The sequence below is a fragment of the Trachinotus anak genome, unplaced genomic scaffold, assembly GCF_046630095.1.
Source record: "Trachinotus anak isolate AG129_WGS33_773 ecotype Australia unplaced genomic scaffold, CSIRO_AGI_Tana_v1 ptg000014l, whole genome shotgun sequence".
Lineage (NCBI taxonomy): Eukaryota > Metazoa > Chordata > Actinopteri > Carangiformes > Carangidae > Trachinotus > Trachinotus anak.
The window spans coordinates 12775482-12847570 of NW_027273865.1; the positions used below are offsets into that span (position 1 = coordinate 12775482).

Sequence of the window (72089 nt, forward strand, 5' to 3'; positions counted from 1 at the left end):
GACTTTTACATGTAAGCCTCATTAACTCTTGGGAGAGAAATGGTTGGTCGACACATTTATCTCCCTGCCATTGACATCATGGATGCAATCTAAGCTAAATTAGTTTGAACAAGGCAAACGAGATGATAAAGGACCTTGTAGTTGATGTAAAGCATCAGACACTTTGTACTTCTTGTCAATAGCATGATGATCAGCCAGGAGGAAGTCGAGTATATAATAGTATTCACAAGTAAGACCTGAATCTTTTCTTTGGTTTTCCTTTTCAGCGGTCATCAGGTGGTCTGTCAGTTCCCTTGTGCGCCTTTCAGGGCACCGTATCTCTGCAAGCACCCACTGGGAAGACCCTCTCTCTCTCCACCTATGAGGTCAGCAGTGATGGACTCAGGATCTCCCCAAATAATGCCAAGAAGGTAAAGGCCCACACTCCTCTTCTATTTTTAATTATAACAATTACCGTCAAAATACAACTATTGTCTTACAGCAATATGATAAGTTCGTAAAGTTTGCATAGGTTTTGTAAATTTCCCATAGGCATCCTGGGGCCAAAATCAATCCAAGTTATGGTTAAAATGATTTTGGAGCTGGGAGAAATGAAAGATATTGACAGTGTTTGTTCACTGTAAGCCAAGACAGAATATAGTCAGACTTGAATTATCCCTGTGGTGAAAATGATTTCATTGAATAAAGAAAATATTTTAGCTTAAAAAAATCTCTTCACTGTCACTTTTTATGAATAACTTGTATTTAAATCTCTCTCTGCCTTAAAGGTGGAAGTGTATCGCTCTAAATCAGTAGGCCACGAGCCCAATGCAGATGACCCAGCATCAGGAGGCCCGGCCAGAGACGTGAATGTCAGCAGCATAGAGATGGGCATGGAGATAGGAATGGGGATGGGGATAGGAGCAGTGGTGGGGGACACCAATGTCAAGATCCACCTTGAGGTTCTGGAGATCTGTGACAATGAGGAGGCCATGGACAGCGTCTCCATCATCTCCAACATAAGTCAGTCCTCAACCCATGCACGCTCGCCATCGCTGCGCTACTCGCGAAGGGAGAACCGCTTCGTCTCCTGCGACCTGGGTGAGACGGCTTCCTACTCTCTTCTCATCCCCAGCAGCGGCAACCCCGAGACAGAGACCATCAATATCACCATACCTGACACTGTGGAGGCTCACCGCCAGAACAGCCGACGGCAGACACAGGAGAGCTCGGGATATCGTGAGGAGATACAGCTGCTCAATGAGGCCTATAGAAAGCAAGCTGGAGAGAGGGAAGAGTGACATGCATACATGATGACGAGAAGGTGGCTCTCAGGAGGAGGTTGAAAGAGAACCTCTGCCACCAAAGATGAAAGACAAATTTCCTCATCATTCCACATTTCTGATCACCACTCTAACAGAACTGACGGGTGACTCAAGTAGAGACTTAGATTAAGACTGTTATAATAGTTTGCCTACTCTTGTACTTCCTCTTCAGATAGTATCATGAGAGCACATGCATCTCCTCTCAATAGAGTACATAGAGATAGATTAGCCTGTGAAAGAACAGATAGCAGTAAATTGGGGAAAGTGAGAGAGACAGAGCCAAAGGAAGGGGAGGAGAGGAGAGAGAGAGAGAGAGAGAGAGAGAGAGAGACGGTATTACAGCAGAGCATCTGTATTCCTGCCAATACTTTCACCATATGGCAGCCTGTCGTCATTAAATAGATAGATCGAGACAGAAACTCACTTAGACGCGGAAAAGGAGGGGCCACAGTCTGGTCACATGTTGACACGAAGCAGCTCTACGTCACCGGTGACTCAGCTGTGAGGGGAGGGGTCACCTGACCCATGTGTCTGACTCATCCTGCTGTGTGTTGTTGTGCATTTTGTGTGTGAGAAGTAGCCCTGCCCATAAGGATGAGGTTACATGTATGAAAGTAATGGTTTGTGACGTCAACTGCCAGAAGTATTCAAATGTTTCCCTTATAAGAATGTGTTCATCCTGTATATTTCTGTAACTTAAGGTGTGTTCTCCTTTGCACCCAGCTGCTATGTCCATCATGTATTACACAATTCGTGTTGCCACTATCAATTTAGAGAAAGACCATTATCTGTGCTGAAAATCTGAAAAAAGAAAGGGAGAAAAAGGAAAGGTGAGTCAAGCATTTGAGGGAGAGTACAAGTGATTATTGAAGAAGAGGTTGAGGGGATACTTATGCAGAGTGTTTTCTGCTTCATGCACATTCAGTGCAATTTAAATGAGTGACAGTGTGCATATTTTACTACAGCAGGCAGCATATGAATGTACATTCCAGAGCCACTTTGGGGGGGATCATTTCTCTGCCCGCTCAGTTCACTGCCCATCCAATCAGTGAGCCAAAAGGGGCTTCTGTCTCTCTCTGTCTGTAGAATACATACATAAATTCAGGACTGGAATCAAATGTTCATAGATATATTTCAGGACCATTTTGAATGGTTACATGGGCTGTGAACATCTCTCAGCAACATACAAACCTTTACTCTTGTTCACTGATAATATCAGTATATCTGTCATTACTTTTATGCACATTTGTACATTTACGTGTGTGTGTGCAAACAGTAAAAATAGGTCTTATGGACTCATTTTAGAACATATATATATATATATATATATATATATATATATATATATATATATATATATATATACATATATTTAAGTTTGTTTTATAATGTGTCTTTTATGTATCAGCAGTTGGGATTTTTAACACATCATTGGCACTTTGTGAACTGCTTTTCAACTGTCCTTTAGTGCGCCCACTTCATCAGCTGCAACATGTCCCTTCCTCCTGAAGAATGTTGTCATTAAAGATTCATACCGGAAAATTGCCTCCAACAAGGTTGCCATGCATTTCTGTTTCAAGTGCTCCTAGGCAAAATGTAAAAGAAAAATAATGTACAGGCATATGAATCATAATGAATGTGAATTTGTATTTAGTGTCGGCCATGTCAGCTGTTAATGGTGCCAAAGGTTTTCAGTTGAGCGTGACTTCATCTCTGCAACAGAACAGAGTGGAAGTAATTTGATCATCTGCTTATTCTCACTTTTAAAGAGGACTAAAATATTCTCATAAACCATGTTGATCAATAAACTGTTGTTTGCCTTAGGAACTGCACATTAGCTGAGTTTGCATGTTTACTCATTCATGTCAACCATCTGGACTCATAAGGTAATACACACATACTTAAATGGGATTCTTTATTACAGAATAAAGAAGAAGATAAAGTACAATAATTAACTACTTGAGAGACTGACCTACATAGAGTGCAAACATCATTGGCTGTGGTGCTCCTAGGTTAATGATAATGTGACTAATACACAAGAGCTGTATACAACAGTGTTGTGCTCTTATCAGTTTATAGGCTGACACAAAAACACCTCCAAAAACATAACATTTTCTTGTGTATTAGGAAGGTTTCAGATATTATTCATTATATTTTATCTGTGTGTGCGTGTAGACATTTAGATGTGTAGTCTTGTAGAGAAAGAGAGACTGGAAAAGCAAACAGCAGGAGAAAATTTGAGAATAGGGCAAATGGCAGCAAAAACAACTAGTAGGATAATATAAAAACTGTAATTATCGAAGGCCTTGACGAGCAGCTATTCCTAATCTTTTATCATTTCTCTCTGAGCCACAGGCTTTAGCCTCCCATTCACAACCTCTCATTATGCTAAAACAATAAGGTGCAGGTAAGCCTGCATCAAAGTGTGCCATGAGTGGCACTGCTTGAGACCTCTAGTTCAACACATGTACCTTCAATGAGAACAGCATGCATAATTGAAAATGTAAGCCAAAGGCTGAAGGGGAGAAAAACCAACATATGTAAAAAACGTTGGTGCTTTTAATCTGGTGTCTTTCATCTTCATATGATTCAGTAGGGTAGGAGATCATTTGTATGCATCACAGGTTGCACTGAGGGTATGAAAACAAGGTGTGCAGAAGAATGGTATCCGCAGCAGCACTGAGAGGAGTAGGGGGAGGTGGCTCAGGGCATATGAATCAGTGCTTTTTCCTTTCATATCCTTTTGTTTTCACAACCCCTTCACAACTCAGAAAGCTCTCTCGTATTTCTCCCCCTCCTCACACATTTCGGCTTCATTCTCAGCATGTTTTTATACTTTCCTCCACTAGTTTCTTATTATTTTCCTTCACTGCTTACTCTGACTCCAGCTCATTTTGAAGCCCTAATCTGGTCCCTTTAAAGCAGCCAGCTGAGATACTGATAGAGCTCATATATTTCAAAACAAAGACATAGATAAAGTATTAGAAGCTGGAGTAAAATCCTATGAGTCACTCCTAATTCAAACAAAGTTTAGTCCTGCTCAAAGGGAAGACTCAATATATTTTTGTCAAAGTCAAAAACTTAATACTTAAAGCTGAAAGCTGATGAAAACAAGCTCTTCAACAAATAACTGAAACCAAATTTCACATAAATGAGGCTTATCTTTCACACAAAGTGACAATAATTCATTTCAATCAGAGAAATGAATTTTCTAAGGTCCGGAAATTATCTTCCTATCCTCTATCTCCATGGTCTGTGTGGGCAGTTGGATTTCCTTAATTGCAAAGTGGTGGATGACACCATGAATGTGTACAAGCTGCATAAATGTTTAATTTACAGTTGATAGAATTAAACGCATCTTATCCTTGGATGGGTCATTGATGTGATGATGAAAGAACAAGAGAGTGTGCGAAAGGAAGAAGTTAATTTACAAGTGGGGATGCACGACGACACAGAGCTCAAGGGTGGAACCTACTCTGCAACCTCCCATGAGCATCATGCGCAAACCCCCTGAATGACTCCTTCACACCTTTCGTCCCTCTTTCAACTCTCCTGTCTGCACCTTCTGCTTCATGGCACTAATTGGATGTATATTTCTTTTACTTTGTGAGAGAAAGCCATAAGGGGAGAATAGGGGAGAGAAAGAGAGAGAGAGAGAGAGAGAGAGAGAGAGAGAGAGAGAGAGAGACAGAGAGAGAATAAGAAGTAGCACTCATTTTTTCACTCATTTGATATTCCGGCTAATTTAAAACAAGGGAACATCAAGCACAATCCAATCAGATATTTGTTGAACCTCAAAGAAATGACAAAGAAATCAGATAACAGTGTAATTACTAATCACCACAAAATTCATGAACAAGAACAAAGCAGAACAAATTTTTTGAAAATTGATTGAAAAGACTCTGTTACCTGCTGACTGTGTCTCACTGACTGTAATATTATCATGATGCATTCAGACTAAAACATGTTCATTAGAAAACATTCAGCCTCACAAGAAACAAGTTATGTCATGTTAAAGTTACAATAAAATGCTGGATAAGTGCATTACAGTGTATGAGAGAGTGTTTTACTAATTTTTAATGTTAGTTTTATTTTGAGAGTTATACATTGATACTCTTTATTGTTGCTGGAATAGATCGGTTACAATGACATTTTACCATCCCAACAGAATCACATTTAAGCAAAAAACTGCAGACTTATTATGAATTTGTGGTAATTCCTTTGAATCTGCTAATAGACAGTATTCACCACAATGTACACAGTACAACAGAGCCAGTAGCCTTAAGATGATATTGTCCAAAGCAGTCATGGTGGATCTTTTTCATTTGGCTGTAACCTTTAAGGCCCAGACAACAGGTCAGTCCCTGATGTTCTGTTGAGCTGCGAGCCCAATGAGTCAGTTACAGCAGTTACACTGACCGCACAGACTGTTTCTGTATGTGCATGTTCCCCAATGTGGAGTTTTAGAGCTTGAGGACGTTGTTAAAAAAGTCAAGTTTTTTGTACCCAATCCCTAGATCAAAAAAAAAAAAAAAAAAAAAAGGATCCATCATATGGTGAGCAGATAAACATTATTTCTTTGGTTGGAAATATTTGCATCTCTGCTGCTGTTGAAGGCATGTGCACAGTGATGACCAGAAATGGCAAATTATTTTGTGGTAATGAAAGGATATTCATTAATAGCCTATTAATAAAACATTCACCTCATAAGTCTGCTTTTAACATTAAAAACATATGGATATTGGTATTGATCAAAACCAAACTTTGTGGTATTGTGAATAAGGTTTCAATACATCAGTTGTTGCTTGTGGAATAACAAGAATTTATCAGGTAGTTTAGACATTAGTTACATATCTAAGTAAAAAGTGAATATCACCAGCAGTATTGGAAGAAGTAGATCCTTAAAGTTAAAATACTACAGTCTAAAAATATTCTTCACACAGACTCTGACTGACTTCAAAATAAGTTTAAAGTACATACTTAGTAGTATATTATTCAGTAAAAGTACTGAACTATTATCAGCTAATTGCAAGGATAAAGGTGTGAGATGTGTGAAGCTGCAAAAAAATAGAAGATATACAAGGTGGCCAAATGGCCTGATATGAAACAATAACAATCATAGCAGCAAATTGTTCAGTGAGAAGCAGCAGTTGTTCCAGCAGATTGCAGTATTTTCTGTCTTAAAGTGCAGCATTAATCAATCTCAAGTTGCAGCATTTCCCTGATATGGAGTAATAGTAATAAAAGCAGCAATTGTACAGTGAGCTGCAGAACCTGTCAGTCTCAGAGCATCCGGGAAGCAACTGTTCCTAAGTCTGGTGGTTTTGGCCTTGATGCTACGAAGCCTCCTGCCTGATGGGAGCAAACGGTCTGTTGGCAGGGTGGGTGGAGTCCCTCATGATGCAGGAGGCTTTTTCATATACCTGCTGTTGTAAATGTCACTGATGGTGGGTAGGTGGCTGTCAATGCTCCTCTGTGCAGTCTATCACTCCCTGCAGTGCCTGTCTGTGTACAGCAGAGCAGATACTGTACCAAATGGTGATACAGGACTTGAAGATGTTCTCCACCAGAACATCTGTAGAAGAAAATGAGGACTGAGGTGACAATTCCAGCGTTGCTTCACCTCCTCAAGAAGTAGAGGCATTGGTGGACCATCTTCACCCAGGTATTTAAAGCAGGAGACCCCCTGGACAGCTGCCCCCCGATGTGGAGTGGAATCTTCCTAATGTCCTTTTTTCATGTAAAAACTTGTAAAATGTAAAGGAATAGAAGTGTAAAGTATATTATGGAAAAACTCAAGTAAAGTAAAGTAAGAATTGTATTTAAGAACAGCACTTGAGTTACTTATGTTTAACAATATGAATACGTGTGTGTGTGTGTGTGTGTGTGTGTGTATATGGTTTGGGCCGGGCAACCAATTATAGGGCATTACGTAAATATCAGGCGACAGACGTTGACGTCGTTGCTGTGCGACATGCCGAATAGAAACGAGCGAGCAGTTCACTAGCTGCTACATTTTGACAACAGCATCTCCGTGTTGCTGTTTTATGTCTGAGTTACTGGGCCAGAATTTAAATTGTACATGAAAATATTAAGAAATCAGCTGTAAGTAGTTTTAATTGGTGCAGCGTCATACTTTTACCTTCAGTGGCAAGTCCAGAAATCAATCTGGTACGTTAGCTTGTTGCTAACGTAATTTCATTTAGCATCGTAGTTTCTGGTTGAAAAATATTTGCCACGACCGGAGCTTGTTTGTGACGGCGGTATGAGTTATGAATATGGCGGCGGAGGTGGAAGAAGAGGCAGAAGAGGAGGTCGTGGGCCCAGAGATGGCAGCAGAGAAAGATGGGAGAGAGGAGGAGGTAGAGGTGGTTCCAGAGGACATAGTTCCGACTTTGATCAAGACCGAGGAGGAGGTGGACAACGGGACCGTCCTCCTCCACACCTAAAGGGCCGTGAGATTGGTCTGTGGTATGCAAGATACGGAGCCGTAAGGAGGAAACAAGCTGACCGCAGATCGGTATGGATTGTATTTAGGTGCATGCTCTTGCACATTGCGGTGAGCAGGCCAGGTTGTCCGCAGATTTTCAGTCTCATAGCAGGGGCGAAAAGTAACAAAGCACATTTACTCAAAGACTACACAATTTTCAGGTTGGCCTGCTTGTGCTGTGCTTGAGTATTTGCATCTTCTGTAACTTTATACTTCTGTTCCACTACTTTTCAGAGGCAAATATTGCACTTACTACTTACAGTGTTGAAGATGAAACCAGCTGTTCCCAACCTTTCTGGGCTGTAACTTCTTATAAATCAGTGTCCAATTGTGGCTTCTTGTCATGTTTACGATGTCTATAAAGCACCATTCTCCTCTAAACTTCTCACATGGATTTCATTTGGATAACTGTTCACAATCTATGTCCTCACAACTGATTAAAGATTATAGAAAAGCATGAAATATAAATACAGATTTGTGTATCAGACCTTTGTTTTTCTTCTGTCTTCTCTCATTAATCATCTCACAACCCCTCAAATTTATTTTGTGACTCCTGCAACAGTAAGATGCTACTTTCACATTAATGCATCAGTAAACAATTTAATAGTGTCAGACAGAATACTTTGCCAGGACACTGTTATTGGATCCAAATACTTACTCCACTACTATTAGAAACAGTGATCTTGGCCTTCCGCACAATATGAGAGACACAAAAGTTACAAAGAAGGTGACAGCTATTTCATCACTGTGTTATTGACTTCTGCTAGAAAATAGGTCTGTGCCCTGAATTTAAGTGTTGACTGCAGAGCATTGTGCATAGGCTAATTTAATTAGAAAATGCTTCAGAGCACAAAGTCTTCTTAATGTGCAGAATTTTGAACACTGATAAGGGCAGTATCCTGTACACAGGTAGTAAACCACCCAGATCCTGACACATCTTGCTCTTGACTCACTAGATAGATAGATAGAAAGATAGATAGATGGACGGACATGCTTTTTCTGAATGCCTGAAACTTTAGTACATTGCATTTACTCATTTGGCAGACACTTTTATCCAAAGCGACTTACAAGTGAAGGACATTAGTAAAGCTACAGTGCAGTGGGAAACCTTCATGTAGGTTTCAGGTACTACATCTATTTAATAAGTGCTGGGAGATTTTATTTATATATATATATATATATATATATATATATATATATATATGTATATACACACACGCACCAATCAGTAGGATAAATTGAAATTTGGTAAAACACTAAAAAATATTGCTTTAAATGAAGGCCCTGGTATTACATTAATTTATGCTGGAAAGTTATGGCTGAACACTCATCTATCCATGTCTGTGTGCAGCGGGCGGTGGTCCAGATGGATGAGGCCAGAGAGCAGCACATTACCAAGCTGCTGAACTCTGTCCAGAATGACCAGCCTGGTCCAGAGAGAGATGCCTGGAACGCAAGAGCCTCTACGTCTGACAGCTGGCAGACTGAGGCCAACAGAAGCAAGCACTGGTGAGAGCTGCTTGCATAGTTTTTTCATTTGAGACTTGCACAGCATCGTTTTTGTCTTACGATAAAGAAAATGGTCAAGGGAGATGGGATTAAAATTCCTTGAGTGTCAGTCATTTTTCCAGCTGTGACTACTTGACACTGGTAGGATTCTAATTCTAACATGTTTATGGCCTGTGTGTGCAGTTACTTTGATGGGGAAATGCCTGAAGAAGATAAACAGAAGATCGAGATCAAATCTGAGGAAGAGGAGGAAGAAGTTAGTTTAGGCCCAAAAAAAGCAGCTTTTAAATCACAACGGTAAGCAAATCAAATGCATGCTAAGAAACGTGATTTGCTTTTCAAAAATATAGTTTAATATTTAATGGTGCTCCATGCCATATTCAAAGACCAACCAGTACTGTCTGGTAAACCACTATATTGCAGATATTTACACACTATAATGTTTTTGTTTAGTTATTTTGCTCAATCAGTCGCTAAAGATGAACCTCCTGACCAGTGGGATGAAGAAGAGCCGCAGGAGGAGGACAAGAAAGAGCAGTTGAGAAGGAACGACAAGGATCTGGAGTTCTTATTTCAGGAAGTAGTCAGAGATAGTTCACTAGATGACTACTTAAAGAGAGATCTGCAGAGCAAGAAGTCAGATCCAAAATACAAAGAAATGCTGGTGAGTATAATTATTATTAAGTTTGATATATGCAGCACAGTGGCAAAATTTAAGGCTTTGAGGTTAAACCAAGATTTACATCCTAATTGATATTTTCTTTTTAAGATAACGATATGATCAAAGTTGCATGATGATTTGTGTGGGCCCTCTAAAGCAATGAAGAGTGGAGTATACAGTTCAACAAAACAATAATTGGAGATGATAAAGGGCAGAGAGTTGTGTCTTGATAATTAATAAGAAATGCCAGTTGGTTTGCAAGAATTTATTACTATGTTGGCCTCTCAGAGATTTACAGGTCGACAGATGTTTACATTTACAAATCTAAATGGTCAGTAGTAGTATCTCAGCAATAGTTTAGTTTCTCAGTAATTATAGTAATATTATCAAATATTCCTTATGTATGGAAAATAATGTTATATGTTTTATTAGTCTGTCACAGAATCATAATATTGTCATGTAATTTTATTCCATTGAGTGAATTTTGAGGAATTACTGAACCGTTGTTAAGCTGCTTGACAGAATCTGGGTTTTTCTGTGTTTATTAGTATTATGTAGATGTTTGGATGTGATAAAACTGTAACCGTTCCTAAGTAATAAAGATGGAACATCTACTGTTGATTTCAACTCATTTTTTTGTCTTTAGAAATTTCGGGAAAAACTACCATCTTATAGCAAAAAAGAGGTAAGTTTTTGTTTACGTACAATGTTAAAACAAATACTCTCCTCTTCATCATGAATCACACCCTTTCTGCTTAATTCTGCTAAATTTCTTTCTTTTTTTTTTTTTTTAAATGTAATTTAAAAAATTATCTTTGACTATCACCCTTTTCCTCCTACATATCCCATTATCCGTCTGCTTCCTCACATCTGCTTCTGGCTTTCTATCCTTAGGAGTTGGTGGAGCTGATCAACTCTAACCGTGTCCTGGTTGTGAGTGGGGAGACAGGCTGTGGAAAGACCACTCAGGTCACCCAATTCATCCTAGATGACTATATCAACAGAGGCATGGGCTCGATGTGCCGGGTGGTCTGCACGCAGCCTCGCCGCATCAGCGCCATCTCGGTATGTACTTTGCTGGTTTTTCAGGTCTGACTGTGTTAGATTATATGTTGCTGCTCTTATATATATATATATATGTGTGTGTGTGTGCGTGTGTGCGTGCGTGTGTGTGCGTGCGTGCGTGCGTGCGTGCATTCTCCTCTCAGGTAGCAGAACGTGTGGCAGCAGAGAGGGCAGAAAGTGTAGGGAATGGAAATTCTTGTGGTTACCAAATCCGCCTACAGAGGTAAGGAAGTCTTTACAAACATATGTTGATGCATGAATTTAAAGTACTGTATGTTTAATTAGAATTCAGCATTTGGTTTAGTAACGTCTGACTTACTGAACCATAGTGTCATCATTGTTTGGGTTGCTGGTAAGGTTGTCTCAGCTAGCACAGTCGCTGTTTCTCTGCGTCTGTCTCAGTCTGGTTCGCGACTTCTGAATTGCTGCCAACTTCTGTAGATGTTTGTTGGTGATTAAAAAAAGGTGTAATGTTGCTTTCCTGCATTGCTGATCATTCTAAAGCCATGCTGTTAACTTGGCCTTTAGATTCTCTTGGTCCAGGTATCCCCAGTGAAGATTATGTTCAGCTGATGGTCTTTAGATCTAAAGATGATGCACCTCTAAATGTGTATTGTTTTTGTACATACATACCTTAAAAGGAGCTATTTGTAAGTTATGCTACGTAGCTAATGTTAGCATTAACAGCTATTGACTTACCAGTCTAGAAGAAAGTTGCGAGGTCAGCATCAAACTTAATTCATTTACTCCAGCAGTTGAAACCAATGGCAATGTTAATTCTTGTCTCTATCACATCTTTTCTTCTACTGAAGTTAGCACATTAACAAGCTAGGCACGGCCCATCTTGTCACTTTCTGATATTGATCACTGTAGCCTCCAATCTGCCTTGAAGACGTAGCAGTGCTCAGAGGGCGTATTATAACGTCTCGTCTTACAATCGTAACAATGGCCAAAGTCACCGTCACCCGCTCCCAGCAAGAAGCCATGTTTCTGGCAGCAGAGAAAACTTACAAATAGCCTCTTTAAGGTGAACTCCATACGCCCTATCTATGTATCCAGATTGTGTTATTGTACCTGAATGTTTTCAGAGGGAGTTTCTAGATGGATGGGCTAAATTAAGATGGATAAGGGAAATATATGAGATGAATGAATGTCACAGGAAATGAGGATAAGTAGATGGGAATGATGATCTTAGCACACACACAGGAAGAGATGCACAAAGCTAGGGAGAAAAGCACTTGAATGGTATGCAGACCGAGCGAGCAGAGAGTTACAGGGGATGAGAGGGTGAAGCAATCTAAAGTGAATTATATACTATAGAGTATGGAATATGGTGAGCTGAGATAGATGCAGTAAGAGGGGAGGAAAAGAGGCAGTTCAGGTGTGGTATGAAGGGAGACTGGGATGAGAAGCAAAAGGATGGACAGAAAAATGATTACTGACTGTCAAAGAAACAGAAAAGATAACAAGGTGCTAGACTGTGAATTTAAGACAGTTTTCCACATTTTCTAAATCTTTGGTCTAGCCAATTTAGAAAGGCATCTTTTTGAGCCATATTCTTACCGCTGTGCTGTCATTGCCTACCCATTGCCTTCCCATCATCTTTCAGTGATGGGAGACCATGGGTGTCTCTCAATGGGTACATGCATAAACTGGCAATTTGCACCTCAAGCTTTGTTAAAACTTTCATTGATGCACCAGCCCCCCCTCTTAGCAACTAATATAAAAAAGTACACTCTTCTTCAGTCTTTCCTTTTCTTCTTGGCCTCTCAGTGGGTAATCAGCTTCAAATTGAATAGAAATTAGCCAAAAGACATTTAATGTAGTCTTTGCCAATGACAGTTACATTTGCAGGGAGCCAGTGTATTTGTCTACACAACTTAGACAGTGCAGACAGTGACTGCTTTACATGTGTTCTCTCTGGAGCTAGTATAGTGTGCCAAATGATGGGTCGTTCTAATAAACATAAAGCAGGAAACAGTTTAGAGTAAATAAAATGAATGACTCATAATATTCTCTCTTTCTCTCTCTCTGTCTCTATCCTTGAAATTTCAAAACTGTGATAAACAGCCAGAGATGATAGAGAACATCACCTTATAGATCACAGTAGCTCTTTTTTATCCCTTCTACTCTGGTTGAATTGATGTAGTTTCAGTCATCACTGATAAGTACTGTGCTGAGTAAACACCTAGCTACACTGTTTGGTGAAAGCTTTAGGGTTGGTGCTGGAGGCTGTGTCTAGAAGAGAGTCCCAGTGATGTAGCATAGTTGCTAAATTTTGTTCACATGTAGTATCTTACTAAATTAAGTTGTGATTAATCACATAACCATACAGCAAACCTTTTGCCAGGTAATATTTCAATATAGAACTGCACACATTGCACAGAGAATGAGAAGCACGGGGAATTAATAATGTTTACCCCGAGGCCCCTCATCAGATTAATCTATCTTGGCCCTTGGCAAGCTTTTCCTTTCGTAGCTTCTTTTAATTGTATAATAAACTTATTCACAAAGTTTATATGTTAAAATGGATTACTGTTATCACTCTGTTTTATTTTTATTTATTATCTGTATGTTGTATTATGTGTATGCTGTTGTGTCATTGCAATGGGTAATCTCTAATCTTTTTATCAGTGAAGTCTAATTTGGCCCATTGTTCATTTGTGTCATTGTTTTGGTTGTGTAACTGTATGTGTTGATGTTATGAAATACTTTGTAACCCTGTTTCAAAAAGCGCTTCATAAAAGATTTTTTGTTTATTTTATTATTATTAGTGTTCTTTCTCTTGAATTGAGTCCAAGTTCTGTTGGAAAAATCACACTTGCATCAATTATGCAGCAAAGCTTTTGATGTGGTTCAATTGTCAGTGTAATTCCTCTTTTAGATGTGTCATTAGAGAGAGACAGTTTCTGCTTTTTTTGGGATTAAAATAAATGAAGTTATTTCATGATTGTTATTCATTGGATAAATCTTTCATCAATGACTAATACTTAGCATGATATGAAGGTCGTGCCTATTATATTACTTATTAGATAGCATTTTCTGTATCAGCGAGGTTTTATAGCAACATCAATCTCAGCTTTATGTGCACTTGTGTGTACAGACATTGTGTGTGCAGATATTGCTACTATGAAATAATGTTTAATGTTTGGAATTATGAAAAGAAAAAGATGAGTGGAAATAATATGGAAGACAATGGAGTCTTTAACAGTAACTCACACAAATGAACAAAGAAATTCATCCTGGCAACATTTGTCTTCACTTTACACTGGTCTTATGCTAAGTCTTGTGTCATTTAAAGTCTTTCTTTTTCTTTTTTTCCCCGTGTCTTAGTCGGTTACCACGGAGACAAGGTTCGGTCCTGTACTGTACTACAGGCATTATTCTTCAGTGGCTTCGCTCAGACCCGTGAGTCTCCCCCAATCCCTGCTTCCTCATCACTTCCTCTCCCAGTGTTTCTTCTTCCCTGCTTTTCCTCTCAGTGTCTCTGTTCTGGATGTCCTTCCTCCACTCTCTTATTCCCTTTGTGTCACTCTGTTTTATCCTCACTGATTTGTGGTCGAGTCTGCTGTCTGTAGAAGAAGCATTAGTATGGGTCTCCAGTCTCATAGGCAGAGAAATGAAGACACACACACACACACACACAAACACACACAGCTTCTGTTGACTCACCCCTGCATACGCATCCTTGCATTCTGAGTGTCTTCATAAAAACCACAGACTAAGTGAGGGTGCCAGCTTTTCTTGTCGTCTTGCTTCATGCTCCGTCAGAATTGGCACGACTCTAGTGAGTCATTTTAGGACTACAGTTGTCTGACAAAATGCTCCAACTTTTTTGGCATTAAGGTGTATTTACATAAAAGCTGGCTTACAAGCTGACAGTGTGTATGGGCTGCAGCTATGTCTGCATGTCTTGTCAGTTTAGGTGTGACTCATTTGTCTCCAGCCACCACGGTGGTGATGCATTAACCTTTTCAGTCCCACAGACCCCCTTTTACTCATCATTACAGACCACAGCTGTATAGATAAGCACCACACACAAAGTGAAAAACAGTTTTTTGCCAAAAAATTCAAACTAGTGTAAAATCTCTTCAGGCAGAAATGGTGTGGCCTCTAATCAAGAGCACTTGGTTCATTGGGTCAAAAAATAAAATAGATTTACCTTTGTGCTTCTTTATTCAAGAATCATGCAGCAAAATGTAAAAGGGAAACAATATGACAAATAGAGTTAAAAATATGATCTTTTCGGTGGAGGTACCACATACAGCCATACACAGGGCACAAACCTGTCATTTTTCAGGCCTAGTGAGGACATACAGCCTCTTGACTAGTCAGAAATTGATCATTGATATATTACACTTAAAAGTTTTCTCTGTTTGTTTTCATGTTTTTGGGTTGTCCGTCCCATTCTTGTGAACCTGTTATCTTAGTAGATAACTGAGTAGATATTGATGGTTAAAGGTCAAGGTTGTGATGACTTCCCAACACATTTTTGGCCAAAACTCACAAACACAATTTAACTGAAATAACATCATAATGCTCTGCAAAAACACTTCTGGCCATTATTCAATGCTGTAGCGCAGGAAGGGCAGATTGTGACCATATATCATGCAACTTGGCTGGTTGGCTGAGGCAAACAACCGCAAGGCCTTAATTCTAGTTTTTCCTTTTGTCAGATTGTTGTCCAGTATCAGTCACCTGGTGTTGGATGAGATACATGAGAGGAACCTGCAATCAGATGTTTTGCTAGTTATTGTGAAGGACATACTCAAGCTCCGTGACGATCTCAAGGTCATCCTCATGAGTGCCACGCTCAACGCAGAGAAGTTTTCTAAATATTTTGGTATGCAGCCCACCATGTGACATACAAAGTTTTGTTTTTTGTTTGGTTTTTCCTCTTTCTCATCTACACCTTTCCTTGTGTCAAACTCTCTTTAGACAAGTGCCCAATGATCCACATCCCTGGTCTGGCATTCCCAGTGGAAGAGTTCCTACTGGAGGACATTGTAGAGATGACCAGGTAGAAAAACACTACTATACCTACAAATTCAAATAGAACCCCTATGTCCCTTTTGTTTTCTACAAGATGGTTGGTGTCTCTCTGCCAGGTATCGTCCCCAGAATCAGGACCGTCGCCCCTCATGGAAGAGAGGCTTCTGGCAGGGGCGCCACTCCAGACCTGAGAAGGAGGAGAAAGAGGCTGAATACAAGGACAGCTGGCCTTCTTATGCACGTACACTGCAGAGCAGGTGAGTTGTGAGAATGGTAGGATAGTTAAATAGGCAGAGCAGTTATAAAATAAACAACTCTCTAATTTAATAACTCCCAGCTCCATATGTCTTGTACTTCTTGGTAACACTGAACAAATATTATTATTAATTCGATACAGCTATTTGCAGTGCAGTCCCTGTTCTTTGGCACTGTTATTACTGCTCTGTGTCAGAAGGTGAACATGAGAAAATGTAAACATGATTACTCCTGATGTGCTGTACCTGTAGAAACTGTATTCAAACACAACACTGCCTGAATGCGCAGCACTACGATCTAACTATGTGAAAACACTATTACAGCAGTGGGCAGAACTCTAGGCAGAACTATAGAGCCTCCTACACTGCATACACCTACACTGCCTTCCTACGCTGTATGCAGGTACAGTAAGTTCTTGATGCCAAAGTACAATTCAGGCATAAGTGAAGTTAGCAAATGTAAGAAATGGCTTAAGGATAAGTTCATAATTTTTTTTGTGAACCTGCCTCGCAACTGCAAACTTGTAATCTAAAAAAATTCTAAAAACAAAAAAACAATTCTGATTAAAATACACTTTGATACATTCAACACAGCATATAATCAAATGGAAAGTTTGTGCTATACGCTGAGTACCTAGAAAATGACACCAGCTTATTAGGCTTCACATGCAAAAATTTTTACAACAGAACCCACTCATTTTGTTTGGTATTGGCTGAAATGCCCATGACATATAAATATCTTTGACCATGATGGTCCTACACAGACATCAACAAGCTCATTAATGACCTGTCAGTCTCACATTGAAGGCAATGCCCAGAGAGGAGAGTTTCTATATTTGGAAACTTTCATGTCTGTTACAAAATAATTTGTAGCAGTTCAGACCTCAGCAGAAGAGCCAGGAAACACGGACGATGTATTTAAGAAAAAACTTCACAAAGTTTATTTATTGTTTATGCCTTATGTTTTGCAGATACTCTGAGAACACCATTGCGACACTGGAGATGTTGGACAATGATGACAAGATTGACCTGGAGCTGATCCTGTCACTGATCCGCCATATTGTGCTCAATGAGGAGGTGAGTTTAACCTTAGGTGACTGGTTTCAGGGCAGGCAAAGTTCTGGTGTGTGAAAATTGACTTTTAATGAAGTACATTTGCATTCAGAGCTGAAACCTGGATTCCAGGTAGCCTGCTATGTGTCTGAGCAGTCTAAAAGCCTGGAGTGCTTGTGTCCCTGAAACTTGTAGATGTTTTCAGACTTATGAATCTCCCAAAATTTCAATCTTGGAGAGGCAGACAGAACAGTGGTCCCAGTGGAAGTTGTTTTCAGATCAAATAAAAGTTAATAATAAAAGGAGAGAAGAACCGTATATTCCAAGGTGGAGCAGATGGAAGGAACAGCAGGACTAGCTTCCAAACACAGAGCAATATTAGATCAGATGAAAGAAAACAAATCCTGGCAGCAGATCTGTGCTAATGAGTGATTGAACAGATGCTCTCCCAATGCACGTTAATTTCCTTTTTTCTCTTTCCAGTTCTTGCCAGTTTTCCTATTTTTTTCAGTGCCTTTTGAATGCACAGTTCAGACATTGATCATGTGGAGTATAATGTCAACTTAGTCAGATAAAAGTACTCTATTTTTGTAAATGTTTTACTTTTCCAGTATACTGAGTAACACATAACCCAACTGTATCCACATAAGAAGTTGTGAGTGCAGAAATTTGGAGAGAATCCATCAAAGCAAAAGATTTGAAAAAATAGTCACTATTTCAGTTTCTTGGGTAAATATGCGTTTGCAGCATGTTTCTTGTATTTTTCAGCTGTTTCTGTAGTTGCTTTTAAGAGGAGAATAATGAGGGTGAGGATAACTTGTTGTCACCTGCCCTACAGTTTTTCTAGTGAAGAGGAACTAGTCTAATGTATTTATGTTAGTTTATTGCTATGTCTGTGAAAAACGTATATAGGAGAGAGGAGCAGAACAAAGAGACAGGCCCCGAATGAGGAGTGACTAACTCAGAGAGACAGAATAATTATCCTTTTCCACATGAGGCTGTATCTCTATCAGTCACGGCCACCCTGAGCCAGTCAACCAGCTGATTTGCCGTGGCATTATCAAATGGCTCAGAGGGAACCGGCTGATCTGCCATGACGTCGTTCTGAACTGAGGATAGGGGCTGGTCTGCCAGGCTTTCGACTGTGATGATTGGTTAATTATGTTGCAGGGGTATGTGATTAGACACCTAGGGGGTTGACATGGAGGCAGTAATGAACGCCTGCTGGGTGCAACTATGTGTGTGCGTGTGTATGTGGGTGGTTTGGTGTATGTACATGCTAAATAGTAGACCAACATGACAGAGCTTACTGTGCTGGTGCTTGATTTCTAGTTGGAATTAAACAGAGCCTCTGTCTGTGCTGCATGTGTGTGAACATGTGTTTCTGTCAGGTTGTGACTAGGCACACTGCCTGCATCCCTCTGATGCTTCTCGCTCTTTCACACATGCACAGGCATAGACATTAACACACACATATACAGTCCTATGTGGGTGCCAGTGAATGAGCACTGGTAATAATAATTAGCTTTAATTAAAAGGCTGGGGTGCTCAGGCCCCAGGGGGTACTTTTAATGTCTTTCCTCATCTCTCTAAGGAAAATAAATAGCAGAGTCCTTTTTAAAGACTGGGTTATTTTTTTTACCAGCTTAATATTATCCTGAGAATCGTTTTTGTTTAAATTTAGGTCTTTGATGTGGTGTAGCATAATAGCATTTCTTGAAACCGTTCCCCATTGATGATGATGTAAAAATTGGATTTTCCTCAGGTTCCAGAAGTTTAGAGCTTCTTAAACTGTTAATAGACTTTAGTCCTTATTTAAGCTGTAAAAACAGTGAAGACAAATCTCAGAACGTTTCATCGTGGTGTATACAGTATTGTCTTTAGAGGCTGCTCTGGACTGCTTAGTACAGTCTGATCTGCATGTGTGTGTCATAAACCGAGTGAGTAGTTTATATTTCTATCAAACCTTTTACCACTGTAGCATCACTGTATGTGATGTTTTTATGGCTGAGGGTCTGACACCAACTGTATGTTAAGTGGTCAGCTATTGTCAGACAGCCGAATGTGCAGAGATTTGCTCACACTGGAGCACCACCAACTCTATTACCCTGTTATCCTGCTGTTGTTTTCTGCATGTTTTCAGCTTGCATTTATGTGTCTTTATTCCCCAAGTGACTGATTGGTTTTCTGTTTTTTGCTGCTTTGAGAGAATCAAGTCTGTCCCTGTGGTGATGTGAAGCAGAGGATGCCCTGCAGCAGAAAGATGTGTGTTGTCATAATGATGTTGGCAGTGAGTGTCAGGGACTATTGTGTCCCTGAATGTGGAGGTTGGGAGCTCAGGGCAAGTCATCTCTATCTGCCTCGGCTCAGCTCCTCTGGGGACACGGGCACCTTGTTCACTTGGCTCACATGTTTTCTCCAGCTAATGGCTGTTGGTTTCAGTTTGTTTCTTGTTGTTTCCTTTTTCTGTCGAAGCCCTGCTGGGTTTTGTGTGACTTTCAGCTGCTAAGTGTTGTGTCATGTCGTTGTCTGACAGGAAGGAGCAATCTTGGTGTTCCTACCTGGCTGGGACAACATCAGCACTCTCAATGACCTGCTCATGGCTCAACAGATGTTCCGATCAGGTACACACACAGTAACACACACCTACAGAGTAAGTGACATGTGTGTATAGGTGTATGTGTTTGTCATATATGATAGTAAACTGAGTATCTTCAGGTTTTGGATTGTTGATCTATCAAAATAAGCAAACTGAATTGTTTTTTTTATATAATTGATTAATCAAGAAAATGCTGTACAGACTAATCAATACTTAAAATTCTTATTTCAAGCAGGGCATTTTTATATGTCTGAAAACTGACTGCAGGGAATATTTAGATTAATTGAATTTATTTTTTTTAATGAATCATAAGTGTTTGGTTTGAGGTGAGCTCTGGCCTAAACCCACGCTCACACTACTTCTAGGGCTCTTTAATTTAACAACAGCCGTGATTATGAGATTGCCTCCCACAATTCTTTAGATTTGATTAGGTGCAGTTCTGATGCTTTCTGTTTGGAGTGATTGCTGTGGTGTATCAAATCATAAACATAGGTAAACTCTGAGCAATCACAGCCATTTCATTTCAGCACATGTTGATTAGCTGACCTCTGATTTCTCCACTGTTACAAAGGCAACCTTCACATGTAATGTAACAGCATTTTCTATGCAGAGATGAAGTAAATGTGTTTTATTTTATTATTTTTTAGATTCATTAAATACCATGTCAAAGAGAAGTATTAAATAACTATATGATAATATTTGTTTCCAAAGATGAATAAGTAATGGTTGTGAATGTCTGTATTCTTAATGTTTACCAGGATATTCAAGGTTATATTTTTAGACACGCACCAGCACGTATCTGATGTTTGCAAATGGTGCTTTGTTTGAGTTTTTCCTTTGTGTCCCGTTGCATTTCAGAGCGGTTCGTTATCATCCCTTTGCACTCCCTCATGCCCACCGTTAATCAGACGCAGGTCAGCATTCTTCTGCTTCTCTCTTTGTCTGTTTCTCTGACTGTGTCTGTCTCTGCCGATTGTCCTGCTTTATTCTGTTTCTCAGTGTCTGAAAAGTTCAATCTCAGATTTCTCCCTCACTCGTCTCAGGTGTTCAAAAGGCCTCCTCCTGGAGTCAGAAAGATTGTGATTGCTACCAATATAGCTGAGACCAGGTAAGTGTGAGGGTGTGTGTGTTGTTTGGCTTGTCCAGCCTTTGTACTTACTCCTTTCAAAAATGTATTTTTAGCAGTTTATGAATAAGTGATGACACTTTGTCGCATTTAGTAGACAAAGTGTGTATTTTTGTGTGGAAGTGTAATGTAGTAGGTCCCAGTCCCTAATGGAAACAGATGATTTGTTGCTAATTAGCATGCATTTCTTGGATTGATTATGAATACTGTTGTATTGGCTTGGATGGAACACACAGTCTATGACAGGCAGTTTGTTAATGTATTCACATGGGCCTCACACACACACACAAACTGAGCAAATTAAGAAGCCGTCTGCACTCGCCTCACATCCCTCCACTAAATATAGACGCTGAACCTACCAAAGGGCTACATTTTATTTTTACTTCTGTGTGTGTGTGTGTGTGAGAGAGAGAGAGAGAGAGAGAGTGAGAGAGATTAGCTAAGCATTCTTGACAGACTCCTTTGAAGTGTTTTTTTTTCTAATTTGGTTTTTATTCCATCCCCTTTTTCCTACCTCTCTCCACTCCTCCTCACAGCATCACCATAGATGATGTTGTGTATGTGATAGACGGAGGGAAGATTAAGGAGACCAACTTCGACACCAACAACAACATCAGCACTATGACAGCCGAGTGGGTCAGCCTGGCCAATGCCAAACAGAGAAAAGGACGTGCCGGCAGGTGTGTCTGTGTTAGTCTACAGATATTTTTATAATGAGGGCATGCTGCATATTAGTGCTTCTGGGTACGTGATACTAATCTGGGAGGATTATTTTTCCTTCTATTTGTCATCTAAGCTCTCCGGCAGTCTCCCCCATCAGCCCACTCCTTCCTCCCTTCCCATCTGTAAACACAGAGAAAGGCTGAGTGTAGTCACTCCCAAGTTGTTTCCAGTCTGTGACTCGAGACGCTTGTTCTGTTCTGCTCTGACATCAAAGTGGAGCAAGGCCCAATTATCAGGAACTGCTTACTGTGTGCAGTTTCATCCCATTGATTTTAAATTAAGCCCTTGTCACAGAACTGATATAACACATAACCTTTTCTCTCTCAAACTCTCTTCTTCTCTACTTATCTCCAGGGTCTGTCCAGGGAAGTGCTATCACTTGTACAATGGTCTGAGGGCTAGCCTGCTGGATGCCTATCAATTACCTGAAATTATGAGGACACCATTGGAGGAGCTCTGCCTGCAGATCAAGGTTGTGTATGTGGAGAGAAAGAGTGAGACAGACTGACGTGGAGATACAAATAGGTGTTGGCTTGGGAGTTGAGACGAGGACAAGATTGCTGTGAATGAGTTTTGTGAGTGCAGGAGGGGTGGGTGAGGACAGTGCTGCTGTTTTTGGTCTTTTGTTGAATTACAGCCTCTCCTGCCTAATGAGAACAAGGGATGAACATCCTGGGCTGACTCATGCTCCTTGCTCTCCAGCTCTTTCTCTCTTTCTTTGCAGACAACGTAAACGCTCCTCCTCTCAACCTCGTTCTCTTACATGAACACTTGCTTTCTTCTTTGGTTGCCTACAGTTTTTTTCCTCCTATTTTGCTTCTCTTTTTAAATCCTCATACTCCACTCAGACATATTTCAACCCATGCTAATGGAACATTAAGCCAAAGTTCACTCAGATCTAGTGTTTGCAATGATTGTTCTCACCAGTGGCTTTATTGGATATGCGCTTGAGTGTGTGTCTTCCACTAGTTCAGTTGGATATATTTGAGTATGTGTGTAGTGTGGTTTTTGAAGCTAGTGGGTGAGAGGCGGACTAATGCATTACACTGTCCTTAAAGTGAGAGAAAAACTGACAACATGCTAACCCTGAGCAGACTCTGAAAAGCATAAACACTTCAACACCACTCTATTCGTCAGACATAGAAACGTGTTCACTTCCTTACTCTTCACTTTGATATAGGTAGATGTTTGGTGCATTTAGAAATCACTTTTTGATGTGGAGACACATTTAGAGAGTGTGGATATACATATATTCAGATCTTGGTACAATTGTTCTCTGTTCAGCCAAGAACTCACATGTCACTTGTCACATATATCTTGTAAACAGCAATATGAGCAAACCATGTCTCGCACAGTATGCTTGTTGGAAGAAAACATACACAAAGCTAATTACAGTAGACCTTGCCATATCTATGCCACAAATAGATAGTAATTCCCTTCCCTTGTCCATGAGGGAAAAATAAGGGGATTTAAAGTATGAATTATAACATGCTTTTGCTTATCAGTTTGTGATGTGATGTGTGCTGAACAGATACTGAAGCTCGGGTCTATAGCTCGATTCCTGGACAAAGCCTTGGACCCTCCCACTGAAAAGGCTGTCAGTCTAGCCATCAAGAACCTCATGGATCTGGTAAGACAGAATAAAGATTTTTCAAAACATTTTAAAGATATGTTAGGAACAAAAGATAATTATAAGGCTGCAACTTGTTTTCATGACCCACTAGTCTGTCAATTACTACCTCGGTTAATCATTTGCTATATGAAACCTGCATTAATGTCTTCAAATAAACTGTCTAACCTAAAATTGATCATTTTTTGGTTTGGACTAGTGATTGGACAAACCGATTCATTGACTATTATTTTTCTGCTGATCATCTAATTAATTAATTGACAAATTGTTTCAGCATTTATTAAATGTTTTTAACTAAAATTTATAATGCCAGCAACAAGAGTACAATAGCTATTTGGAAAAGAGTAGCAGACTACTCCTTGACCTGAGCTTGTGGTTTCAAGGTCTCCTGTCTAGAAGCATTATCTAGAAATCTGCTAGTTCCAAGGATGTTATTTTGTAGCTTATCCTTCTGTGGAGGAGGGAGATGGGGGAAAAAAATACACTTTGGAGAAAAATTAGCGCTTATTACATGGGTTCAGAAGATAATGAGTAATGAGTGATATTTCATGCTAACAAGGTTAAAACACATTTAAGGAAGCAGTACTTGGATTTGACAGTAACACAACTCAGCAGTTGCTCTTGAAAGCTTTCAGAAGACTTAATTAACATAAAAACTTGTTAAAAAGCAACACCAGAGCACACTAATTGTACGCTGGTCCTCTGGGGGAACCTTGCCTTTATTAACCTGTTGCTATTTTAATAAAGGCTTTTAAGTATTTCGCACTTTAGCAAAGTGGTGCCTTTTGAATATTGGGATATCCATTCCCTTTCTTGTGGTTATGTTTAGACAACATCAAGTGTTGTTGCTGAAGATGACTAAATGTGTGCATTTGTTTGGGTTTTTGTGACACTGTTATGTGTTAGAATGCCCTCGACCATTCAGAGAATCTGACAGCGCTGGGTTTCCACCTGGCTCGTCTGCCTGTGGAGCCTCACATTGGCAAACTCATCCTGTTTGGAGCTCTGCTGGGCTGCCTCGACCCCATACTCACCATTGCTGCTTCACTCAGCTTCAAAGACCCTTTCTTCATACCCCTGGTAGGGCACTGAGTGCACAGCCATGAAAGCTTTTGTTGGCAGCGACACACACACACACACACACACACCTCAACACAATGCTGCACCCTAACTTTTGACTTTTATCATTGCAAAGTAAGCCTTTAAAGAATTTGTCTTTAATGTGACTCTCCCTCTCTCAGGGTAAAGAGAAGATGGCAGACATGAGGAGAAAAGCCCTGTCTAGAAACTCCAAGAGTGACCACCTCACTATTGTCAATGCCTTCCAGGTAAACCAACCAATCTCTGTCAATTTTCTGTCATCTCTGTCTTCTGTATGAACGGATCTTGTCTTAATCTGTCATCCATTGATTGGCCAGGGGTGGGAGGAAGCGAAAAAGCGTGGTGCCAGGTATGAGAGGGAGTACTGCTGGGACAACTTCCTGTCTGCCAATACACTCCAGGTGAGCCAGGCTGGTTGTGAGTGTTAGGCTGAGGTCTACACTCAAGTGCCTTGAAAATAAAACCAAGGATAGCCTTTGATTATATTTTGAGTCTGGGCAGTTAAAGACATGCAGCCTTTTTTTTGAGGTAATTTATCCTTTTATCATTCAGATGCTGCACAACATGAAGGGTCAGTTTGCTGAGCATCTAATGCATGCAGGCTTTGTCAGCAGCAAGGACCCCAGAGACCCCAAATCTAATGTCAACTCAGGTAACAAGACAAGTTTTTTGGTTGCAAATCAGCAGTCAGATAATATTAATTCTTTTGAATCTTAAAACCAGGCTGTGGAGCAGTAATAACATGTAATACATTTAATAATATGAGATGTGACATATAAATGTAGCACTACTCATTTGTTCTTTCTCTAACTCTCATTTCCTTCCTCAGACAATGAGAAGTTAATCAAAGCAGTGATTGTAGCCGGTCTGTACCCTAAGGTGGCCATGATCAGACCATCTCACAGCAAAAAGAGGCCGGGGTGAGTCTGTCAATTCAAAGAGGGAGATGAGCAATGACAGACAGGAAAGGGCTGCACAGTACAAGAGAGAAGTGTGCAATCAGTCTTATTGATCTGTAAGCAGAGAAATGGGCTTCAAACTGCAATATCTCATCAGACGTCTCAGGTAATAGGTCTATAAGGGTCCTGTGACGATCACCTGGGGCTGTGCAGAGACTTGGGACTTAGGAAAACTCAAAAACAGAGGAACCTTTGCAGCTGAAGATCAATGCAGTCATCATAAAACTGCCCTCAGGCAGCTGTCATAGGCAACGGCTGTGACCTGTGTTCAAAAGACAGATGCATGCAAGAGGGAGACAGACACACTGTCTCACAGTAGGGCTGTCAGTTGTGTTTGTCTGTCTCAGTGACAGCTTTAGACCCAGTTGCACAGTGAAATTGCCAGGGTCATTTCCCCTGCATAAGTAATTCAAAAAAATCGTGATGCCAAGCCAGTAGTGGCGTCCGCACTACAGCTCTGCAATATTTAATGAATTCATTGCTCAATGAAGCACTTTTTGTTTGTTTTTTGCTGCTACATCAGACTACTGTCTGGTACAAGCAGCTTGTTGCCTGCAGCCATGCAGTCAGCTTTGTCTGGCTGACACACAGGAGTTTGGAACACAGCTTTACTTTCATGTTAGAGATGATTTGCCAACTGCAGCACAATTTCTCTCTGGTACCCTCTGTGCCAAAATGGCAGGAGATTCTTTGTGCATCATACCAAAGGCATTTGAAGTCATGTTTCTGGAACTACTTTCTGGTTGATTAAAAAAAATATTCTGGTAATGATGCATTTTCACACACTTGGAGCAGCCATATGTGCTCACACACACGTATATATACACACACATAATAGGCAGGTACAAAATCTCCATACATCATTGAAACATCCTGAAAGAGTACTCCACGTTCGTGGTCTCATAATTGACAGTTTACAAAATATAAAATTAATGCAACAGAAACATAATTATGGTCTTTTTTTGCTCAACACTATGCTTTTTTCTCAAAACTTGACACCTGTATCGCCCACATTTGACTCAGTTCGCTTGACTGTACAGTGTGTTGTGCTAATAACGTCTACAAACCACTAGCCTCAAGCAGAGATGAGGAGCAGGCTGCAGAAGGCTGGTAAGATCACTTCTGTCTAACTCGGCAACTCAGACTATAAGTCTTCAACCCAAACTGTCGCTGACTCGAGTGTGAAGGGGAAATCAAAACCATCTGTGACAAAACATTGCTTGAAGTGCCTACAAGTGTTACCCATTTGACTCTTACCAGTACACTTAACTCAAACACCTAGACACCCTAATATCTCTAGCCAACTTGTTATCTTCCCCAGGGTCAAGGTGTATACCCAGACTGATGGAAAGGTGTGTATCCACCCGAAATCCGTCAATGCTGAAGAGACGGAGTTCAACTACACCTGGCTGATCTACCACCTCAAGATGAGAACGAGCAGCGTGAGTAGACGAGGTGGACAGGGGAGCGCTTTATGCTGTATTTTACACACTTTGTATGAATATTGTGTGTTGCTGCGTGTCTTCTTAATTATGTATGTGTCCCCCTGAAGGGGGCATGTGAGTGGAAAGAAGGACCAGTGGTTAAAGGTTAGGAGTGGTGCTACGCCAGCTTTACACTGAATTAATATTTGATTAAAATGCTGCCTTTCAACTCTCTCTCAAAGGCTCTTGTGCTTCAAAGCTTCCAGACACAATGTAAGATGTGGTGGTGGGGGGGAACAAAACGGTCAATGCGGCTCGCTGACTGCTGCCCTCACTCCTGTCCTTTTTCTGTCATTCTCTTTTTTCTTTTCTTTTTTTGCCGCTCTTCACACTCCCATTTTCCCATCCCTTCCATCTATCTGTCTTTGTTCTTTCTGTGCTGTCTCTCTTTGTGAATGTTACTATTCGGCAGAAAAACACCTTTCATGTCCTCTCTGATTGCTGCCTGTGCCTTTGTCTCTCTCTTTCCTGCCTTCGTCTTTAGGAAGAAAAGTGTTTTGCTGGATTTCACAATCATTATTGCCACTATTAAATGTTTTTTTTTTCCTTGTAGTCTGTAAGTGGTTTGTGCACAAGGCACTGCATTTGTGTCTATAATAAAAATAAGGTATTCTGAGAGTGCCAGATAGTCAAGGTCATTTGTTTACTGAGAAAGAGAAGGAAGCAGAGGATCAGCACTGTAGAAGGAAAGAAAGTGAGTGATGACGTTAAACTTTATCTCCTCTGACGCACTTGCCCCTGCTGGTCCATTACATTACACATTCATGGGGCAAATGCAGTTGTCCCTGCTCTCTCCTCGCTTCTTTTTTTTTTTTGCCTTGTCTCCTATCCGCTCCCTCTAACTTTCTCTACCTCTCTCTGACGCTAATTTTCAACACTTTCGCGTGTTACCTTCAAAGCTGTAATAGGTTTTGTTTGACCTCAGTCTGCTGCTTCTGTAGTCTCTGTAACTTTTGACCTTAAAGCTTAGCAGTTTCTCAGTGTCTGCATACAGATCAGTCCATTACATGAAGTATCACCTCTATTTTCTGTCTGCAGTATTCAGTTTTTTCATTAATTTGTATGAAATATTTATTTTCTATGGCATTCATATAAAAGCAAAACTGCTGTTTTTCATTTTGCGTATAAAAAGTCAAATATATTACAATTTAGCACGGGGAGGAAAACAGATGGAAAAGAATGTAACACATTAGTGATATTCACAGACAGGGCAAGATGACATCTCTCCTAACACTGGAGGCACTGAAACACATTTCAAACTCACACAGCCACTCTTCACTAATGGGACACTTTGAGCCCACACCACAGAATAGCTGCTGGGCACGGTGTGTCATAATGATGCAGCTCTCTGTCACTGAGTGTGTTAGCGTGTTTGTCGTAATACTCCTGTCCTTGTGCGTTAGCGACATCTCTCTGTGTGCCCTCAGATCTTCCTGTATGATTGCACCGAAGTGTCCCCGTTCTCACTGCTGTTTTTCGGAGGAGACATCACCATCCAGAAAGATGAGGGCCAGGAGACCATCGCAGTGGACCAGTGGATCGTCTTCAGATCCCCGGCACGTATCGCTCAGCTTGTCAAGGTAAGCGAAAGAGACACGCACACACACACAAACCAACTCGTGATGAGATAAGTTTACTAACTTCTGTTTCCTTTCTTTGCCACAGAGTTTAAAGAAAGAGCTGGATTCTCTACTGGAGGATAAAATCCGTAACCCGGCTCCCGTGGACTGGCAAAACCGTCAGTCCAAAGACTGTGCTGTCATCACAGCCATCATAGACCTAATCACCACCCAGGAGAAGCCTGTAGGCAGCACTAAAGGCTATGGCAGAACGTGGGCGTCTGCCCCGAGGGGACAACGCATCTATTTCAATGACGAGGATGATGATGACGAGGATGATTAGAAGCGGCCAGGGTTTTGGCTGGCGATGAAAAGAGGAAAAATGACTGAATGCATCCTTGGACACACAGGTTAGATGGGATATTTATGATAGCCAGCTGGCCACCTTGATGGTGCTGCTTGGTGAAAATTGTAGTGCTTCTTGGGTGCTCCTGAAGGCCAAACACAGGATCCAACAGCACTGGAAAATGTTATGCACTTGAATGACTCCCATTATTAGTTGTTTTTTCTCTTTTTTGCCTATTTGGTCACTGTTTGGCAAGGACCAATCTATGTTCAAAAACACTCAGTAATTGTTTTTGTTTATTCTTCACTTTGTACACCTCTGGTTTGGATAAACTCTTATTTTGAAGCAATGTCACTGAATGGACTGCGCAATAAAGAAAAGATGCACCATAAAACGCCTCACATAGCTTGATCTACCTTACTAGGCTAACATTTAGGAATTTAAAAACACAGAGATAATCATTACCCTGAAATATTGCTGACTTTTTGATGGGAGACCGTTATCTGCTGGATGACGAGAGAACACCATTTATTTTGAGCTTTGGATCATTAAAATCACCTGGGTAACATTTGGTGGGAATGAACACCTGCATAGCTGTTAAACCTCAGCAGCAGCCGATATCTCATAAATATCTGAGAAAGTGCTACTGGCCAGAGGGTTTATGCACATTTCTGATTAACCTTCACTGGATGTCCAGAGAACACATGGTTAATTTATTGTTCCAAATGTTACTGGAGGAATCCAAGTGGAGTAGTTCTATCTAGCAGGAGTCCTCAGGGAAAAGAGATGTCGTATTGACGATAACGAATACATGACAGGCCCCGAGCAATTAAGATTTTATTAATAGTGGCTGATTAAAACATGAGGTTGACTAAATAAGTTCTGCAATATAAATCTGTATTTTGGAAAACATGTTACAATTCAGACTGTTTTTACATATTTACATGTACACAGATGATTTACAATAGTTACAAGTACAGAAAGTGATTGAAATAAAGATCAATTCATGCATAGCTAATCACATAGCTAATTTTCCCTGAGTGCAAATGCAAAGCTTCGTCTGCTCTCTTCAGAGTCTAGATACTCATGTCCTTCCTGCAGGATGCCCTGCCCACTACTGTCATACACAGAGCAGTGGGCTTGATATATGGTGTTATCACCAGAATCTGACCAAGCCATTCATTTCCTTTAGCTGGACATGGCAACACTAAAAAGATGACTCACAGTGGACAATCAAATTAAAAGCAGGGCCAGGGGGTGCTGCTCGTCTCTTACCATCAGCACACAAATTAATTTCATCTTGCCTTTGTAACATCACAGATATAAATCCTAAGGGGGGTATTTATATATACACCTCTAGCTGGCATCAAGTGTCAGTGATATTTCAGGCTGTCCAAACCATCGAGTGGATGGAGAGAATAATGGTATTTGTGACACAAGGGTAGAGTCGTGATTCATCAAAGTGACATTAACTGGTGACAAACAGCAAGGTGGAAAACAGACACTTGGCCCTTCTGCTTAGCCACATGGATGACATGACATTATATACTTCCTAGATGACTGTAATTCTTTATATTGTCCAATTAATTATGACTTATTTACACAAGGTGCCTCAAGCTTCAGACAAGTAGCATTCATGTCTTTCTTTTGCATTTCAACATACACCAAGTATTGGATTTTGTTGAAAATATCACTGTAATAGTTTTACTTGCTATCAGATGCTAATAAACAGTCCGTGCTAACATACACACACTGTAAATAAGTTGCCAATCTCACCTTCTTGCCACATTATCACTGTCACAATCAGCATCTACATACACACTTACATTGTTACTGGCAAAGCTCCTAATCACATGGCCTGAGCCTTATTTACAGAGCAACAGGCTGCTGTCAGTTTCACACTATTTGGTCTACCTTACCTCATATAGCGGTACTGTAGTCATCACACATCATTTATACTCAAAAATATGTTTGAAAAAATAACAACATTTACAAATTTGACAGTTTTGTAGCAGGGTGTTGAAAACAGTGACTTTGGCTGTGGGAGTAAAATTTTCTAAAACCAACTGGGGAATTAATGAATGTGACAGATCCCACTGTCAAATCATCCCACCCACACAAAGACCGATCAGTATGGAGTCCCTCCATTGGTTTTGTTCTGAGCTCAGTCCTTGTTTTGAAACTCAGACAGTAAGCCTGAGAAGTCGTCTTGAATTATGGCTTCATCTTTATTCCACTTGTAAAGGGTCCAGCAGCCACTCAGCTCCCATACTGGTCCATTTGGTCCCTGAAGGCAGGTCACTGATGCTGTTACTGAACTCATTTGTCTGGGTTCACTGCTTAAAAAGGCAGGTCACTGGTGTGTCGCGGGGTCACCAACAGCAGAGGAAAGTCCTCCGTGGTTTAAACAGCTGGCTTGTCCTTTTCACACATTAGTCTCCAACCCCTGCAGGCGGTCCATCCTCTGCACGTTACGCTCGATGGTGGCCGGACATGTGATCGGTTCTGCACACTCGGCGAGGAACCACCCTCTTTCTCCGTCGCGCAGTCGCTCACCTTCACACCAGCCTGGGAGGAAAAATTTTAGAAATGAAAACTGAAACGTGTTGTGTTTCCTGGTGCTGTTACTGTCTCTCTGTTCCATGATGCTCATGTCTGCTCTTAAACATGGAAGTCAGTTGCTATGGTCACCAAAAGGGAAAGGACCTTTGGCCCTGTGTATTCGTGTAGATTTTAAATCAATTGTGTGGAAAAGGTGGCTACTGAAAAAAACTGTATAGAAGTGCATGACTAAAGGGTGCGATTGAAACAGGAAAGTGGAAAATGAGAGGAATACTAACAAGGGTGAGTGAAGCTATACAAGGAGCAAGAGAACATGACTGAGTTATAAAGGCGAGGGAGGCACTGAGAGCTAACGCACCGTCTTCTACAGTCTGCGAGACCAGCACCACATCAGCCACCTGCAGGGACAACTCATCTGGTTGCTTGGCTGTGTAAGTTCTGACCACCTCCATCTGCATGGCATCTGGAAGAGCACCAACAAAAATACATGTGAGTGGATGCTGAGAAGATAATTTAAGTCCATCAATAACACAAATCACACTGGCCTTATTTGAATATACTGCATCTGAATTTAACATGCACTGCCCAATCAAATCAAGCTGAAGCGAAAAAAAAAATGGTTTAATCTAATGACCACAAGGTGGTGCAACAGCCTAAAAGGAAAAGTGAAGGATCACAGTGTACATGTGAAAGTGTGTTTTTGTGTAACTCACTGATTCTGTCCTGGCTCTTTTTGTTGTTGACACTCCGGCCCAGAGCACTGATCCATCGAGCACGCTCATTTCTGAAAGCACACATAACAGAACATGAGCAAGTCATAAAACCTTTGTGGTGTGGTTGACAGGGCTTAATTCTGTTGCAGTGTCAGGTGTTATTGAGAACGTACATGCACACAAGCTAACACGCTATTGAGGCGAATTGATAATTGAGTTGCCCAGCAAGTTTTGCGTCCCCTCCCTCCTCTCTGTCCCGTCAAAGAGAACAGAGGTGTGTTTTCAGTCAGAGCAAAATGAGGAGAACAAACACAAAGGCTGATTCTCAGGACCTGCTTTTGCTTTCCCTCTCTCATGTCTTTCATGGGGGTAAAAAGCAGGGGGAAAAAAATGGGTGGAGCGGCTCAGGTCAGATTCCAAGAAACTCTATCTCTCATTACACCTGTTCTCAAAAACTACAGAATGGAGAGAAGAGGGGTGGATTTAGAAAGAGCAGGAGGGGGAGAGATAAAGAGGGTTCAGGAAATGAACCATACGGGGTTTATTGAGGCCCTCTGTGAGTCAGCACCATTGGCCTGCATCATGCAGATGGGTACAACATGCACAGACGATCACAGAATGACCAGTAATTGTGTGGACCCTCTTCACGAGAGCCTCAAATGAACCAAAAACGGGCAAGTCCCATGAGTCAGGCCTCATTATTGTGTTCCCATTGTACCCATGCTGTTTAGATCCTTTTCAGGACACAGCTGTAAAATACAGGGTCACGTCATCCCTCAACAACTGACTGGACAGTGTGAAATCACCTTTACAACCAGTGCTGTGAATAAAATCATTAACTTAGAGGCCATCAGTGTGTACACACAATGCAACTTAACTACATTAAGGCTAGCATATGACAGCCTTTGGAATTTCACAATAAATGTTACAGTCTTGGTATGTTGCTACAGTTGGTACCTTTCATTGTGTTCAATAACCACCACTGCCGTTTTTAATTCTTCCTGGGATCATAGTCCAGATGGGAAATAATTACTGCCTAGTCAAGTGATGTCATTACTTTTTGTTACTTTTTAATATCATATCCATAGTTTGAAGCTAGCCTGCTCTACCACTGACTTTGGAGGTTAACTCAATACCATAATTTGCTGGTTCTAATCTTTTGATACTTATTTTTTATGTCAAGAGGCTAAAGATGAAATACTGATATTGTGTTAATAATACACATATGATAACATCATGATGGCAGATGTTAGGGCTTGTGGATCTTTTGTTTATCAGTTCATCTGGTACAGTTAGGCTTTTGTACAGTTATTGTTACAGACTTTCTCCACCTCCCTACAGTCGTATTCGAGTCTAATTCATTTGACAAAAAAGAGACAAAACTAAATAAACAAAGTTACAGATGAATTTGATTGATAGCATTATTTTTTCCCCCAGATTTTCTGTACATACCACAGTAATATCGGTATCAAGAATTCTTATGGTCACGACAATCATGTAGTGAAAATCTGGTACTGTGACAGAACTAGCTAACGGATGTTTACATCCAAATAAAAGAAAATGAAAGAGAAAAGAAAAATGTCATTGTTGCCGAGCACCATGATAACCACATTAGTCACCAACAAGTAGGGCAGCAAATCTTTCTGTAGCTCCATATAGTAACTATATAACTGTACATGAATGGCAAAGCACACAATAGGACAAGACACAAGAGTCTGGTGGGGAATGTTGTTAGTTTTGCAGTCAGGGGATCATCAAAGTTTTTACAATTCACACTGATTTTTAAGTCTGGACCAAAGCAGTGGACTGACCAACCAACACTGCCATTCACAGAGCCATAATGTTGGCATTGTTGGAAGGTATCATCACACATTACTAATGGACAAATAGCAGCCTGCAAATCTTTATGTAGCTCAACATATCAAGCTTGTAACTGTCCTTGGCAAAACATACAACAGAAACAAAGTGGAAGGAGATTAGGTGGAGGAGGTAAAATTATTAAATTATTGTGTCCATATTTTAATAGACACCAATCAAATAAATGCTCTTCAAGTGAATACATGTTACACAAATGTAAGGGCTTCGTCTCTGTACCAAATGTGTAACATCCGAGCTGCTCTGTGGGAAAGGCAGCTGTTAGATGTTGCTCTTGACAGCTGGACACACATGCCAAAAGTCTGATACATGTGCACTTACAGTGCACACCATCATGACAGGTCGCCTTCTCACACTTTAACAGCTGAAATACTTATTGAAACTATGAATGTACACGTATTCAATATATCCTGCACAGGCGCAAACACACAACCATGTGTTCGAAAGGCACTTAATGGTTATCTGTGGAATGTGAGGTGTGTACCAAAATGGGATTCAGGTTAAAAAAAAAAAAAAAAAAACAGCCCTCAAATTGTAAGAGTGTGTGTTCACATGCAGGCATGTGAATACTGCATATGTACAAACAGCAGGTGCTTGCCCTCTTCCCCTCTAGATGACTACAGGCCTGTGCAGGATCAGTCTATTCATGGCAGTAAAGCCCCCTCTGCCTCTAACCATTCAAGCCCAACAGCAAGAGAATGCGAAGAATCATAAATCCATTGTCAGAGGTTCTTGTTTCACATCTGAAAAGAAGCGAGGCCTCATCACTGCACTGTAAAACCTCTTTCACACAAGCAGATAAAAAGTGATGACAACCTCCTTCTAACCTCCCTTCCCCTGCCAACTTCAAATCACCGCCAGACCACCGTTTCCCCATCTCATTCCAGTTTCATCACTGCCTCTCTTCCTAACCCTTTCTGCTAACTCCTATCAATTTGTTTACTCCCCACTGAATACTTCCCTTGTTTCCACTTAACCATGGGTCAGAACAGCATTTGGGTACAATTCCTACTCCTCCAACAAAAACATGACATTTCTCTGCCCGGAGCAGAGGAGCCAGGGAAACTCCCAGACGGAAGGAACGATTCCCATCAGCAAGTTTTTCCTTATCATATAAACGAAAGCAGACATAGTAAGAAAACCAAAACAATCACATAAACGAAAGCAGACGGAGCAAAATAGAAAAATATATAAAAACAACGCTTAAGTGTGCAGCATAAGTACAGACTCCCTCCTCGTGGTTGGGGCTGTTGCATAACTGCTGCTGCTTTGTGTTATAGCTGCATATCTGACTAACAGAACTGTTTTGCTGCAGAGTTCTGTAGCTGCTCTGTTCCACTAATAGAGAAACGCTATTCACTGACTCTGGACAGGACGCAACATTGGGTCATGGGGAAGGCGCGCTGACATGCGCACGCTGAACAAAAGGATATACAGAGAAGGACGAGGACACAGACAGAGAAGAAGAGAATCACAGGCGATGCTAGAGAGGACTGTTAGAGAGCAGTCACACAGACGTCCCTGTGCCATCTCCAATCCAGCTGTCTGTCTGAATTCCTGATGTACTACGCCACTGCTGCAGTCAGAGATCAGTCTGTTGTATGCATGTTTCTAGGACCTCACACAGTGACACATAGGCTGGAGTAGACACAGGTAATCGGCTTAAAGGCTCTGCAGGTAGAAAGCAAGTGGAACAAATGGAACTGAAAGCAGAAACCTTAACCCTAACCCACACTGACCAACATAGAAATGTCCATTTCTACAGTTTCATTTCCACAATAAAAACAAAAAACAACAACACCACACACACGCACACACGCACACACACACACACACACACACACACTTGTACTTCCATCTTTGTGAGGACACTCATTGACATAATGCATTCCCTAGACCCTTACCCTAACCTTAACCATCACAACTGAGTGCCTAACCCTAACCCTGACCTTAACCTAAACCTAAACCTAATTCTAACCTTAACTCTAAAACCAAGTCTTAACCCTCAAAATGTGATTTTAAGATGTCTCAAAAAATGAGGACCGGCCAACATGTCCTCACTTTCCCAAAATGTCCTCACTCTGTTAGTAAAATACTTTTTTTTGGTCCTTACTATGTAGCAAGTACACACACACACACACACACACACACACACACACACACACACACACACACACACACACACACACACACACACACCCGCCTTCAGTCAGAATGTGTGGAATTTCACACTGAAACCCGACTTAAATGCAGCAGGGAAGTGAACAATATATGCAAGTAAACGCAGCACAGCCACTTCCTTTTCAGTAGAGGACATTTAATTCCTCAGAACCACTGAGGTTTATACCTATTCCAGAGAAATCACACTCAAAGTCGGCCTGCATTTTTGCCGTCTTTGCCTTCTGAAGTGTGACAGCAGGAACAAATCAGCTGACCGTCCTCTCCGGTCAGCTGCTTCCTTCCCAGGCTCACTTTAACATTTTGTGAACATTGAAACACACATGTGAAACAGGCTTGTTTCAATATATTTTAGCTTTACTTTAGTAGTAACATTGCACAGTTTGTCACAAAACAAAGGTGTGTGTTCATAGTGTACCTACAAAACCTCTTCACTCTGATGAAATGGTTGGTCAAAGGAAACAAAAAATGAATCACCAAATGTGACAAATGTGTCATTTAAGTCATTTACCAAGTGAAAGTGGAAAACTCAGATTTTCTGGCTCCAGCTTCTCAAATTTCAGGATTTGCTGCTTTTTTGTTTCCTTTCATTGAAAATTCAAAATTTGTAGATTTTGGGAAGCTGGTCAACAACACAAGCTTTTTGATGTCAACACCTGAAGCTCTGGAAACTGTGATAGTCTCTTTAACAGTTTTCTGGCATTTTATTGACTTAATTAATTAATTGATTAAGAAAAACAATTGACAATTCTCGCTTTTTACCATTTTCAAAATTAAGAAATTTTATAGACTTAATGAGTGACCAAAAATATAACGTGGCTTCATCTGTAATGAAACTAAGAGATTCTGTCCATCCTTACAGCAATACCCGACAAAGCCGCAAAACTCATCATCTGCCCTCTCTACTTCATTTAAATCTGATACAAGACAAAATAGGCTGGCTAATGTAATACCACTTCTATGTGTCATGTTGGGTTAAATCACTAAACTGGAATGAATGGCCGGAGGAAGAGGAAGTTATTCTCTGGTCATCAAAAACAAAGAGCAGACGCTGGCTGCTGTGTAAAAGATGAGACACGGGACTGTGAAGAAGAGTCGGGGAGAGTGAAGCAACAGGGCGGGAGGAAGGATAGTCGTGGGAAACAGCCCACTTAACAATGGGCCACTGCTAGGCAACAGCTTAAACAATGCCTAGCAACCACTGTAACAATGGACAGTTGTCAGGGTCCCCTTTCCTCAGCTCATTCAGTATTACAGTGAGTGGAGCACTGCACCCTCCACACACACACATCATTACATCTAAGCCGAGGGCCCCAAACCCAAGCTTTCAAAGGAGGGAGTCCAGGGGCTTTCCACAACAACACACACTAGACAGAGGGGGCAGATAGACAAGGAGCCCCCCACATGTATACATGGGCAGTAACTAAAGGCTCAGTGGGCAGCACATTGAGTCATGTCACTGAGATTGCCACCGACACAGGCCCGTAGCAGTCACACTTAACACTATTACTGCAGTCGCTTTGTCCAGCTTTCACGGTGCAGCAGCTAATACGAGTGACCCACTCTAGAAAATTACTTTTAATTTTGAATAGCTACAGGGAACAAACGCAAAACTGGACAGTGGAAATGTGTGTGATTTTTCAACTGTATCAATTTATTAGGATTGACTAGAGATCACATACTGAGGTGTTTTTTTTTTTTTCTTGAAAGGACTACTGACTGTTCTTGATATATTCCTGTCCAGCAGCAACAAACAAGTGTTTTCATTATTGATTAATGGGTTAATTTTTTAGACTCAAACCCATTGATCGATTATCAAAGTTGCTGCTCCTTATTAATTCTCTGTAGATGGTCAAATGACTGTTGCAGTTCTACCCTCGTCCCTTAGACTCCCGTACCATGCGATGAGCCGTTGTTAAGCTGTTGAAAATAACTACCACTGCCTGATCTGGGCCTCTCTGTAAAGCCACTATGTTTAATTATCATTTACTGAATTCTCTCTATTACATTGTGATACATTTTTTAAGTAAATATAAAAATTTTAACTTCCATGGATTACATATTTATAGCCATGGTGACAGAATAATATAATATGTACTTTGGCTGATTTGAGAGAAAGACTATAAAAAGGCTTGAAATGGGTTAAGAGCCATTTGAAGGCAGTGCTTTGTACAGTGCAGCTGAAAAGCACAGCTTCTGTAATGAGACAGAGGGAGGTTCTCCAATGACACAGGAATGAGGAGGAACAGGCATATGAAAACACGCCATTACAAAGCTTTGAACCACAGCAAATAATTACAGTGAAAACAGAAAGTGTGTGTGTGTGTGTGTGTGTGTGTGTACATCAGGAAGCATATTTGTGTACATGTGTGAACACTGCTAACACTAATATGACAGATCCCTTTTGTTTGTGCGGGTTATATAATCTATGTAAACAACTTGGCTCTTCAGTCCAGTCGCTGTACAAAGAGAGATGGAATTGGTGGTCGAATACCCACATGGCTATAAGCGTGAACATCAAGGAACTTTAATCCAGCTGAATGTATTTCTAGGTCAGATGTGTGAGTAATCATTCACACTGCGCATGCAATTAAGTTCAACAGACTTTAAACAAAGAATGTTGCTTTCCTAGAATAGATGATTATCTTGCAAGACGCTCAGTCAACAAAACAATTATCTGCTACAGCTGGTCTACATTACAGTACGACTGCAGACTGTAAAACACAATAATAAACTTCATTTCCTAGGTCACTTAAAGAAGAACAGTGAGGCTCAGGCTGCATCTAGAGAATAGATGTAACAGAATATCCCTGTGACCTGTAATGGTCCAAAATGAGACTAAGAAATACGAGCTAAGGAGAGAGAGGTGAGGGGATTCTCTTACTTCAAGTTAAAAAGCATACTGGAGCACATGACGGTAAAGATAAGGGAGTAGGAATCTGAATCAAGGCGAAGAGAAGGTTCTGCTGGCACAGAGACGAGCACTCAGCCATGGAAAAAATAACAATGAAGTGAGACTCACTCTGCTGTCTTGACTGGAAATCAAACCTTATCTGTACCTTGGCCTACTACTGTGTATGTAAAAAGATGCAAGAGTGATGTTATGTCAGAGGCAAAAATGAGTCACCGGTTGTTTTACAGCAGATCTTGTAAATCTGTAACTGAACACAAGTGAAACGAAAACAGCAAAGTTATGAGGCACAAAGGTTACAAAATAGAGCACTCACAGCAACTCTGTCCCCAGGATCATGGGCACCTTTTCGCCAGAGTGGTTGCTACGGAAACGCAGACAGAAAAGATGGTTGGCGCCGGCTTGCCGGGAGCTAAGCATGCTGGTGGTGCTTCTGACCGGTGACAGGTTGAGATGCTCGGGCTGGCAGGAACCCACCCAGATCTGGTTCCTCAGAGCGTAGTCTATCACCGTGTAACTCTCCTCACTGGGAAGAAGACAGAGACAGAAGGAAAGGTTTAATTCTGTATGATTCCATGTTTTCAAGATGCTGGTCTGTGTGACAGAGGTTTTGGTGAAATGTGTAAAGTGGACTTAGGAAATGGACTGTACACAGTACACCACACATACAAGAGGAGCTATACTATGTGCATTGTATTACAGTAAGATAATGACTGAAGGTCATAGGTACAAATACACACATATTGTTGCTTTGGTGGAAAACTACGGGAAAATTGAATTTGACAGTCAAATTAACTCACTGAAAAACACTACTCAGATGAATAAAATAACGCAAATTAGACTAGTACATTTTCCATTTGTACCATTTTGTAATTTCAAGATAAAACTGAACCTGGGTTTACTTTAAGTCAGATAAAAACATCATAAAGGCATAGTCTAGAAATCCAGATAATCCGATGTTCTTTTGACAGCTTGGCATTTGGTCATAAATGTGGATTCAGCTTCTTTTCTTCAACTTTCCTACCAAACATTTATACACACAATAGTATCATTTAAACAAAGCTAGTTTTTCATTTCGACAGTTCCTGTGGTAGCCTGTTGAAAGCCCCAATCCACAGCTGGTGCAGTGGGCCCTTCAGCCCAGTTACAGTCTGCATTTCTGGATATGGTGCAGCAGCCTCCAAGTGGAGCTTTAACAAAAATATACCATATAGTCGCTACTTTGTTTTTCCAGTATTAAATTAAATTAAAATGTTTATAAAGATTAAAAAGTGTTGAAAGAAACTAACGTCTGTGATGACAACATATTGTTCCCTATTGGTTAATTAATTTAAAAGCAAGTGAAATAAATATGATAAAAAAATGTCTAAATGTTCAGTCATCTTGTTGCAATAATAAGAAGGGAGTAAAAGGTTACATATCAAATACATAATATTTGCTGATTATTGTGTTCCTGCTACACCATCAATCCCTCCAAACCCGCATCCCACCACATATCAAATTTTAACTTATTGTTTTCATTAGAGATCTAGTTTCTTTGTTACCTCAGCTACTCAGCCCATGAGAGGCTGAGTCCGTGGGGTTAATCAAATTCCCCTGGATTGATAAATCAGCTATCATATTATGTCTCATTTTGTGCCAGTCAAAGCTCCACATACTCAGATGTCTACATGTCCTTACAGTAAATCACCTGCCCCCTGGTTTTTTTTGGTACAAGCCTACAGTTCCCATGAGGACCTTTACCTGAGCATGACCCTGTGTCTAGCAGTACACAGAGTTAGTTAGAAACATCTGGAGCTGATTGGGGAGCATGCTCCCCCTAATGTGTGTGTGTTTTTTCACAGTGCTCTGAAGAACAGGAGCTTAAGTCCAGCTCGCATGTGTTTTATCAACCTGAGACTGGGACTCTGAGAGGCTGCTGGACAGGAGCTAGCTCCGTGTACGCCAGCATATCCATTAGTATACACACATTCATGCTGCGCGCACACACACACACACACACACAAGCAGCTACAAAGGTAGTGGTTAAACAAACAGTAGTGAACAGTGTATTTATCCATGTCTTACTGTCTCACTCTTTCACTTACACACACAAACCCTGGACTCTGTTGTTGTGACTGGTTGGAGACAGTCACGGTTGCAAGGTTCTCAACAAGGTTCAACAGTTACCCCTCAGCCCCTATTGTCCAGCAGTCAGTCAAGTTAAAGTCTGTTGCCCAGAATCAATTAGACTTCTTAGAGGAGGAGAAAGAAAGTAGAGCACAGGGAGAGACAGATTAAAGGGTTAGGGTTAGGGCCAGATAAAAGCAGAGGGAATGAACAGGCACAAGGGACAGGAAAGTGAAAAGTGAAAGAAAATGCAAGAAAAGACCCCCCCCCCAACCTCAAAAAATGTCAAATTCAACTAGAATTCAAGGATTTGATTTTGAACCCCTAAGAACCCTTTAAATTGTGCATATAATACACTAAAAACACCTTAATGTATACAGTAAATTAATGTGTCTGTATGTTTAAACGCGTAAACCCTTTAATTTGCACCTGAACTGTGGTTGCAAAGTAAGGAGTACATGTAATGTTACTTTCTATAAACAATATTTTCCACCTTAAAATCCCTTAAACCATCCATATAACCCTTAAATAATAAAAATATGTATATACCTGACTACTGTAATAGAATACAAATTCCTTAAAATAGTATTCATTTTCACAAGAAAACATTTCAGAATTTCATGTAACCCAAAATCCTTATGATCCCAAATGATTTCCTACTATAAAACACTGAATAATCCCAAAAATGGTGGTGAAATAAGAATCCCTGGACTTCAGGGATTCGTCAGTATTCGGCTCCTACAGGCCCTACAGGTAAAATGCCTGGAATGCCATTAACATGACACTGTGGAGTGGGATGGGTGAGGAATCTGCATGTTTGTGGGGTGAGTTTTCTGCGGGTGTGTATGCAGTGTCAGCTCATTACTAAATAGAGGAATGAAGGTGGGAAATTATTGAGAAATACTGTGTCGAAATGTGTAAGCGAGACACTTCAAACTAAATAAAAGAAAAGGAAAGAGAAGCCTTACCTCATGTTTGGCTGTCACATCAGCTACTTACACAGAAACAAACACACAACTCTGCTGGTATGAAAATCACTCCACTGTTAGAGATAGCACAGGCATCTACCACACCCCATCACAACTGTGTCAGCTGCCATCTTACTAGTGTACAACTCTGCTCCTCAACACACAAGCAGAAGCAACACAAATCTTCAGAGAGATGTCGAGATAGGACTCAGAGTCGAGTGTGCACGCACACACACAACCGCATGGTGAAAGCATAATGTTCTGGTGCAGAGTAGGAGTGTTGAGACTAAGGCATAGTCACACAAACAGCAGGAGGGAAAAAAAAAAAAAACTAGAACAGAATGTGTTGGGATTATAGATTTGCACGCACGCACACACACACACACACACACACACAGATAGGACAAAGCACAGAAGAGCAGAGAGAGCGGAAAAAAAACAAGAAAAGAGAGAGATGGAAACCTCACCCTCAATGTTTAGATGATGCCCAGCATCACACAGGAAAAAGGGGGGAAGTGAAGATGAGAGAGGAGCCAGCTGGTGTGGACTGGGTGTTATGTAAGTGTTCCTGTAAGCCGGAGTGCAGCAGAGCAACACTTTCCCCCACTGCGTGACAATAGCCCAGTCTGACATGGAGCTGGTTTCCAACAGCCAGTTTCTTCTTGGATCAAGTTTGAACTTGATAAAATAAACAGATTCGTTAAGCTTGAAGTCTCACGAAACTCTTATTGGATGTTTTATCGCCACTCCTTTCCACAACAAGCGGAGGGCAATGAACAATAAATACCAAATATGTAAACAAACAAAACCAGAGGTTTAAACTTTGTTTTTTAGTTCTTAAATATTTCTAACAGGGCTGCAACTAACATTTATTTTTACTCTCATTAATCTGACTATTATTTTTCAATTAACTGACTAACTGTGGTTTTTTAAATGTCAGAAAATTGTAGAAAAAACGTTCACCACAGTTTCTCAGAGTCCAAGGTGAAATCTTCAAATCTCTTGTTTTGTGCTGACCAAGAGTTCAAAGGCGATTTAATGCACATGGATATAAAACAGGACTAACAGCAAATCCTCACGCTGGAGAAACTGAGTATGTTTGGTATTTGTGCTTAAAAATAACTTCAGCAATTAATCAAGTACCAAAACAATTGCTAGTAAATTGTGTCAACTGATTAATTGTTTCTCTTGGATTTACAACCTTTACAACTTGAAACTGACTATTGGAAAATCTGATTTGATAAGAAGATACAATACTACATTTATTTTCAGTTAAATGCTACTGAACCCCAACCACAGCCAGCATTTTTAGGATAGGAGAAGTAACACAGGCTCACACACACACACACACACACACACACACACATACACACACTCATTCAGGTCAGGTCATCTCTTCTCCTCTGGTTTTTATGATATTCCTGGAAATGTAAGTGAAAGGATTTGAGCGTTTGGTGCAGTTAGCTGCTTGTAAGCTCTCACTCCACTCCCACTCACTCCATAATGACAAGGCAAAGAGCTGTTATACCATTATGTCTAGAAGGGTTTGTGACCTGGCGGTGCCTGGCTCGGCTAGCCTTGTGTACCCCTGGTTTGTTTTTGTTTTGATGACTGCAGATGGAGTGCAGTAGAGTAGCGTGCCACAGCAGGGCTTCACTGCCACAGTACAAACCAATATTTTAACAGCTTCTCCCATTCAACTGTGCACACACGCACAAATACACACAGCAATTTCGGAGCACTCCCTTTTCCCAAATCCCTCTTCCAAACGCAGGTTTGACACCACGCACTGCTGGAGCCTGCCTTCCAGGATCAGATTCCCAGAAAAATATCACATGGAATGTTTCTTTTCTTTTCTTTTCTTTTTTTTAAATGATTCTTAGGAATTCTGAGTTTGCGAGAAGCTGGACAATCAGTTCCAGACGCAGAGAGAGATGGACGGGAAAGGATTTTTTCTGACACAAACAGACACACATGTATACGCACAGCCACACTACACACAGGCAAATGAAAACCACATCATTCCGAGGAAGTCATCTTTATGGCTTGCTTCATGGTTCTGCCTAAAGCCAGAGGAAACAGGAGGGGAAAGCAGACCTACTGAGCAGGTCTACTAGCTCCACGTGATTCATGGCACCAGGATATGTTGAAACCTCGACAAAGTTCATAAATCAAGCTCAGATTCATAATCCCAAGTCGCAGTAGGTTCAGGTAACTGCACCTGTTCAGCTTAATAAACACACCCATGAAGCAGGGGGACAGTGTGCAGAACCAACCACAGTGATTGTGCAGTGCATTGCAGGTGCCAATCCCTCTTAACTTTTTAAGATCTGGCACAGCCCTGCCGATGATGACTTAACACTGTGGCTGTGACGTAACTGTTACTGTTGTCCTTTCATGCATCTTCATTGTTTTGTTCTTTCTTTTGAACGTGGACATGTTTTTGTATCTTAACAGGCCCGATTCCAAGGACAAGTTGAAACACGAGAACAATGTCACACACCCTGCACTAAGGGTTTTAGCCATGTGCAGTTCTCTCACACACACACACACACACACACACACACACACACACTTGTACTTCTATCTTTGTGAGTGCCTAACCCCAACCCTGACCCTAACCTTAACCTAAACCTAATTCTAACCATAACTCTAAAACCAAGTCTTAACCCTCAAAATGTGATTTTAAGGTGTCTCAAAAAGTGAGGACCGGCCAAAATGTCCTCACTTTCCCAAAATGTCCTCACTCTGTTAGTAAAACACTTTTTTTGGTCCTTACTAAGTAGCAAGTACAAGTCCAAGTACACACACACACACACACACACACACACACACACACACACACACACACACACACACACACACACACAGTGAAACCATGGCTTATGGTTACACTTTCACCCTCAACAAGTCAGAACAGGTGCGTTAAGAGCGAAGCCGGCACTCACACCAGTTGAATCAAACACAGAGCCTGTCTGCACTGTCCAGCTCACCTCTTCTTCCTCGTCACAATGAGGACGTCATTGAAGAGGAAGAAATAGACTTGTTGCCGCGACGTCCGCTTCAGGAAGATGCCGTTGTCCTCCACAAAGGCCGTCAGCTCTCCTCTCTTTACCATCCACCTGGAGGATGAGACCAGGGGGAAAGGCTGGAAGAGAAGAAGAGAGAAAATGTGACAAACAGGAAAAGACAAAAAAATCTAACCACATTAAGTATTTTAAAAATGTTGGTGCTGTCAGGAGTTGCTAAATCACAGTTATTGTGTACTTGTGTGAACAGCTGGCTATGCAGACTGAGAATATGTTAACTAGACATCTGTACTTGTGCCAACAGTTATTTCCCACACTGCTTAGACACACTTGAGCCTGCCAAGCCTTCCGTGCATTATGTCTTTGTGTGAGCGACGGTGATGTGCACTCTTTGTATTATTGCATCCGCATGTGTGCACATGCCAGTGTATGATTACATAAGATCATGTTTTACAGTTTTCTTTGACATTTTGGGAAATCCTTATTTACTTAGTTGCTGGGAGACAGATTACAAATCAGCGAACTGACCAAAATGTCAAGACTGTTATTTTGAGGTTGTTCATGTCAGATATGAACTAGAATCAAGTTGTTTCCAAAAGAAATACACATCCATACCTTAATCTTGAACTCCAGCTGAGAGTTGATGGTGTACATCATTTCTGTTCTCTCCATTGTGCGAGCTCCTTCATTACACTTTCTTACCACCTGCTCACACACACACACACACACACACACACACACACACACAGTATCTGTTAATCACAATGACTTATGTGCTTAAATTCATTAAGTACAAGAAGGGTTGGAAATCAATTTAATCCTAGTCTCATACAATTAAGGCAGGTCCCCTATGGCGTAACATCCCTATAGTACTATGAGAAGGCGCTGGAGAAATATTATGGACAGATATACATGGAAGTTATGAAATATAAACACAAACAATAAGTTCCGTAAAATTTCTGGTTGACTCCTTAAACCCACTGACCTTGCTGACTGCTTGTAAAGCCTTCTTACACTCTTCATATTGTGCCGAGTCTTTAGGCGTCTTCTGACAAATTGTCTGCAACAGAGGGTTTGGGGGGTCAGGGAACAAATCAGTTCTACTCATTCATGCCCTAAAAAAAAAAAAAAAAAAAAACAAAAAACAGCACAAGACACATTCTTGCACAAAAATCCACAACAATTCATTTCACACACGCACACTACACTTTATCAGAGGCCTGATAAAATATTGATGCCTAAAGGCACTGTGGGAAGAAATGAATTGAAATCAAACTTTCTCAGGATCCAACAGCCTCTGAGTTTACAAGCATAAAACCCAGAGTCCCCAGGGAGACGCTGATGGAAGATGGGAGAGAGAAGGATGAAAGTAGAGCACCAGAGAGGAGGCGAGGGAGGAACAGTGGGGACAGAATAATGTGGTGCAAGGGGAAGCAAGAAACTGAAGAGGAAAAAATATTAAGAGGAAGGAGGAGGAAAAGTGAAATCAGTTAGCATTATTAAGGATTGATGTAAGGTCATACAAACATCTGTGAGATTAGTACACACCCTGAAGAGAATTAGTCAGGGGACTATGACTGATCAAACTGTTGCATAATAGTCAAAGTCTTGTAATTCCAAAGATCGTGCTACTGTTTGTCTTCAGCGCACTCACATCCATGAGCAGGGGCAGACGTGTGATCCTCTGCATGGGCAGGATGAGGAAGGAGATCATGGGGAGGTTCCTGCAGTCTGGGTGGCCCTCTATCCTGGTCAGCACCTCCTTAAAAGCTGGATTCTTGGACCTGCAAGAGAGGATGGAGGGAAACTGGGTGTTCAGAAAGAGGAGTAACTGATGATACACAGAAAAAGGGGGGGTGGGAGGAAGAGTGAAACGCCCTGGTTCAAAGTGTCAGAACAGTCATGTTGGATCAAATCTGAGGGAGATATGATAAGAACATCTGTTTGCACGTTTGTTCGGTCACTCACACCAGCCTCTGCAGGGTTCTCTGCTGGTAGACCTCATTGGAGCAGTAAGTGACGTAAGGGTCAAAGTTGGACTGAGCATGCTTGCAGACGATGTCGCTTATGTCGTCGATCACTATGTTCTGTTGGTGCCTTTCCTCCAATTCCTTGAAGAACCTGAGCACAGGATGAAATAAAGGGTTAGTGTGTCAGCGATTCACACCACACATGGCAACAGCTTGAGTCAGAGGTGTCAAATCATGAGACATCCCACATTAGGGAAAATATAGGACATAATGACAGATACAAAAGTCAGGAAGGCAGGAAGCACTGCCAACACCTTTCTTCTTAACCTGCTGTAAGATCACAAAAGAGGAACTCCCTGCCTCTTAAAATAGACATAGCCTACCATTAACCATAACACAGAGGCTTTTCCTCTTCCTGAGCACCACCAGATGGCCGGTTTAACGGCACGCCACATGAGAGCTTCAAGGGAATAAGTGTTTTTGCATGCGTGGTCCAAGGTGACAAACAGGAAACTTTTGCACAGACACAGGACGCTGACCTTGACTGGCTGGACCGAGTTTGAGCTCATCTGCAAAAGCACCTCTAATGCCCCTGCCCTACATACACCACACACACACACAAACACACCCCCACAGTGCTAATACTATCTATGGGAAACATTGCTTCTTGTGAACATGGAGCCTTGTGTTCATGCCTGACCCTGTGCCCTTTGAACTGTTACCTTTCTAATAAGGGCACAAGCCGATCCATGTCCTAAAGGTGTATTCACTGCCTTAAGGCCCTTCAAGTTCAGGCTGCACACCCTCCTGGGGCAAAACCCACTGACCCCAAGAGGAAGAGGTCAAGGGACGTGAGTTAAATCAGGATGTTGAAAAAAAAAAAAAGGAGCTGCCCCAAATTAGACTGCTGACTAAGAATTATAAATAAAAATGAAAGAGTTCAACCAGCACGTACTGAAGAATATAACATTAATTAGGCCTTTGGATAGGCTGTCTCTCTCTCTCCCACTCACTATCTCACACAGTCTAGACAGGAGTCTGCAGGTGGAGAGACATTCTGCTGTTTTCTTTGAGAGGCTAAACTCAAAGCTGTCCTCTTCCATTTCAAGGGAAGCAGCTTGTTAAACCAGTGCGACAGGCCTCTTTATATCTTTAGATCTGCTGTACTTACATCTCAATGCCCTCCTCTCTCCTCCCTGGAGCTATGCAGGTATTTAGGTGGGGAGGGTAAAGTGTTGTATTAATGTGTGTGGCCTGTGTATAGGAATGAGAAAGGGGAGTGAGATGGGCTGCAGCACGTCTGAACCCTGGAAGGAATTTACAGGTACTACTATTTATGCAAAGTGGGAATGAGGTGTAAATAAATGTACAAATGTTGTCCATGTCAATCTGCATGTACCTAATAAGGTTCAGAATGTGAGGGGTGATATTTGTCATGGCTGCTTTAATCCTGATAATGGAGATAAGTCACATGCACATGTAGAAGGCGTGTTGTGTGCAAGGGGTGAAAAATCTTTCCCTCTGAGGAGGGATCTGTAATCCTGACATGGAATCCCTGAACAAATGTCATGAACAGTTGCACGTGGGAGTCAGTGAATGCTCTGCCTGGATGCACGCACACACTTGCACACATACACACGCTGGGACAACCATGATAAACTAAAACTCTGTAAATGGTCTTAAATGGGCCTTTTCACACTTACAAATTTCATTTTCATAATCTTACAGCCTTGGCAACAATAAAAAACCGGCTTAACCTCATTTCACACTTAGATTTATTAACCCAGAGGTTCCAGAAAACTCCTGGTTAAGAGGTCACACTTTAAAATTAGAGGCCAGAATTCACATTTTTTTGTGGAATATCCTCAAAAACTTGGTAATAACCTGTTTGCAGAGAGGGGTTTTGTCAACTTAGGACCAAGGGAAAGAAAGAGCTAAAATCCTGTGAGCATTTGTCTAAATGTTGTCTCAACCAAGGCCTTAATGTCGTCAACAGCCCCCATAGCAGCCTCGTAGACTTAAACATCTGTAAACAGTGTTTTTAAAGGACATGAGACTGCTGCAATGAACACTTACTTCAGAGAAAGAGCTGACACTATGATTATAATGAATACTGAGCTGACAAATTCCACATGAGAAACTCTCGTCAATCATTTCTAGAAATAATGATGCCTGCTCCAGCAGAGTAATTGTTGAGCTAGCATAGTTTTCACCAGTCTCAACTTTCATGCATGGTTTCCATCAGTTTATGAGATCCTTGGAAGTTCATGGTTACCTGGCCATGAGTGCCATTAAACAGTCCACACGCAGGTCCTGTAAATCATGATGGACAGCTAAGCTCAGAGGGGTCATAGCAACAGATTTTGGCCATTGCATTTACATGCATTCACCTCTAAAAACGGAAAAAAAAAATACTGACACATCCAGCCCGCTCCTGAGCTCCCTCACGCAGTGAGGAATGCCCATGATGACAACGTAACCATAATTAACCAAAACTGCTCTTGTGTTCTTTCACTCCATTTTCAACTTATCTTTTTATCATCATGTGCCCATATGTATACTCACAACCAGAAAACAGCTCACTGCTGTGTACCCACAGTCGCTCATGCGCTGAAAACGGGCCGAAAGAATGGTATCAGCATGCAGTAAATAGTGTTTACAGACACACCTCGCATGGAATGAGTGTGGTCTACCAACTGTAAAGTACTGTTAAACAAGAAAATGATCCAGCTCATTAGCCAAACCAAAAACACTGATAAAAACACCAGCCACTTACTGTAAGGCCTCAACACCAAAAAAAAAGTTATTTATACATACACGCAAAGAATACAAACACAAAAGAGGAAAAAACACAACAGAAAGAACGCAAAAGCCACACATTGTGATTCAACCGCTTACTTTTTGCTAGCCTCACAGACGTCGGTGATGTTGGAGAAGAGGTGGTGGCACTCAGTCTTGGTCATGGCCTCACTGAGCTCTGCAGAGTTCTTGAACATGCGGATCAGGATCTCCAGACTGTGGAGATAAGAGTGCTCCGACGAGATCACCTCAAAAATGGCCTAGTGAAGGACAAGAGAGAGCGACAGGGAGGAAAAAGTGAGTTTGTTCTTTTGTTCACCACATGCAACTTTTCCTGTCCTCGAAGTACTGACTCAGAAGGCTGCTCTATGAGGAAGGCTCTGACATGAGCACATACCTGTATGCATCTTTGGCATGCTATTAAACAATATCATGCACTTACACAAATCTGTCATTCACTTCATTAGTCTCATTATCCATAATACGACATGGATACAGGTAAATATTTATCACAGTTTCTGTCCTTCTCCTTCCTTTTACATAGCATTCACTTCAAGGATATAATAGTCCATGATGCATGTTTCCTGCTGTACTCCTTTAATGGATTTTTTATTGGTCTAGTGAAGTTCACAGAGAGCGAATGGACAGTTCTTCTCCCCCACTGCTTGGTAAGTCTTAACCAAGTGCATGTGTGGGCCAAAAAACACAAAACACTCTGAACGAAACAAAGGGTAAAATAAGACTCCTACCTCTTGTCTTTTGCGTTCCTCCTGACTCATCCGCTCAGACAGACCACATTTCTTTACCTACAACAGAAAACACACTTTGAGAAAAATCTAAGGAATTATTTTAAAAGTCAAATACAAAGTCACGCTTGTCTGACTATGCTGAGATTTTTTCAGGTTAAGGGCCCTTTGCATTTATTGAATGGGTGTGTACGTGTCTCTGTTGGCGTGCCACTGTTGTCCCCACATACAAAGAAAGGAGCACTTTGCATACCTTAATTGAATAGAGAGCCAATGAAGTTGTAGTAAAAAACAATAAGATTTTCACTGAATTAAGAGGTATGGGGAGAGTGCAGAAAGAGGAAATTTGTTGTAGCCACAAAATTCTTAAGGTAAAATGGGCAAAAAAAGGAAAGGACCAGAAAGTGTATGTGCGTGTTGGTATGTGGCTGGCAAGAGTTGGTCGAGAGATATTTGAATGAGATCGAAACAAAGGAATCTTTTGGAATGGACAGGGTGTGGAGAGCTATTGAATTAATCAGCCGGTGGCTTTTTAAATTCAAGGTAATGTTAAATAAAAAACAAGCCTGCGTCTCATGTTTCAACAAATACAACCAATATGACCTGGGGCACATTTATGTTATACTCCACCAGATCACACATGCAGGCAGAAGTCCTGAGAGGCCATCTTTCCCTACTTCCATTACCTTCTCATCCTGTTTTGGTATAAAGGCACAAGGAAGTGATACTGCTCCTGGAGCTGCCTTCCTTCTCACTAGTATCTGCCCTGAAGCCTTTGGCAAACACTGAGAACAAACAAACCTGCAGCAGACCAAACATCTCTTGTAATTCTCACTTTCTATTCCTTTCACACATACATCCATTTTATTATGTATTGCACTTGCTTTTTCCTTCTACCAAACCTCCAATCCTCAATATCAACAATGATGACTATCACTGCAGAGCTGAACGTTTTTTTGTTGCTCCCTGTTGTGCCAACTGAACTTTACCCTGATTTCCAGTTTCACTGGGTGTAACTGGAACACTATCACTTAGCTGTCATTATTCAAAGACAATTATAACTTCCCTTTCTGAGGCTTGAATCTAGGTTTTCTTGTTTGTGCTCCACCACCTGAAACTGCAGCTGGTAATTCCAAGGAAAATGAAATTGCTGGGATATGACATTTCATCAAACCCTCAATGGCAGATGGTGCTACAGGGCCAGAAAGAGAGGGGATAAGCTAAGTCAGAGGAGATGACATTGAATTGTAAATCTGGTTCTCAGCTTCTCTGGAAATAAGCTTATTTCCTGTCACACTAGGACAATGACAGCACCATGCCAGGATTTCCCACAAAATGTGATAGTTGTGGAAATTCCTGCAAGAATTATGTCTTGTATTGTGTGGCAAACACATTCACACAACAGATCCACAGCTGTAAAGCAGCTGTGATGGAAAAGAGGGCTTACTTTGGGAGTGTCCTGGTCAGGCTGGTGGTATCGGACTGTGCTCAGTTCACTTCTGTGTCTTGCTGACATACACAAGATGACCAGAGAAATTTTGTAAACATTCTTTAGTTTCAATCCAATTTCCCATTTATTATAGTCTGTGTGCAAATTATTCTCGGGCCAGCAATTTCACAACTAATCCTAAATACCTCCATGGCCTGTAAACAACAAGTAAACAAACAGATGGGAATGCCCAAATACAAAACTAAATTAGCTCATTCCCATCCTCTATCTTTACATTCCAATCCCTAACTATATTATGTAATGTAGAGCCACCGCACTTCTCTCTAGAGGCAACATTTTGAGCATATTTGCAGTATGACGAGTGTGTGGAGTTTGCCAACATATTGGCATAAGGCCCAGCAGTGCTTCCAAGGCTTCCTGTGGGTCTGGCTGACTGTCTGCCTCCCAGCCCACCCGAGTCCTAAACTAAATGCTTCTGTACTCCTTGATAAACACATTCAGGGGCAGAGGAGGGCAGAGATAGTGGGAGGATGGGTATGGACTGTGGCCAAACTGGATATGACAACATTCTTCAGAGCACTAGCATTCCAAGGCTCCACAGCCACAGCACTGAGTGTATATTGTATGTTTGTCTGTGGAGTGGATGTAGAGAAAGAGTGAGAAAGATAGAGGAAGGAGAATAAAAGCTACCACAACTGTGGTGTTTGTGTTTGTGTGTGTGTGTGTGTTATGTCTGACCACACTGAGCTGACTCCAGGAGGTGCGTATGGGTCTGTACTGCACCACGATGCCACTATCAGCACTGGGTTCTTTGGAATCAGCATCTTCATCTGAATCATTATGCAAGGCCTTCTCCTGGTAGTTCTGATACAGTTCCTCCTCTGCAACATCCAGTTTTTTGTCAGAAAGATCCATCAGTTTCAGCTTTCGTTTTTGGTTTTTTAATTAAAGGAAGGTACTTTTTCTTTGAGAAAGTGACAGGAAGGGAAAAAAATAGATAGTAAAAGAGTAAAAATGAAGGGACAAGTGTGGTGAAAAAAAAAACAGACAAGCGTTTCTCACCCTCACTGTCAAATGTCCGCTGAGAGGGCAAAACTTTCTTCTTATCTGGATTCTGAAAGAGAAACAAGCACAAATGTAATGACTTGGGCAAACTAAGGGAGCAGCCAGATACATACACACACTTAAAATGGAAGAGGAGTATGTACCTCTATCACCTGCCCATGTCCTGTCCATGACTTCTCTGGCGACCTCCTTCCCTGACCCCCGTCTAATTACAGACCCATTGTGTATAAAAGCGTGTGTGTGTGTGGGCACGGTGTCACATTACATCATGTCTGCTAACAACCACATTAATTGTTTCCTTGTAATGCCTTGTCCCAGCTTCTGCTACTGCTAAGATTGTTCCACAATACTCACTCTGTGTTGTGATTTTATAATTTCTTGGACTTTACCCTCCAGTACTGAAAGTCCATGTTGAAGTAATCTTTGTGCACAATCAAATACAAACCCATCGCATGGATTATGATTAACTGAATCAAGAAATCTCAGTCTGCTACAGCAAAGAAAAAACTATGCAATACCAAAGTTCACAGGGTATTTCCAGGGCTGTATGTGTGCACCGATAGCCGAGTTCATAGCCGTTGATAGCAGAGTTCAAGAACAAGCACACAGGAGTCATTTGCTTTGCACGACTGCTTAAATTGATTTCTTTAATAGAGCCAGTTGGTATATTGGAATATATTAATACCTTAACACATGAAGGTGAAATTGCTCCTACTCCCATATGTGTGAATGAATGAAGTTAGTTCGTTTTTTTTTTTTTTTTTTAAACATTGCTGGATATTTCAACCCTTTTTTCTTCAAGTGTACTAGTATTTGTTTCTTGAGTACATCCTAACACTTCCCCTTTTGAACCCACCACCACTTTTTAGGACTAACAGGTTTACCCACCTTGTTTTTGCCAGTGCTGATAGGCTTTTCTGTCCCCGGGCTACAAGGCTTTGTAATCCTGGGGCTAGCAGGTTTGGGTGTCTCTCCACTAACAAGTTTAGGTGTTCCAGGACTCCCAGGTTTGGGTGTCCCAGGACTGGCAGGTTTGAGTGTCCCAGGACTGGCAGGTTTGAGTGTCCCAGGACTGGCAGGTTTGGGTGTCCCAGGACTGGCAGGTTTGAGTGTCCCAGGACTGGCAGGCTTGGCTGTCCCAGGGCTAGTGAGGCTTACAGTACCAGGAGTTCCTGGGCTGACTGGTGAAGCTGGATTATCTCCATCTACCCCTTTGATGAGAGGCTGCGACAACTGATGGACCTTGAGATCTACGCATGGGACCTCTAAGTCTACTCCACTCACAACAGCCCTCCGATAGGATGTGCTCCTCAAGCCTCTCCTAAATGTCCCTGGGCTCTCACATTCTCCCTCTGTCCCCTCTCTGCAGTCCCCTCCAGTGGAAAAGTAAGCTCCTGTCTCCACCATGCTGAGGGCTTTCAAAGCTCTCTTGGACTGATCCAAGCCCAGCCACCCTGCCAAACCTTGGCCTTGCTGCCCAGGGGGAGGCGCTTTGCTCTGCCGAACATCGGATGCTAAACCCTTGGGAATGAGCTGCTGGGTGCCCATCTTCAGGGCAGCTGGACTGTGGGTGCTGAGGACTATTGAGGGAGACGGAGTAACAGATGGGGAAAGAGAGGGAGAGGGAGAAAGGGAAGACATGGAGGAGGAGGAGGCAAGCCTGGTGTCCTGTGAGGATGCAGATGAGGATGAGGTCTGTCTGAGGAGCCCTTGTCCTCTGTCTACTGGTGATGGGGAGCGTGGGGTTGGGGGGTCTGAGGAGTTAAGGGAAGAGAGGGAGGGGATGCTGGAGGTGGAGCTGTAGGAGGGGGTAGAGGTACGGCAGGCTGGGGGAGAGGGGCTGGATGCAGAAGAAAGAGAAGACAGTTCATGGTGGTTGTAGTTGTTGTTGTTGTTGTTAGGGGTGCGTTGAGACAAGACAGGAGAGGAACGGTTAAGAGGAGCAGCCTCGAGTGACGGTGAACTCGTCCCAAATGCTATCTGGTCTTTCTGTGAGCTCAGACTGAACGGAACGGACTGAACCCATACTGTCTCCCCATTACTGGTTTTCCCCCTGTCGCCGTCTCCATTATGCACTCTATTGTCCAGTGAAGCAGATCTGCTATCCTGAGACCTAAATTTGGACAGTGAGAAGCGTCCGTTGGAGAGGTGCCCAATGCTGATGCTTCGTACAACTCTGGATTTCTTGGAGGGTTTGTGTAGAATGTGCTTCAACACCGCAGTGTTCCTGTCTGAACACGCGGGTGTGACCACCAGTCTCTCAGCAGGTTGGCTCAAGGTGAAGGAACACTTGTTGTCCTCCACAGGGAAGTCTGTTGTCGTGACCCCATTTGTGTGGTAACTCAAGGGTCGCGGTTTGGGTTTGCTTGACTCCTGGGGTTTTTTACAATTGTCTGTGCGGCGTTTCCACAAAGGAGTGATATTATTATTGGACAGATCTACATCATTGCCGATATCCATGGTCACAATCTGCCTGTGTCCTCTTTACCGTCTGTCCAAACACACAGGTCACAGGGGAAACACTGTGGTCCTGTAGCAAACTGATCTCACCCCTGAAGATAAACAAAAGGGGGCAATACCAATCAGTATCAAAGAGTTCGGCGCAGTGTCCAAATTCCCAAAGTTTACTCATTAACAGAGATTCAGAGCAGATACTGGCAGCTAAACTTAGGACATGCAAAAGAGAGACCAAGACAGTGCAGACAGCTGATAAACTTTTTGTATGTGTTCACTGTTGCGAAATGCTCTAATTACAAGAACGAAGCTGACAAGATACAGTGAGCTGGAAACAATGGTCCACAGTGATCTTAGAGACCAAATATTGTTTTGTTTTTTTTATCTCCTCGATTACTTAAAATCCCAACAATGTTTGTGTATCTGTGCAAAAATCTTAACATAAACTGGCATGCTGTGGTTATTTCATTTAAACTACAGAAGAGAATTTGTGATTCAGCTGTAAAAAAAAAAAACAAACAAACAAACAAACAAAAAAAAAAAAGTAGTTTTTCAGTGAGTTATTTGTTTTTACCTCTAATCGGTGGCTTCGCTGCAGAGTGCGGTCATTGTACCTGCGCTTCCTTCCTCGGCCGAAGGTTGATGGGCTTAATCCAGCGTGGCATCGAAACTAAATAAAGTTTGTGAAACCAGAGTCGGAGCAGCAGAGACACTGAAGTTACTGTGCGGCCGAGTGCGCGGCAGCGGGCGCGTCTGAAGCCAGCGGGCTGAGCTGATAGGGTTTCTATGAGGAGGAGGAGGAGGAGGAGGGGCTGGAGTGGAACAGAAGTGAGAAACAGCCCTGCCGAGTTCCCATGAACCCACCTGCGAATCTGTGGCCAACTATACGTGGTTAACAAAGAAGAGGCGAGAGAAAACAAGAGAAGCTCATTTACAGATTTTTAATGATGGTTCTTTGTATTGATATTAGTCGTATATTCCACATATCTGTTGTTAGTGACTAGTTAACGGGCATATATTATCATACTGCGTTGTATAGCTGCCCATGGTCCAGGTAGGTCAAGAAAAGTCAATTATAAACTTCTTACAAGTTTTGGAGAAGCCTGCACAGACGCAGGGCAAATGAACTGACCGGCTGCTGTTTTGCGCCATCGTGTGGTTTGCGTCGCAGCTGCAACAGGAAATAGTTTCAACACAGGCTCATGTCCGTGATACTGTGGGCCTCTCTCATAGAGTTGCATCTATGCCACAGGATACCGTCTGTCTGTATCGCAGTGGCGTTTGTATATGCTCAGAAGGGTTGAGTAAATATGAGATCTTGAAGGATTTGTAGCTTTTCATACACTGCCACTGTGGTTAACTTTAAAAAAAAAAAAAAACATGTTTTCCAAAAGATCCACACATATGACCCAGCAAACAGGTAAACTTGTGGGAACGTTCCCTGATGGTTCTCTAAAGGTTACTCCGTTATTATTTTTTGTGGAACCGTCAGAGAACCTTCAGTGGAACGTTGCCTCAAGAGTTCTAAACATAACCTTCCAGAATCGTTCCCGGAACGTTCTCTTAAAGTCAAGGAGGGCGTTAAGGGAAGGTTCCCTTTCAATAAACTGTATTTACATGCTTCTCTTGCATCAACTCCCTCCAATTCACAAACATCCTCAGTATTACATCACTATTACGTGGTATTCATAAATTACAGCTAATTTATATCCATTTATAAAATTGTCACCTGTCCTTGCTCCCTCTGGCAATTTATTTGACATGTAAATGGTTAAGGATCACAGCAGTGATTTGTTTTGATTTCCACGGTCATTTCCGATGTGCAAAGTTAATGCAAAATGCCACTGTAGCGTCCAAAATCAGCTGTTACACTGTACATTAATCGTGAACTTTAATCAGGCTGCAGCCTATGCTGCATTTTGAGAGGGGTTGGTTCTTAAGAACCTTTCTTTCAGCTGCTGAAACATTTCACTGTGGGACGCGGGAACTCCAGAGTACTTGAGAGTTTCTGAAATGAGTCCACCAGGTAGGCTACCAGTGTAAATAACTGATCAGATTGTGCGCTAGTGCTTCCCGGGTTTCACCGCTAAGGGGCGCAATTGTCCTGCTCACCGATCACTGTTGCTCGTAAGAGAGCAGCGAGGTGACTTTAACATTTTTAACCTAATGATGAATTATTCACACAGTGGTCATAACTTATACTCTCTAATAACAAACAAGAAATATAAATAATAATGATCAGATTTTATAGGTAAACATCAGGCAGACATGGTGTTGGAGTGATGGTTAAAAGCAGTCAGAGCTCTGGGCTAAACAAATGTCACACACATACAAACACAATTACACAGAACAGGACAGAGACCACACAGATGTCACCACTGCTTTATTCTGTCTTTTATAAATAAGGATTAGAATCATGACTTTGATGTTTATTACTTCTCCAACTGACGCCTACATGAATCCACAGCATATATTACTGCAGTGTCATCACCAGCAACATAACCACCCCTACATTTATAATTAGAATTCACATTAGCAGCATTATCATAATTACCATCGTTTATTACCACAATAATATTTCCATGCTAGCATTCATCACACAGACCCCATGTGGTGTGACAATCCTCATTATGTTCTATAGAGGAAGTGTAGCAGCCTATCCTGTTGTATTGTTTAGAGGAGCTATATGTTTCCTCATGTTGTTTGGTTAAAAAAAAAAAAAAAAAAAAAAAAAAAGATGCTGCTTCCTCTTCCATCAGACATGACACTCACCTCTGACTGGAAGGCCCAAATGCAAGCCCCCCCGAGCCAGCATACATCCGTCCTGATGAAGAGCTCTTCAGCGAGACAGTTAATCTCCACATGTTCTGTAACCAACCCTGCTGACTCTGAATGTTGGCAGCGTACACCTCCAGCTTCTTCCAGACTCTTTCTTCCTCCACACATCAAAGACTGATAAGAAGAGCATTAGCCTTGTCAGTCTGTGTTGACTTTTGATTGGGCAAAGTCTGCTTTGAAACAGATTGTCGCAGCAGAGTTATATTGAACCGAGCTAAGGTGATAGAAGTAAAAGTGACAAAACAATCAGGAAAAACAAAATGTGATTAACATGAATAGAACAGGAAGGATCCCATTAATCTCATAGGGGGGATTTCTGATTGCTGTGAAAATGAAGTGGATGTTTTGCTGGAGTTTGCAGCCCAAGGGTCAATTGCAGAGACATGGGTATGTCTTCTTGAAACAGGTAAGTAACTGAGGTGGTGTTGTGCATTAAGAATGTTGGTACTGACATGCGGCCGTAAATTGCATCTTTTCTATTTCATTTTATTTTTTTACGCAGGCGTGGATTTTATTTTTAGTTAAAGCAAACATTTACTGCAGGGATGAGCTGTTCTGAAAGCAGAAATGAGTTGAACTTCAATGACCAGGGTGGATGAACCAGTCTTTCTGGTTGGGTTATGTTTCTGGAGAAAAAGACAAAAGGAGAAGAGAGAGGTCATGCTGCCACTGTGAAGTGGGAACTGCATCCTTCCTACTAACTCAAAATTCATCTTAGTCACAGTCAAGTATCTAATCTACATACTGTATCTAAGTGGTCTAGTTTATCATCAATGGAGTCATCTCTGCTATCTACTGCAGGTATAAAGTAGCTACCCTGACCCTCTGCTCCACTGATAACAGCCACTAAGTTCATTAAGTTCACCCTAAACAGAGCACTAAGCACTGCAAACATTCAAGTCAAAAGGCAGCAGATTCTGATCCAGTTTCTTGTTGAAAGATAAAAATAAATAAGTAAATGTTCAAAGAAAAATATGATAAAGAAATACACACTAAATGCTTTAATGTGGCTTACAGTCTAAATGGAGTGTACATTTTAGGAAGAAAAGAATATCTTGTTATACCAAGTGCCAAGGATTACTGCCTTAGCCTCCGTTCCTTTGTATTTAAGCTGCTTAACCTGCAGGGTTTTACCTTAAGTGTTCACTGCTGTTGTGTGCATTTGCATTTGCATTAAACTTTGTCGGACTCTGCTGATAGGACATCTCTGCAGCAATTTGCTGCAAGCGTTAACTTTGGAAATCTTTGAGTCACTTCTTTTCAAAGATGGTAAACCAGTTCCATGATTTTCCTTGTATGCAGTCATTACAGGAACAGGTGCATTTGTCTCAGTCAGTGGGAAGTTTGTCACTTTTTTAGGACTGCTGATAGGTAACTTCATCCAAATTACAAGAATTAACAAAAACATTTCCTCACTAACCTCAGGGAGGGTTTCGAGATATTTAGATATTTGTTCCTGATATTTCTGCCTCTGCCCTGGTACAAAAAGGGTAACCAAAGTTACATCTGCAGTGCTAGCAGCGTTGAAAAAACATTTCATTTCATAGAAACACTAGTAACAGGGTCATCTAGACAATCTACAGAAGACAGTGTCAGCTGTTTTTATAGGGGCTATATCTGTGTTTTTAAAAAAAAGTTCCAGTAAAAATTGTCCACCATAAGGTCTGTGGATTATCCGGAGTAGCAAGGACAGTGTTTCTGAAATCAAATGAATAAAAATTTTCATTGTCATTTTCCAATGCTGTGGTCACCTCAAATGCAGTTCCATTCATCTGAATAGATTTTATTAGGCTGAGGGCAAAAGCTATTTGCATGTAGCCGTGCAAATAGATTTCACAATTTATCCCTCCGACAAAGTACATAACAGGACCACAAAAACTAATGCAAATGCACCAGTAAAGCTCTTGATGAAGGTAGATGCACAGATTAAAACTATTTTATTGTGTCACTATGACACTTGTCCAGAATTGGCTCATCTGATGAGCACAACTTTAATATCTTTAGTTTATTTTTTTGTTTTTTTTTGTTTGATTTTTTGTTGGGTTTTTTTTTTTTTGCCTTTATTGGACAGATATCAGTGAAGGGATGGAGAGGAAACATGAGGGAAAGAGAGCAGAAACCTCTGAATTTGTTGAGTTCTGATAAAATGTGAGACAAGGACTGCGAGAAAAACTCACACACCACACCAGAGCAGAAGATGCTGAAAAGAAGCCAGAGTTGTGTCTATGAACACCTGGGATGGCTGTGGTGCCTGTACTGCTGCTGAGTGTGCAAAGTAGTGTACCATATAATTCAGATAACTCACAAACAATGTGGATAACAACAGTTTGTGCAGCCTTGGAAGTCAGGAATGCAGGGGTTGGATAATTCCTCACCATGATGTTGGTGTGACAAAAGAATCGATGAATGGTGAAGCAGGAGAGAGATGAGGTCAAACAAGTTTTGTTGTTGCGAACTGGGAAGAAAAACATGTTGAATTAAAATGTTCATTACCTGTTAAACACAAGCTATTTAAAGGACCAATGTGTAGGATTTAGGGGGCTCTATTGGCAGCAATGAAATATCATATCTATACCTATCTTTCCATTAGTGTATAATTACCTGAGACTAAGAATTGATGTGTTTTTGTTAGCTTAGAATGAGAGGGTCTTCTTCCAAAGAGCCTGCCAAGTTGCACCACCATGTTTCAACAGAAGCCCAGAAAGGACAAACTGAACATTGGCTCTAAAGAGGACCTTTCACATTACCTGAAGCCCACTGTAGGTTCTCCTACAAGCTTTGAGAGGAAGAGGGGAGGGGAGGGGTGGTAGACTGGATTCATTTGGTTGCCATCTGCAACCTCACCTTTAGATGCCACTAAGCCCAACACAGTGGTCCTTTAAATGTATTCTAGGAATAGATATTCACAGTAGTAGGTCTTTTAATACATTTTCATATTGCGCCTCGGCTAAGTAGCGCCCCCACCCTCTCTCCTCTGTGCATTATGAGTCACCTGCTTGAGCCCTACCTCGCCAGATATGAACATTAGAGCCATAACACAGAGAGACAGCATGAGCACAACATTCCTGAGCTTTCTTCTGGCATTTTAAAAAAGCCCTCCACACTCTGACCTTTTCTCAGCAGCATACCTCTCTCTTTCTCTCGCTGCTGCTCTCTCCTCATTTTCCTCTGACTCACAGCTCATTGTACTTCTCCTACTCAGCAGTGCTGTTTGCTCGCTGTCCTTTTCTCCCCTCCCCTCACCCTTCACTGCCACCCACACGTCTCCTCATCCATCCTCTCAGAGAACAATACAGAGGAGAACTAACGACTGTAATTACCATAGCTATAAGTTACAACAGCTGAAAAGAAGTGCAAAGCTACCCAACAGGAAAATACATTTAGAAGCTGAAGAAAAATACATGTCAAATACATGTATGGATCACATTATGTTTGCATGGGCCATATGTTACTAGGACAACAGCTCATTATACTGTAGTATGTGTGTGATGGTGTGAGTGAGTTCACCTCAGCTGATAACAGCTCTGTGTCCCTTCATGCATATCCCCACCCACGGTACAGTTTTAACACAGCGGGCCAGTGCATGTACACAAGTGCATATGGAACCAACACAGGGGGCATCTGCCACACATACACGTATTTGAACCCAGGCTAATCGCCATGGTTACAGGCCTTTGGCTTGTGCTGATTGGCTGTTGTTATTGCAGTGACCCGTGATTGACTCCCCCCTGTGGATCCTCATTGGCGGTTTGCCCCAGGATGATGATGTCATCATGTGTGGCATGTTGCAGTAGATGTGGCATTGAGACATGCACTGCTGGGCATGAATGGAGAATGCAGAATTAGATCAAACCTGGAGGTGATGGCTGTGTTTGTGTAATTTACAGGAGTTTAACAGGAGCCAATCCCAGTTGACATTGTGCGAGGGTGGGGTACGTGGAGAACATGCAAACACAGAAAGGCCCCAGCCCCGTGTTCAGACCCAGAACCTTCTCATTGAGGCGACAGTGCTAAACACCGCACCCATATCGTTCACAAATACACCTTCAGCAATTGCAAAGCAGCAATTGTCTCTCTCTCGACTACTACATGCCATTAACTTTGTATTTTTTTTCTCTCCCGTAGTTTGTGCTTCTCCTCTCTCTCCCTCTCTCTGTCCTCTTTCTGCAGGTATCTCTGCCTCTGGAGCAGCAGGATCCAGATCCACCATTACTTATCATTAGTATTAACCACTGTTATCTGTCATTATTATTGATAACACCATTACCTACACAGATGTTCCTGGTCCCCCCCCCCCTTTTTTATGTCCTCCTAAACCCAACCGGTCGAGGCAGACGGCCGCCCACCCTGAGCCCGGTTCTGCTGGAGGTTTCTTCCTGTTAAAAGGGAGTTTTTCCTCCCCCCTGTCGCCAAGCGCTTGCTCTTTGTGGGAACTTTTGGGTTTTTCTCTGTAACAAAGTAAGGTCTTGACCTGACCCTGTAAAGTGCCTTGAGATAATGTATATTATGATTTGGCGCTATACAAATAAAAGTGAATCGAATTGAACTGAATTAAAAAAATTAAAAAAATAAAATTATTTAAAAAAAATTAACATTTGCATTTCACATTTTTCAGTGTTTCACTGTTTGCATAAAGACAGATTAACTGACATGCGTTACACACAATGATTTATTCTGGGGCTACACTCCTTATAATGCTTTTATCTGCTTCTAGAGTCAATACACTGTACTGATGAGTTCTGCTCCCCTGATCAACAGAAGAAACCAAGTTTTTTCTCTAAAGCTTTACAAGACAGAAATATAAATGAACAGCCCACTGACTGCACTGTCTGTTATGAGTGACAGTGTGAAGGTGGAAATAATTTAGGCCCCTGTGGAAATTATTATGTTTCCATGGATTTTGCTATTCGAAGTACAGTAAGTTTTGACAATAAAAGTTATAATATTACTCTATGGAATCTGAATAATATATCTCAATAAATCAAGAGACATGCATAAAAATCAGTATCTACAGTGTGATGGACTCAGAAAGTATGTATTTACATTATATATATAATACAACCCCAGAGCCACACCACTAACATGGCAAAAAAATGATTTATATAAAACATGACATATAAAACAGACTGAATTTATACAGGCCTTTATATTGCAATTGATAAATAAAAAAATAAGACTTTCTGTTTGAGTTTCTTGTCAGCAATCTTTCCCCAGCCTCTGCTTTCTGACTCCACCACTCTGCTACTCCTCCTTCTGCTGCTGCTGCTGACTCATCCTGAACCCACTGTCCAGTCCGCCACTCATGACCCCCACTGCCGCTCCAATGAACCCATCAAGTCAACTAATTACTCTTCTCAAGGCTGCCTAATGAACCCTTTAATCAAATACAACTGAAATCTCTCCTCTTATGGTGCAGTGACCCACCCCGACCCTGCAGAGGGGAGAGCCACACTGCCGTGTGTTTACAGGAGGATATGCAGGTGTGACAAGTGAAGGTAAGAGCACTTTACCACCAGGTGTGTTTATGGGCCTGAAACACTGTCAGTGCACTGTGAGATTCAGTCAGTCTTAGTGGTGTGTCTACATAAATGGTAATGTTGGTTCATTATTTGGCCCAGACTGAGATGTCTCAACAATTCATTCCCACAAAATTTGGTCCAGACATTTATGGTTCCCAGATGACAAATCTTAAATACTTTGGTGATCCCCTTGTGCCATCATGAGGTTGACATTTGTGGTTTTGAGTAAAATAACAACTATTGCATCGCAATTTGGCACAGACCTTCATGTCCCCCTCAGGATGAATTGTAATCACTCTTGTGATCCCATAGCTTTTCCTCGAGCTCCATCGTTGGGTCCAAATTTTCAATTTGTCCAACACTTTGGTTGATGACAAAATACCTGTGTTTTATAATCTCTGTTTTTGTGCTGATGTCTAAGCATTGACATCCCCGTAAAAGAGATTTTGAATCTCAGTTGGTGCCTTCTCTAAAGTTAAAAGTTCTCAGTTCATGCATCCATCAATTGAGAAACAAATAAAAGCATATGTCATCCATGTGTCAGACATCAAATGCATATTCCTCTCCAATGAGAAAGAGGAAGACATCAATATACAATAAAAAGGATTTTATTCAAATGTCAAATACATGGACACACCCATGAAACTACATAGGCACACACACACACATACACACACACACACACACACACACACACACACACACACACATACACACACAGACACCAGTAGGACCAACAAAGGCAATGCTCCTACAGGAAGAGGTGATAGCATCACTTCCTACCCGATAACTATGGTGTGGAGTCTGCAGTCAAGTGTGTTACTGTGGGAAAGAAACTGTAAATGGTTGTGTGTGATACACTCATTCACTTCACAATGTTGGAGGGACTGAGGAGCTGAGGCTTCACCAAAACTGCAAAATTAAATATTCTTTTATTGGTTCAGTGTGAAAACTGATGAACTGATGAGTCTTGATATCGCTGCAATATTCCCTCAGTGGAGTTTTCCCGGCAGCTAACGATTCATCATTGTATTTTAGGTAAATAGCTGAAACAACTGAGACCCATTGGTGATATGTTGGCTGTAATTAGGGATATTTGCTTTCCTTTGGGATTTACTACAGCCAAGACAAGAGTCCCAAGGTTCACACCTCTCTGTCTTTCCACTCACAAACACACACACACACACATAATGCAACAGCTGACTTGCCATTTACCCTGCAGCTTCAGTCTGGTGGCAGAAAACCTCACAGACATATGACGAGAAAGAAAAGGGGGCAATTATGAAGATGGTGTAGTGTTAATCACATGTGAAAAAATGTTATTTGTGTTGAGACAAAATGAAAGTGAGAGGAAGGAACGTAGGTGTATTGTAAAAGGACTGTGTGTCTGCATGTTTATCTGTGTGTGTCTTTGCATGGGAGGTCGACAAACAACAACTGCAATTCACCCTTGGAGGATACAACCAAATAATTATCCTTGTTTAATTTTCTCACGGAGAGGAAACAGGCATCACACACACGCACACACACACACGCGCGCACACGCGCACACACGCACACACACACACACACACACACACACACAAGCTTAAAACCAGCTGACAGGTAAATCAGGGAAGACACAGTCATGAAAGAAATGTTCTGCAATCTGCATGATAAGGGATATCTTTGTATAGGAGATAAACAAGGAAACAGCGACATGTTGCAGACAAGCAAACACACACACACACACACACAATAGAGGGCAACATCTCTGTCCCTCTGCAATTAAAGTGTTAGTCATACTGCACCAAAGGCTATTTCAGTCCTCTTCCAGCCCAGTTTCCTCAGCCATCTTCATAGCATATTTTTTTTCCTCTACCATGTTTCTTTTTCTTTCCTCTGTCTCTCTGTTTTGCTTGGCGACAAGAGTCACAGTCTATTGATGCTGATTGTTATTGATACATGCTGTAGGCCAGTCTGAAGTCGCAAAAGTGGCTGCAGTTGAGGAGGCTGTGAATGTGTGTGACTACATTTTGAGGGACAGGCGAAATTGTTCTCTTCATTCCTACCACAGCACAGACACACATTCTCATCGAGAGGCAAAAAAAAAAAAATCATCTAGTTTGACAACTTTCATCTGCTTGACATGAGCACACAACATGCTCAGCACTACTGTCCTCTTAAATCATTTGACTATACATCCCTCTCACACACCTCACTGTCCTGTCACTCAGTCATAACACAGAGAGGCTCTCTGAATAGATCCCTCGTCACCGTCTCTTGTCAGTCTTCCCTCCCACACCTCTCAGCTTGCTGTAGATCTGCTGTTCCTGAGCGGCCCAGAATACCACTGAATGACAGCTCTGCCCAACATGCCACGTCTGCCGCCGACAAATTTGGCAGCATCCCTGTCTCTCTCATCTGCTCACATCGCCTTCCTCTCGGGCTACATTCCTGTCCGTGTGTTTCATCTGGTTGTCATTCCCCAGACCTATATGATTTTTTTCTCTTTCTATACGCAGGCATTGTTTTCAATTTGTCGTTGTTTGTTGTCAAAGTCACAAAAGTGCACACATGTTTTGTCACATGAACCTCGTGACAAAGAAACTGGAAACAAACAACAGCTGGAGGAGAGACATGACACTCACCGCCATGTCAACGCTTCCCAGCACTTGTGACACATTATGAAAGAAGCACGGCAGAAATGTTCTCTGTCCTTCTACAAATGTGATTTTCTGGTAATTCCCTGTGGGATGTATTGACACGGTGCACACTCTGAGACTGAGGCAGTGGTATGAAGTCACTGTCACATAATCAAAGTCTGCAGGGTGCTGAAGACATCTACAATAAATGATTTAAGATGGGCCGCCTCCACAAAAACACTGATATCATCAGGGCATACAGACTGACATCACTGACAAAGTCACGCCCTCCACTGCAGTGTGACTAAAAGATTACAACGAGGGTTATCTGTTGAATGGTTGAAATTTTAAGTCAGCACAATAAGGAACAGGTAGAGGGAGGGTTTAGGAGAAGCCATCTTGGCCATGAGTGATCAAACACACTGCAGCATGAGCTCATCAGTATAGAAGTGAGCTCATGTCTCAACCGTTAAAGCGGTAGTCCATAAGATTCTGATTTTATTTTCGTTTTCGCAACATCTTCGTCAGAAGTAGACCGTGGCGCGGATTCTCTCCCCTGTACACTCCTTCACTTAATAAAAAAAATAAAGTGCACTCTGTTATAGGTAAGAGGTTATTTTTGTACACCGCGATGTTTTTTTTTTTTTTTTTTTTTTTTTGCAGCAACACCAAGAAATCACTTTGTAAACAAAATGTGCAAAAAAAACCACTGTCGATTTCTGTAGTATCACTGCCTTCATACAGTGTTTCCCTCTTGGTCTGTGGCCATCAGCTTACATGTTAACTCCTGAATTCATTCACTGTTTGTTCCAAACAAAAGGTACTCACTAATGCCAGAAATACAAAATGTGATGTCAGTGGGTGCTCAACCAATTTTAAACGTAACTAGAATCACAACTGTGCAGTTGTATGTCTCCACCACTCAGACTAGTTTCAGATTACATCCCTGTTTGTCCAGGCTCATGTAAAATATTAACCATTTATGAGAAATTTTGTCATCATTGCTGTGTGAAGTCTCGAGTTATGGCTAAAAAGTGTTTTATGCAGTCACAGTGACCTTGACCTTTGACCTCCAAAACGCCATATTTGACCACCAAATGCAATATGTACTTCCTGTACCTCTGGTACCTCTAGTACAGGAAGTACATAATTCAACTGTTTTTACAAGTTAGCTAATCCTCCCCGTGATGAGTAAACTGATCATGTAGAGTGCCCCTTTTACAGTTAAATGATTCCAATATACCTATCATACAGGTTATGCCCACTTTCACATGCAGGCTTTCTGTTTACAGTAAGATGTGTCATCTTCAAGCCCAAGGTGAGACACCCAGGTGATGCCACTTGAGTATTTTTTCAGCCTCAGCAAAGCTCATTACTGTAAAAGCCACAGTTTTTCACAGCCCTCCCAGCTGGTTAACTGACTTTGACATGGAAAACTGGTGGAGTGGTCCTCTGATAAACAATATTTATATGAAAAAACCACAGCTTTGTCCCAGGATTTGCATGTTCCTCATCATGTTTTATGTCAATCATATAATGGGTCAGTCCATTAATGTAGACGCCTGTACTTCATCTGAGAACAATGTAAAAGCTCTGCTGACTGACGCTTACACGCCCCCACAGTAGAAGAGAGACAGAGGACAGAAAACAGAAAACAAATATTTACTATAGATAGACCAAGAGATATGCGGATAGATAGACAGACAGACAGACAGACAGACAGACAGACAGAAAGCTCTTCCTCATCTTTAGTTTTGTATCTTTCTGTCACTCTTTTGCAATACAGGATAAAATAAAAAGCCTGAGGGTCCAGAGAACTCTAATCTATTTTTCCTGCTCCTACACACTGTGAGTCATCTATCCACACTCAGCTAACCCCTCCTTTATCTCCCTCTCTCTCTAAGGATGGCTCATTGGAAGAGAGCCTTCTCTCTCAGACGAGCTGTTTGACTATGACCCCCACAGACTAATGGAGCACTTCCCCATGACACCCTTTCACTTCTGAAACTGAATTAGAAAATTGCATGTAAAACAGGCCGCAGGGTTCATTTTGCCTGCTAATGCCCCTGGAATGCAGGTAAGTTTCAATACAGTCAGCACTTAGTGTTATTCCATATTTCTGAGGTTTCTTTGTGAGTCATAGTATCTTGTCACTGGGACCTGTTTTCACTTTATTACCGGGAGTCATGATAATTGTGGTATGATGTTATGCAATGAATTCATTGGATATTCAGAACAACACCTGACCTTGTATCCTGTGAATCCTCCCACAGCTTTCCCTCAATCCCCCAAACACTTTTGATTAAAATGATTTTATCTTCCACGAGACACGTTAACCCTGGCTATCTGAGAAACCCGTAACAATGCAATTGATTGTACATTTGGAATACCCTCTAAGGCAATTCAGGCCCTAAAACAAAACGGTTTGTCAAACAGGACAAACCATTTTAGGACTGTTGTCTCTACTACTTGAAGACAGTGTAATGTGATTCTGAGTCTCACAGAAGGCCTTCATGGATTGGGTTAACAAACATTTTTCATTGCCTTGTACTGAAATGTACAGTTCTTTTTACATCTGTTCATTGTGTCCCAATCTCATCTGGACTCTCATTTCAACAGCCTCCAAAATGCCCGTCAAGTTCAATCAACACCTCCCCAGAATATCACAACCTTCATACCACATCTATACATGTAAAATATGACAAATTACATGTGAAATGTCCAAAAAGACTGTGAGATGTGAAACTGTTGTTTTCACATGTGACTTCTCACACTACATTTGTGTAAATCACATGTGCCTATACCATTAATAATACACAACACAGCACTTGAATCCAATGATGATAGAACAGAGCTAGGTCAGTGTGTTTGTGGGTCTGTGACAGGGCCTTCATTCAACAGAATACAATAGTGCCAGTTAGTACAGTCGCCCCACTGTCCCGTCTGGTGGCCAAATGGCAGAATGCAGACTGGCCTGCAGTATGGCTCCTCTCTCCTTACTCTTTTTTGGGGCTGACACACACATTCACACAGAGCACAAGAGGCCGCTCAGTCCATGAGTGAGACGAAGCATTCATCGAGGGAAAACAGTGAATTTGGGAAACCATTTGGCCAGAGTTAGACAGGAGGGGAGAGGGGGAAATGTTCAAACAAGCACCACAAACACACAGACACAAGCAGGCACGTAGATTTGGAGCTGCACAATCGCACCCCATTTCAGTTTCCTGTCAACGGCTGCAATAGTACCTGCCTACAAACCGTGCAACCTAACCCTATCTTATCAACTGCAGGCTCAGACACGGCCACAAAACTCTGCAGCATGTGAGTGTGGAGTGTGTGTGTGTGTGTATTAGTTTGTGTTCGTGTGTTGGTGTGTATGCCCCAGGAGGCATGGGGAATGAATTCACTTCATAGGAATGCACAGCTGAGTCTGGGTGTTTTACCTCAAAACACCTACTGTATGTATGTTTTCTTACTTTAAACTCCTCTTTTTTTTTAATTAAAGAGGAACTACATCCTCAAATTGAGTTAGTTATGCTGTCCTGCAGCATATTTGGAGAATACAACAGGGGAGTAAGGAAGGTAATGACTGTTGGACTGACCACTGCTGGGACAGGAGTGGACGTAGAGTTAGTAGGCATCTAACCAGCCATGAGAAGCTGCTGTCTTTGCTTGGACAGAGAGGACAGAGTGTCTGCTGAAGCTCTGACAGCCACCAGAGGCGCATTTATGGCTTCAAGAGCAACTCTTCTCCAAGAGGCTCTGGTCAGTACATAGCTCCGTAGTCCTGCTATTTATAACATCACTGTCTGTCAGCTCTAATGATCTATAAGCTCTGAATACAGCACATTTATCTGTGGTCCCATGTGTTGTGTTTTCTGCCACTGCAGAGAAATAAATCTCGTTCATCAACGTCATTTTTCAGCTGTTATCTTGTTTGCTAATGCTAACGTCACCAGCAGCACAAACTGAGGCTACAGTTAGCAGGTGCTCTGATTCATATCAGTCTTGCCTATTACGTCGCCATTGGGGATCCAAGCAGACAGAAAGTAACTAAATTTGAATAGTAAAAAAAACATTTTTACCCATCAGGTGAACTATATCTATTTATCTATCTATCTATCCATCTATCTATCATTCTATCTATCTATCTAGGCTTGCATTAGTGTTGTTTGTATGTATTCACATGCAGGCTCCTTTTATATCCACTTGAACTGTGATTCTTATCAGCTTGTGCTCCCCGCTCTCCTCATGCATGTAGTTCTCTGTCACTGCAGCTGTTACATTCTTAAGAGAACATCTCCATCTTGTCCTGGCTTGAATACTTGCTCTTTACCGCCTACAGTTCTCTGAAAATAGACAAATAACCCGTGGGGAGCCTGACACATTCAGAGCTCTGCACCTTGAGAAACAGTAAAATTGCCGTTTGCCAACCACAGTACCATTGTCTTATCTTGCTCTTCATTCTCTTTCTGACTTTTCCCAAATGTCTTCAGAGTGTGCCCACTTAAAAACACCTAATGCACCAAATGCCGACACTGAAACCTTAAGAGAGGTGAAGCTGAAGATGAGACACACTCACAGGGAAATGTCAAAAACAAAAACATCCTCTTCCGTGTTAAGCCAGCCACTTGGATTTTGTGTGCAAGCCTCAATCCAGACATGTGAATCACATCACTAACTCAAGCGAAACCGGAAAAAAAAACTACAACAAAACCTTTTCTGATTACTTGGATCATAATTGCTTGATCCTCTAGTATATGTAAATATTATACATATAAGTTCCCTGTGGGCCAAACATTCAAACAAAGACCTCACATTTGCCAAAAAATGAAGAGAGAGCTTATCTTTAGTCCAGTAACAACAGCTTTTAGGAGTTAAATAGGATGTGAGATAAACATGAGACACCCACTCTCTCATACATGCAAATACAAGCCCGTGCAAACATACCCTCCCTATCCTTACACAGAACCTCTGTATCTTTACTCATAATCTGCCTTGTCTGACTTTTTAAGAACCCTGTGGCTAAATCCTCTCACCTATCACCTACTGACTCAGCTACTGACTAACTGCCTTCAAAAGATCTCTCACGTTGGACTCCGTCTGCAAAAAGAAATATTTCATTCAATATATAGAGTACAGGCACAATATTCCTGACCTTTGCACTTCATAGATTGTGATTATTTTTGTGATCTAAATATGCAAACCTAATCCGATGTGGCGGTGAAGCTGATCTGTATTATAGTATTACATTACAAATTGAACACAATAATATATATACCATATCATGGGCAGGTTTGTGCTGGTACATGACACCCACAAATCACAGTGTAATTATATACTGTACACAGAGGGAGTGGATGGAGATACAGACAACAGACAAGTGCAGACAGCACCAATTAAATGCTGGTTTAAGTGTGTTGT

General features: G+C 41.4%; 3 protein-coding genes across 3 annotated transcripts in view; 2 read left to right on the forward strand and 1 right to left on the reverse strand.

Moving 5' to 3' along the window:
- The window catches only part of LOC139632360 (probable G-protein coupled receptor 149), a 10374-nt gene extending 7156 nt beyond the window's left edge, over positions 1-3218 (forward strand). The window contains exons 4-5 of the mRNA XM_071497270.1: positions 267-410; positions 768-3218. Of these exons, the coding sequence (XP_071353371.1) occupies positions 267-410; positions 768-1280 (657 nt within the window). The 3' untranslated portion in view covers positions 1281-3218. The remainder of the gene's footprint in view (positions 1-266; positions 411-767) is intronic.
- A 4048-nt stretch (positions 3219-7266) lies between these two features.
- On the forward strand, positions 7267-29249 carry dhx36 (DEAH (Asp-Glu-Ala-His) box polypeptide 36). Its single transcript, XM_071495684.1, has 26 exons — positions 7267-7824; positions 9146-9303; positions 9487-9600; positions 9757-9967; positions 10611-10649; positions 10859-11029; positions 11173-11252; positions 14363-14437; positions 15706-15872; positions 15968-16049; positions 16138-16278; positions 17247-17352; positions 19865-19952; positions 20786-20841; positions 20971-21035; positions 21590-21733; positions 22131-22248; positions 23308-23406; positions 24313-24486; positions 24648-24734; positions 24825-24908; positions 25060-25159; positions 25337-25427; positions 26788-26908; positions 28378-28530; positions 28616-29249. Exons 1-26 carry the CDS (start codon positions 7570-7572, stop codon positions 28850-28852), a joined length of 3216 nt encoding a protein of 1071 aa, XP_071351785.1. The 5' UTR covers positions 7267-7569; the 3' UTR covers positions 28853-29249.
- Positions 29250-31141: 1892 nt separating this feature from the next.
- LOC139631500 (rho guanine nucleotide exchange factor 26-like) lies at positions 31142-56451 on the reverse strand. The gene is made up of 15 exons (XM_071495685.1): positions 56259-56451; positions 54119-55782; positions 53228-53279; positions 52904-53046; positions 50719-50775; positions 50069-50229; positions 47169-47321; positions 46855-46984; positions 46186-46260; positions 45816-45905; positions 45165-45319; positions 39411-39620; positions 32131-32201; positions 31776-31880; positions 31142-31423 (listed from the first exon to the last, which is right to left on the reverse strand). Exons 2-15 carry the CDS (start codon positions 55688-55690, stop codon positions 31281-31283), a joined length of 3117 nt encoding a protein of 1038 aa, XP_071351786.1. The 5' UTR covers positions 55691-55782; positions 56259-56451; the 3' UTR covers positions 31142-31280.
- Positions 56452-72089: the final 15638 nt, after the last annotated feature.

Excerpts from the sequence above, each read along its gene's own strand:
- dhx36 (XM_071495684.1), top strand. The coding sequence starts at position 7,570 with ATGAGTTATGAATATGGCGGCGGAGGTGGAAGAAGAGGCAGAAGAGGA. Across the intron at positions 9,968-10,610 it reads CAAAATACAAAGAAATGCTG|AAATTTCGGGAAAAACTACC; the intron begins GTGAGTATAATT and ends TTTTGTCTTTAG. Across the intron at positions 11,253-14,362 it reads TACCAAATCCGCCTACAGAG|TCGGTTACCACGGAGACAAG; the intron begins GTAAGGAAGTCT and ends CCCGTGTCTTAG.
- LOC139631500 (XM_071495685.1), bottom strand. The coding sequence starts at position 55,690 with ATGGATATCGGCAATGATGTAGATCTGTCCAATAATAATATCACTCCT. Across the intron at positions 50,776-52,903 it reads CCTGGAGTCAGCTCAGTGTG|GTAAAGAAATGTGGTCTGTC; the intron begins GTCAGACATAAC and ends TTTCTGTTGTAG. Across the intron at positions 46,261-46,854 it reads GTCTGCCCCTGCTCATGGAT|ACAATTTGTCAGAAGACGCC; the intron begins GTGAGTGCGCTG and ends CCTCTGTTGCAG.